This window comes from Lactuca sativa, chromosome 8, assembly GCF_002870075.4.
Source record: "Lactuca sativa cultivar Salinas chromosome 8, Lsat_Salinas_v11, whole genome shotgun sequence".
NCBI classification, from domain to species: Eukaryota; Viridiplantae; Streptophyta; class Magnoliopsida; order Asterales; family Asteraceae; genus Lactuca; species Lactuca sativa.
Genome location: NC_056630.2, coordinates 106,891,171 through 106,956,544, shown reverse-complemented (window position 1 = coordinate 106,956,544; position 65,374 = coordinate 106,891,171). Strand labels below are relative to the sequence as shown.

General features: G+C 37.4%; 2 protein-coding genes and 1 long non-coding RNA gene across 3 annotated transcripts; all 3 read right to left on the bottom strand.

Annotated features, from left to right (window-relative positions):
- Nucleotides 1–238: 238 nt before the first annotated feature.
- LOC122195420 (uncharacterized) lies at nt 239–1,664 on the bottom strand. Its single transcript, XR_006185719.2, has 2 exons — nt 857–1,664; nt 239–749 (listed from the first exon to the last, which is right to left on the bottom strand). It is a non-coding gene; the product is annotated as an uncharacterized LOC122195420 (long non-coding RNA).
- A 27,566-nt stretch (nt 1,665–29,230) lies between these two features.
- On the bottom strand, nt 29,231–31,324 carry LOC111896892 (uncharacterized). Its single transcript, XM_023892861.3, has 2 exons — nt 30,863–31,324; nt 29,231–29,637 (listed from the first exon to the last, which is right to left on the bottom strand). Exons 1-2 carry the CDS (start codon nt 31,260–31,262, stop codon nt 29,546–29,548), a joined length of 492 nt encoding a protein of 163 aa, XP_023748629.1. The 5' UTR covers nt 31,263–31,324; the 3' UTR covers nt 29,231–29,545.
- A 15,444-nt stretch (nt 31,325–46,768) lies between these two features.
- Nucleotides 46,769–49,282, bottom strand: LOC111897077 (putative clathrin assembly protein At5g57200). Its single transcript, XM_052766862.1, has 10 exons — nt 48,961–49,282; nt 48,738–48,862; nt 48,562–48,654; nt 48,351–48,467; nt 48,196–48,261; nt 48,046–48,126; nt 47,894–47,974; nt 47,634–47,801; nt 47,322–47,522; nt 46,769–47,244 (listed from the first exon to the last, which is right to left on the bottom strand). The coding sequence occupies exons 1-10, from the start codon at nt 49,091–49,093 to the stop codon at nt 46,852–46,854; spliced, it is 1,458 nt and encodes a 485-aa protein (XP_052622822.1). The 5' UTR covers nt 49,094–49,282; the 3' UTR covers nt 46,769–46,851.
- Between the last annotated feature and the right edge of the window lie 16,092 nt (nt 49,283–65,374).

The window sequence follows — 65,374 nt, the reverse complement described above, 5'->3', positions numbered from 1 at the left end:
AAGATTATAAAGATTTAAGGCTACAGGAATCCAAATTACAAACCAATGTCAAAGCAAGTCTATGATCTTTTATTACTCCAATAACCCATAAAGGAAAGCATATGATGTTATTATTCTTGTTTAACATTGTTTCTGACTTTTATGTTATTAATTATAATTAGCGGCTAACACTTTAACATATGTAAAAATTGTTTTTTGACTTTTCCATTCGTTAGCGTTCGTAATTGTTATATGACAATTTCGATAAATGTGGCATCATTTAGATCAAAAGACAGATACAACTTTGATAAAAAAAAAAACCCATAGTATTTTATCTTACATAAGTTATAATATTCGAAGTTATTCGGCAATAGATAGTTTATAATGTACTATATCTTCAATACGATTTGAAAGGACTTAAATAATAACAATAAAAAGTTATAAAGTTGACTAACTCTTCAAACTGCACAAACCGCACCAACCACCCGCACCAAACCGCACCGCATTATGCGGTTTACAACTTTGGCGGTGCGGTTTGCGGTTTCCAAAATACTCAAACCGCATATGCGGTGCAGTTTATGGTTTTTACTTAAAATCGTACCAAATCGCACCACGTACATCTCTAATTCAAATGGCATAATTGTCTTTCTCATAAATATACAATATTACTTACTTCGGCACATGCTGTTAGGAGAACCAAAAAACCAATTCAACCAACATCAGTGACACTCAGAAGCTTCTCAAATAGTGGAACAACTGTAGCATTTGAACTTAAAGAAGCAGAATCAAGGAAAATATTATATTGTAAAGAAAGATTAATATATTTATTTGAGATTAATGTAATATAAATAATCAAAACATGGTTAAAGATGGATACTCTCCAGATATCTGCTGCAGCTCTTGTTCTGTAATTCTAGGCCACCGAAAGCTAGCTATCAGTCAAAATTAGAAACCACATTTTCAAAACTTGACACTATTCCTAAAGCCCACACAAGAGGACATAAACCAGATACACACTTGCTCTGGATTTAACCATCAACTTAGATTAGAAAACTGGATTAGATTAGAAAAACTTACATAAATTGGATTGGATTGATTCTAGGAGGTCGTGATGGTCGTTGACAGACAGAGATTTTAGAGAAAAAAGAGAGAAAGATAATTAGGTTTAGATAGAAACACGATTGTTGGTGGTGTGTGTTGTTATCGTTGTTGTTGGTAGCGGACACGGTGGTGGATATAAATTCCGACAACAACAATTCCATTGATCGAGCATACTTGGAGACTTCGGTCCTCCTTTCTCTCTATACTAGCGACACACAGTGGTGTGTGAAGATGATGAAGACGATATGAACGATTGTTTCAGAGGAGCCTACGAAGACAATTGTGAACATTCTTGCGTAGAATGGCGATGTCTGATGTTGAAGAAGGAGAAGGAAGAAGCGGCAGTGGCGAGATTATATAAGGGACGATGATGAATGTGATGAGAGGTCGTCTGGGGCAGGAGGGATACGGTTTTGTGGTTGTGATGGAAGAGGTAATAGGGTTTTAAATAAAGTAATTTGCCTAAATTAAAGAGTAAATGATTTAATTAATTATTTATTAAAATTAAATAATATTTGGTCCACTTTAATCCCTACATCCACATAATATTTGTTCATCCACATTTAAACTTACCTCTCTCTCCCTCCCTCTCTCTCTCTCTCTCTCTCTCTATATATATATATATATATATATATATATATATATATATATATATATATAATCATAATTTATTTTACTATCAACTTATCTAAATGGTTTTTATACAAGTTATGCAAGCACCTTCCAAAATTAAAAAAAAAAACAAAAAACAAAAAACAAAAATAAAAACAAAAGAACCTTAACAAATTATATATACATAAATAGTAAGCGATTAAATTTAGAGTAAATTATTGAAATCGTCCATGTGGTTTCGTCAAAATTACACGTTTGGTCCCTAACTTTTTTTTTGCACTCGGATCGTCCTATGGTTTGGTAAAAATTCCATGTTTGGTCCCTAACTTTATGTATGTAAGGGACGAAAAATACAACAAAATCAAACCACAGGGACGAAAAACGCAACAAAATCAAACCACAGGGACGATTCGAGTGCAAAAAAAAATTAGGGACCAAACGTGTAATTTTGACCAAACCACAGGGACGATTTCAGTAATTTACTCTTAAATTTATTGTGCAAATTAATAATAAATTAAAACAATGCTCCATAAATCATTAAAAAATAATTTCATTTGCTTACATTAATTAAAACATACAATCTGAGTGAACAAATATCCATTTAATAGACGAAAAAAAAACTTTATGAGCACCCCTTTTTGGACGTATTTCGTCTTTATTGCATTTGCAAATCTTGGAATGGATCTTCATCATTATCAAATGTTGATTCTTTGAATTTATTGTTCACCTTTTAAAAGCTATCCTACTTTTTAACAAAATTTATTTATTTTGTCTTCGGCTCACGTAATATATAAGGTCATTTGGTATACATATAATACCTATAGCATAAAGATAAGGTGGTTGTGGACGTTCATGGATGAGAGATGAAAAAATATATCGATCTTATAAACATGTAAATAAAAAAAATCATTTTTAAAATCTTTTCATTTCCTATAAAATCATCTGCCATTTTCACAACTCTCATAGAACCTTCATTCATTTTTACACAAACACAATTGAAATAAGCAAAACTTTCATCTTTATCTTCGGAAGAAGAAGATATGTTTTTCACACAATTATATAAGCGGCGGTCCTATGACCTATGTTGAATACATCTGGATTACTTTAAGACCAGAAAATAAATAAATAGGGATTGTAAAGCAGTCTAATATTCTGGTACATGGTTACTTTATTGATAATTGCTTGTATTGTTAATGATGCATTCAAACATTGTTACTGTTGGAGTAGAATTTTAGTTCTATGTATAACTCTTTATCAAATAGTCACGAGTTCTTTCAATTGAGATGACACCGGTGAGGTGGATGAGGGTTTATAACGTTTTAAAAATATACAACTGTACTTCGGCTTTCGACATATGGCATCACAACGAACGCAACAAACGAATATTTGGAGATTATAAGAAACCATCACGAGAAAGTACGTTTTTGTTTTGTAAATACGTGATAAAGTATTATAGTGGTATATATTTGTAATACCCGACAAGAACTAATGTCAAACAATTATATGAGACACATAAAGATAAACACGTTTCCCCATGAATGCTTGGAAGCATTGATTGTAAGCGTTGGGTCTAAGAAAATTGAAATTGTCTGAATGAATGGTAGGGTCAATACACATACAATAATCATTGATATCTCGCGATAATTCTAAAAGCACTAGTGTCACACGATCTTTGGTTTTGACATGCATACCTTGGTATATCGTGGTCAAACAGTAATCATTGATATCTTGCAATAATTCTAAATGCGTACCTGAGACCGGATGTTACATCTTCCCAAATCGCATAATGCCTTCCATAGGGATACCTTCAGCATTACGAAATCACCCACCCGAAATTCTATCGGTCATCTCCTCTTTTCTGCATAGAACTTTTGTCGATCTTGGGCCGCTTTCGTTCTTTCTCGTATAATTTGAATCTTGTCAGTGGTGTCTTGAATCATTTCAGGACCACCAAGGACTTTCTGTCTTACATCACGTCAACATAATGGAGTACGACATTTACGCCCATATAGTGCTTCATATACCTTCAGTATATTTTCTACTGTTTGGATTGTTCTCTCATTCTGACCATCTGTTTGGGGATAATAAGTTGTACTAAGAGTAACACGAGATCCCAATTCACATTGCATACTTGACCAAGAATGAGAAGTGAAGCTACTATCACGATCGGAAGTAATCTTTAGCGACACACCAAGTCTCGCATACTTGTGCGTATTTCTCCATTGGATCTGTTTCATGCATGGTAAGAAAATGTGCACTCTTAATTAGTCGGTCGACAATTACCCAAATGCTATCATTCTGTCTACTAGTCTTTGGCAATTGGAGCAACACTAGACATAAAGTTAGTTTAGAATTCTATTTGCCTATCCTGGGGAAGTCCAGGCAAATCATCGGGGAAAACATTATGATACTCATTAACAATGGGAACATCATTTACAGTTTTCTTCCCCTCTTTTGAGATATCAATTGTATAGGCTAGATAAGTAGAATACCCCTTCGATATAAGTTTATGAGTTTTTAGGAAAGAAATTATTTTTAAGATTTTAAGTCTTTGTTTCCCGAAGACATAAAAGAGAATCCTTCCCTTCGATAGAGATGCTACCATCTTTTCGTAATACAAGAGTTATGTGCGGTTCTTTGACAACCAATACATGTCGAGAATAATTTCAAAGTTGGGCAAGGAGATAGGAATCAGGTTAGCAAGAAAACTATAACCTTCAATTTCTATGACACAGTCTCTATAGACTTTATCAACAAGTAATGATACACTTCCCGCGGTATCTACATGAAATGATTGGGAGAAAGTATAACAAGCAATTTGAAAAGAATGCGCAAATTCATGAGACATAAAAGAATCCGAGGCATCAGAATCAAATTAGATGTGTGCAGGTCTAGAGTTGACGAGAAATGACCTAGTCACAACATTCGGGTCCTCGCGTTCCTTTTCTATGGTAGTCTGAAATGTATGGCCTTTAACTAAACGATTTTCAAACTCTTCAAACTTCTTAATTGATGGCGGTGCTCAAACCTGCACTCGCTCTTCATTCTCTATTGGGCTTTCGCTCCTAATCTCCGAGGTAAAAACTCAATTCTCATTGCAGACTCTTGCTCCTTTTTTAAATTCGATTTATAGACTCAACCCAAGATAAGGTCTTCACTTTGCTACAACAACAGCTCAAATGGTCACATTCTAATGACCTTTGATTTCATAACGCAGAAGACAGACAATGAACCATACTCTTATTTCTGTTAGTCAAACACTATCATAGAAGAAACCTTCCTTCATGTTCTATTGTGATATAATATCTTCATAACTAGTAGCATTTCTAGCTAATAGTTGCTTAATCCTTTAATGAAGGTTGTTATACTTTTATCGAATACCTCGACCATCTCCTTCTTCAATCTTCCGACTGAAGTTTCGTCGCTACACAAAACATGGTTCTCTAAACCAATCAACTCACTTCACAGATTTATATTAATCGGACTCGATTCTTTATGATCACTAAGGTCTAAACGAAAATCATCTTCTTAGTCATCACCGAAACAAAGGTAATGACACATTCGAACAAAAACAGAATCAATTTCTAGTTTCTTGGTAACCTTGTGACTTTCCCTGATCCAAGTGTGAGCCCTGTGCTTCTAGTAGTATAGACCTCTACTACTATTCACACCTACTCATACTCGTCCCAAGTATTGTCTTGCAGTTCCCAAGTCACTATACAAAAGTTTTCACAAAGCAACTTATCACACCTGAGTGTGTCCAAACAAGTACATAAAACAATTTCTCTTAGACTCAACTAGGGATTTCACGTTTCTATCAAACATATCTTGGATTTCTTAAATTCACCTTCTAGAATTCTTTTATGCATAAGCTCGACCTAGTACATCCTAATATTTTTCCTATGTCGATAGGAATTTCACTTCCAAATTCTTTAAATTCTTTCTCGGGTAGCGTCTACTCTACAAGACACTATACCATAATTTACTCTAGTAGTATGGAGATAAACAATCTCCAACTATCTACATCATCTTCTAATTCATGAAAGTCACCATGCATATTTATTCATTTCATTATCATTTCATGTGTAATGCCCCGATTCTCAAGTATTGAATTATGTTGAATCTTTTTGGTCTTTGGGTCTACTCGACGAGTTGGTTGCCCTACTCGTCGAGTAGCAGCGGGTTGGTCCACGTGTTTTAGTGACCTACTCGCTGAGTCCAAGAAGGGACTCGACAAGTAGGAGCTGGCAAATGAAACCATAAATCCCAGGGTTTTGCACCCTATTTAAAGAATCATATGCCTCCTTTGGCCTCTTTACACCCCTTGAGAGTCCAAAAAACCCTAATCGGTGTGGTGATTCATTCTTGTGTGTTTTAAGCTTTGGGAAGTGAATCCTTGGAAAGAAGAGCTTGGAGGGCAAGAGGCTAGAAGCAAGGAAAGTGTGGGGAATCAGAAATCTACCTCTGTTAACATCATTTAAAGGTATCAAGTCGCCACCTTTACCTCATTTCTTTCCAGACCTCCTTTGGGTGAGATTTAGGGTTATTTTTGGCTTGGGTATGATGATATTGTGGTGTATGAGTTAGATCTGATGTTGTAACTTCAGATCTGGACCCTTCTTGAGTTTTAGGTTAATAAAATTCGAGCTTGGTCACGAATGAAGCCTCCCTTGAATGTAAATCCCCCTTGTAAGCTTGGATTTGTCATTTAGAGCCTTTTTAGCCATGCATGCACATAAAGTTTGCAACTTTACGTGATAAGCAAGCCTAGGGAAGTTGGATCTGCAATTTGGGGCCTTGGCATGGCTTAAAAAGTGTCTGCATGGTTAAGGGACTGAAGGGACTCGGCGAGTCATATGAAGATGGGCATTGAACTCGACGGGTTGGATGAACAACTCGGCGAGTCCGATGAAGATTGTTGTAGAGTTGACGAGTTGGGTGAACAACTTGGCAAGTCGGTTAAGGTTTCCCCAATTGATGGATGCGTGTGAACTTGTCGAGTTGCAAGGAGGAAAAGCCCGACGAGTGGCCTTAGATCTTCGATCGCGAACCTTAGGAACTCGACGAGTCACTCGGGTGACTCGACGAGTGGACGAGTAGTCAGGGAACTCGATGAGCAGTCGAGGATACTCGGTGAGTCAAGGTCAACACAGATTGTTGACCTTGACTGTTGACTTTGTCCTAGACCAGGGGTTGACTAGTTGACTTATGGGGTACCTTGAAAGGTTGGGAACTTACAAGTATGGTTATATTATGATAATAGGTGGTGGAGTTTGTGGCAGTGATCCGAGAGTTGGAGTTTATCTACTGAGTCGGCATTTGCGAGGTGTGTTATCCTCACTATACTAAGGGGTCTAAGGCACCAAGGCTGGCCCATTGGATATGTGATCCTAGCAGTGTTAGATGTTGAGTGTGAGTTAGTGTTGCATGTTAGTGGTTATGTCAATTCGATAGGCCTGTAGGACTACATGTGTTATTATATGTTATCCGCATGCTCACTGGTTATGTCATTATATGTTGATATGTTATGTGGGATGGATTGAGGTGAGACTGCTTCGTGCGGTAATCCAACAAACCCGGGAGCATTCTAGTTACGGGCTAAGAGAGACTCGTACTGTGGGCTCGATGGCAAGCCAGATGTGAGCTGTGGGCCGGAAGCAATCCAGACTCACATTGTGGGCCAGGGGTAATCTAGTCTGTTAAGCTGTGGACCCATTACATGTTGTTCAATTTGTTATGTTATGATGTTATTGTTATGGTTATGTGGATTGTATGGGTATCGGTATTTTGGGGGAACTCACTAAGCTTTCGGGCTTATAGTTTCAGTTTATTGTTTCAGGTACATCAGGTGATCATGGCAAGGCAAAGGCATGATCGTACCGCTCCTCGTTTTGATGATTTTGTTTTTGGGATACTCTAATATAAATATTTTGGAAACATGTTTTGTAATAACTATTGAATTTGGAAAGCATTTTTAAAGTTTAAAATTGTCTTGATTTGTATGGGTGTTACATCATAACATCGTTGTTCCTTTATATGAGAAAAATTTTCTTCTCATGGGTGTATCTTTTAAGTCTACTTTATAGGAATCTATCCTAGGAAGTCTGCATTTAACTGCATCTCAGCATGTTCTACTAGCTTCGACTTGGTTCCCTGTCATTCCTAACAACAATATCTCTTCTCATACAACACTATGAGTGTATATCTTCTTTAACAATGTACTCTACCTTACTCTGACTAGTAAGTCATTCAGCCTTTCACAACCATCCTAATCATGTATGTTAAAGTTGGCTTAACACACTATGGAACTTTCATAAGGATGTGATAGAAGTCAATTGTCACTCGGTATTATTAAATAATAAGTATGAACATCTTATATAGGGTTACAGATCAGCTCTTACTATACTACTCGAACTGCATACTACATCACAATGATAGGCAAGGTCTTGGCCTATTGAGTCTGAAAACTTTGTTAGCCTTTCCTTTGATCTTCATTGAATTCTTCTATATCTTGCACAACTTCAATTTCGATATTCTCGAAGTATTTATCACCATCTTCAGTCCTTCTAACTCTGTAAGCAATCACTGCTTCAATTTGGTCATCGGTGGAACAACTTCATGGATTACACCAAAACATTCATCTCGTTCGAATGTACTTTGAACACACAACATTGCTCCAAAGGTGTTATTATTTCATTAACATAATTTGAATGTACAACACCACTCTATAGGTATTAATACACTATTTTACGGTATCACTTGATAGATTTTATTTTACGATATTCCTTGACTGTTTATTTATGAATTTATCGATGTCAACTATTGTAAGTCTCCTTATTGCCTTGAAAAAATTTCATACTGATGGAATAGAAGAAAAAGAAACAGTTCTATCGACACATGGATGCTTCGAAAGAGTGACACCACGTATCTCCAAGTCGTACGTGCTCGTGCTTTCATGTATTTTATTTATCTTTTAGCACATATTAGCATATAAGGCATCTCCCTTAAAGCATGCTAGTGCACACTATAGCAAGTGAGGTATTCAACCTAAAGTATACTAGGCACACATCGTACCATCATTACTTAGCAATTCAAGTTTAAGCCTAGAAATCCTTACAATTCCTAGTTCGCTTAAACTAACGTTCTAAAAATTTTGAAGTAGCTTAGTACTTTAAAATATTAAGATTTGTCATTATCCAATACTCCACTTAATTCTTTCCTATGGTTTGTATCCATATACTCCTAATGAATCTGTTCATATATTCAACTTCCGATGGTTTAAGTCTAAATACCAATCTGTGGTATTTAGTTCACTTGAACTACTGCTTTGATACCATGACTGAAAGACCCCTTTCACACTCAACATTATTACTCCAAACATGCTAACATGCATATTCATAAACATATTTTACATATATGGTCTTATTACAAAAGATTGGATACAAACCGACTAACGAGGTTTTTACAAAGTTTTATATATTACATAACTTCCTAGGAATTTATACACTAAATACAAAGGCTATAATATTATCTATTCTACATCTTCTAACGGTACATAACTATACAGATGTTTATCACCTGCAATAATTAAACACTGAGAGGGATAAACGGTGACGCTTAGTGAGTTCAATAACAGTTACAATATAACGTTATGCCATATATATATATGACAGAAGCAAAGGGGGACAAAGAACAACAAAGGCAGATGAGTATCATATGACATGCTTTTCATATCAACGAATAATCTGATTCAAAGATTTACAATCAATGAAATACGGCAATTTCAACATGATATACATCAATAAGACTTTAGCCAATGTGGCATAGAAAATAAACGATTTCTGAATTAACACTTTGCTAGCAATTTACAGGCTTAGCCCTACCTAGCCTTCTGCCAATGCCAAAGTGATGCTTAATCATTCACTTCATGGTCAAAGGCTACATACCAATACCCAAGTGATGCTTAGTCATTCACTTCGTGGTCAAAGGTATAGCTCATTATCATAATAACACGGGAAAGCATATTGCACATATAACACACAACATACAATTGTCCCTATATTGAACTCACTGTGAAATAACCAAATGATAAAATGATAATTTGGGCAGCACTTCATTTCTAAAAATGACTTTCTTTGACGAAACCGGGGATTTTAGTTGAAAATCGGGCTTTGTGTGAGCAGAGTTTCGACTGAAAATATTATTTTCTCGGGGTCTTCGGTGCGCCGGGACTTGCTTTGGGTGTTGGGGTAGCTCCCTAGGCTTCGGGGGGGGGGGGGGGGTGTTAGCGTGGCTTAAAAGGAAGTAAAAGGTGAAAGAAATGAAAATTTGTAACCTAAATTTGGGCTGTCTCGCATGGTATTTATAGGGGGTTGCTGACTTCGGAGCATAGGGCGTACCTGTGAGGAACGCAGAGCGTTCCTTCGGACGCAACACATCGGTGCGAGACACGTGTTCCCTTCTTCCGAGCTTCGTACGTGTCATCCATGCGAGGTGCTAGGTGGCTGACTCCGAACAAGGTGGCTGCGAACGCGGAACGTTCCCTTCGAATAAGCTTCGAAATGTGTGCCACAAAGTTCAAAAATTCATATTTTTTGTATACGACCTCCGTTTTTGACGTTCTCTATATCTACGTGTAGGCATGGTTGTAGAACTTGCTACTCGGTACCTATTCGACCGACTACCGAGTAGCGAGTACTCGGGGAGTACTCGGATTCGGTAATTCATATAGAAATATTTTTAGGGAAATTATATATGTGAAAATCATAAGTTATAACCATAAGTTGAATGAAATATATAACAAAATTAGATACATGTGAATACACAAAAACTAAAAGAACACACAACAGTCCTACTTCGTGAATAATTATTGAAAATTTAAGATATATATATGTAGTAATAATCACATATGTGTGTGTTAAATAATAAATCATTAAGTATACTATACATATTAATTATCGAGTTGGCCGAGTTTTACAACAGTGTTCGCTTCAACAAAGGGCCGATCGGGGAGTACTCGGATTTTGTAACTCACCTCGGTAAGGGGCCGAGTAGCGAGTACTCGGACGAGTACTCGGCCAACTCGGCAAGTTTTACAACATTGCGTGTAGGTGAGATGATACCCTACAACTTTCGTTTAGAAATGAAAATTTATAACCTAAATTCGGGCTGTCTCGCATGGTATTTATAGGGGGCTGCTGACTTCGGAGCGCAGGGCGTACCTGCAAGGAACGCAACGCAGGGCGTTCCTTCGGACGCAGCGCATAGGTGCGAGGCGTGTGTTCCATTCTTTCGAGCTTTGTACGTGTCATCCATGTGAGGTGCTATGTGGCTGACTCCGGACCAGGTGGCTGCGAACGCGGAGCGTTCCCTTGGACGCATGGCGTCCCCTTCGGTTAAGCTTCGAAATGTGTGCTACAAACTTCAAAAATTCATATCTTTTGCATCCGAGCTCCATTTTTTACGTTCTCTATATCCATGCATAGGTGAGATTATACCCTACAACTTTTGTTGAGACTCTATCGGCTAATTTTGACTTTATTATTATTATTATTATTTTTAACAGACCGGGACAGGAAAATCCGTTAAAAAATCATAACTTCTTCATTCGACATCTGTTTTCGTCTGTCTTTTTACCATTATACTAATATTGACAAGACCTTCGATTCTCGTTTAGGCTGTGTTGGCTAAAAATCACTAGATCTTTATTTTGAGTTTCGGGTTGTGTATTGTTATGCTGAATCTTAGAAAAATCATAACTTCCTCATATGAAGTCAGATTTGAACGTTCTTTTTATGAAAATTATCGGTTTAACGAATAATACGACTTTCATTTAAATCACCAAGGCTAAAAAGTAGTTTATCATAAACTCACTTTTTACGTCATTTGGCGTTATGTCGGTTCTGTCACGAAACTTCAATAAGTCATAACTTCTTCGTTATAACTCGGATTTCAGTGAGGTTTTTGCCTAAGTGTTTCTAACGAGATAATTTACAAGTTTCAATAACATTATTTTACTTATGTCCAACTTAAATCTTACATTTTCGTTAATTTCAATATTTGACTTTTGGTTGGAATCTCATAAGACTTCCCATCACTTTTCTAAATGATTCTAAACATAATTTAAATCTCATAAAACTATCTTATTAGAACTCAATGCTCAAAACCATATAATATTTAATAATATTCATTTTTAAACTAACGAAACACGATAACTGAACGTGTATGTTACACTCAACATGCAGTAGAGGAGGTGGTTAGATGTACTGAAGGACTATGATTATGAGACTTTATACCATCCCGGGAAGGCGAACGTGGTGGCCGATGCCTTAAGCCGCAAGGCGGCAGGTTGCCTGATTGGGAACGTTTGTTTGAGGATGACCGTGGTCTCTCCATTGTTGGATATGATCAAGGAGGCCCAGGTTGAGGGGGTGGAGAAGGAGAACTGGAAGATAGAGCAGATTCGGGGACAATATCCTTTGTTCGTTAAGGATAGTCGTGGACTTTTGACGTAGTTTGGCCGAGTGTGGGTACCAATGAATAGAGGAGTGAGACAGAGGATATTAGATGAGGCACACAAGTCCAAGTTCTCTATTCATCCAGGGGCTACAAAAATGTATAGAGACTTGAAACTAGGTTATTGGTGGCCCTGTATGAAGCAGGAGATCGCTTGGTTTGTGGAGCGGTACTTGACCTGCAGGAAGGTAAAGGTCGAGCATCAGCGGCCTCATGGCAAGGTTCAGCCACTACCCATTACCATGTTGAAATGGGAAGAGATCACTATGGACTTCATCACGAAGTTGCCGAGGATGGCTAGGGGAGTGGATGCCATATGGGTACTCGTGGACAAACTAACGAAGAATGCCCACTTCATTCCGATTTCTGAAAGTATATACGCGGAGTGGTTGGCGGATATTTATGTATGGGAGTTGGTGGCTAGGCACATGGTGCCAATGTTGGTAGTCTCTGACAGGGATGCCCGGTTTACATCCAGGTTCTGGAAGAAGTTCTACAAGGAACTGGGTACTCAGTTGCATTATAGTACGACGAATCACCCCCAAACTGATGGCCAGAGCAAGAGGACGATCCAGACACTAGAGGACATGCTCCGAGCATGCGTGTTGGATTTTGGAGGTAGTTGGGACACATATCTCCCACTGGCAGAGTTTTCATACAATAACAGTTATCATGCCAATATCGACCGAGCTCCATTCGAGATGTTGTATGGTTGGAGGTGTAGAACCCCGGTTTGTTGGGCCAAGGTTGGACACCGTGTCATGGGGAGCACTGAAGTGGTGCTCAAGACTACCAGACTAATTCAGCAGGTGCGCGACCGGTTGCGGTTCACGCAGAGCCGTCACAAAAGTTATGATGACCGACGATGATCAGATCTCGAGTTTCAGGGTGGGGATTTCGTGTTGCTGAAGGTGTCGCCTTGGAAGGGGATTATCTGGTTTCGGAAGAGGGGAAAGGTGGGGCCTTGGTTCATAGGCCCGTTCAGGATCACGACTCGGGTGGGCAAGGTGACATATCACTTGGATCTGCCATAGGAGCTTAGCCAGATTCACAACACCTTCCATGTGTCTCATCTTCGGACGTTTGTCACTGACGAGTCCGCAGTCGTCTCGTTGGACGATATTCAGGTGGATGGGAGCCTGAACTACATCGAGAGGCCGGTTTCCATCTTAGATAGGAAGACAAAGGGTATTTAGAACAAGGAGGTGAAGCTGGTGAAGGTGCAATGGTAGCACCGAAGGGGTTCCGAATGGACTTAGGAGCCAGAGGAGGAGATACAGGAGCATTATCCCAATCTATTCGTTGCTATGGACTTCGAGGAAGAATTCTAGTTCAAGTAGGGGAGAGTTGTAGCACTCCAAATCAGGTATGACCTTGTAGCCCTTGAAGTATTTCTAATATATCATAAGAGACCCTTAAGTACGCTTGGCGTACTTATGAGTACGCTTAGCGTACTTGGCAAGGAGGATCGCGGTGGGACAACACGTATGTTGGGCGTACCAGGAGTACATTGGGCGTACGTGCCAGGATGTTCAAACCCTAGAATCCGGACTTGAGACCTACATAAACACCCTTAACTCTTTTGAGCCTCACCCTTAACTACCTCCTTCACCTTCAAATGCCTCTGAAAACCCTAATATCATTAGTGAGTGCATTTTGAGCTATAAGAGTGCATTTGTGGTCCTTTTAGTGTTCGTCCAAGAAGAAGAAGTTGCCAAGGAAGCTTGGAGTGTCATTTGGCTTCAAGAATCTGCATATTGTCGACCTTGAGGAGCTCCTGGAGGTATAAAGCTTGCACCTTTTCACTTAAATCACTAGATCTAGCTAGGGTTTTCAAGTTTTGTTCCTTTGGTTGATTTTGGACCTCCTCTTGTGAGATAAGCAACTCCAGAGGATGGAAATGACATATCTGAGGTCCCTTGGTCCTTTTGCATCATAAAAATGGAGTCTTGGTGGGTGTTTTGACCTCATGCATGGGTTAAGAACCTTAGAAAGGTCTTAATGGGGGTGTTGGGAGCACATGAGGCATGCAAAGGCATAAATTTGTCAACTTTATGCCCTAGGGCATCTTAATAAGCTTAGATCTGACTTTTAGACGTAAGAGATTCGGGCATTAAGCACTTAATGGAGAAAGTGCTTAAACTGTTAAGTACATTGGGCGTAACCTAGTGCACGCCGCGCGTACCAGGGCGGTATGCGAAGCGTACACACCACAGATGGGCTTGGATCTGTTTTGGGCCTCATTTGATTATTGGACTTGGTTGCATTCTGAGAAAAATGGGCCATTTTATTTGTATTGGGATTTGGTGTTATGGTAAGGTCTTATTGGGCCATGAGGCCCATTAAAGACTTTGGACATGGACTTTACGCCCATTAACAAAGAAAGGATATTTTGGGCCTTCATGGAAGGACTTGGGGTTTGGGTTTCCCTTTGATTATGTGATGTCCTAACGTGGGGTAATATTATTATTTAGCATGGGAGGTTATGGACTGTTAGAAGAGCAGCTTTCGCATTCAGCAGACAGAGATGAGTCTTCTCACCATACCCATGGGTCTAAGGCACCAAGGCCAACCCATTATGTGATTATGGTTTATGTGTTAATCATTTATGTGATTTGATATGCTATGTGATTGTGTGTTATTGCATGAAAGACCCCGGGGGAGCCCGTGACATTGGATGTAAGACCATGTGGGGTAGCCCATGACATTCCTAGGTAAAGACCATGTAGGGTAGCCCATGACATTGGATGTAAGACCATGTGGGGGTAGCCCATGGAATTCCTAGGTAAAGACCATATAGGGTAGCCCACGGTACGATGGTGTAAGACCCTGGGGAGAACCCATGGCATCCTTACAGGTTTATGTATGCATGGCTTATGTGTTATATGTAGATTTTATAGCTAACAGGATATGTGATATGTGTATTGTGTGTGGTATGCTCTGGGAAACTCACTAAGCACTTAGCTTACATGTTGTGGATTTGTTTCAGGTACTTCAGATCCCAAGGGCAAAGACAAGGAGTGATGGCGTGACGTGCACTCTCTCCCAAGTGTTTTTGTGGACACTATGATATTTGGAATAAAAGATATATTTGACATATGTTTTGAAAACAATTATGACTTGATTTCTTAAATCATGGAAATGTATTTGACTATTCAAAAATGAAAAAAAAGAATCTTTGAAATTTTGGTCGTTACATAGGTGAAAGTGGAAGCAGACTGAGTAAGTCGTGCATACTCCTGGCTACGCCTCGTGTAGCCGGTTTCGACCCTGACCATACGTTGTTCGAGTTGTACACCCCGCTTAAGAATAGGTACGCTCAGCGTACTCGCAGGGCAGTTGATTTTTGTTGACTTTTGATCTTCGGTCAAGAGTTAGGGTTTTGGGACATGGGAATGGCAAAATGATCTTTTTGCCCTTCAAGGACTTAGTTGTGGGATTGGTCTGCCGAGTTGAGTTTTGGACCTTAATTACTAATTAGGGTTAATTATTTCGTTGATTAGACGGAGTCTAGTTCTGGCAGTTCGGGTGTGAGGTTTACTACTTGTCAGTATCAGGCGAGTCTCCTCACTTATTCTTACCTGTATGGTAGAATAGTTGTATCTGTGATGACCAGTTGGTTCTAGATGTTATTATTATGTTATGTTGTTATTATATGACTGAGACTGGTGATAGTCTCCATGGTTGTTGATAACCCACAGGGGTTGCTGTTAGCCCACTGGGACTGATGATAGTCCCCATGGTTGCTGATAACCCACAACTGTTTATTTATGTTGTGTTGTATGTGGTATCTTAGGGAACTCACTGAGCTTCGTGCTTATAGTTGTTGGTTTATATGTTACAGGTACTTCTGAGGACCATGGGAAGGCGAATGTCTGATTGTACACACTCGCTGGGGGATTTACTACTCGGACAATTTATGAACTTTGATATTTTGTGAAAATGGTTGTTTGGATAATTATGTGGTTGATAACTTGGTTTGTGAAACTTATTTTGGTAATTTAAAAATGAAAATTTTGGTCTAAATTTTGTGGTGTTACAAAAACAATACAAAATGACATAAAAAATGCTAAATGTCTTCAAACTTGTGACTTCATCGCATCATGTGTACCATTTCCCTTGCTATCCAACTCCATAATCCATAATATCTTCTCTTCATCACCTACAAACAATAATAAACATATTAAATTGTGAAGTGCCCCTTCATTGAATAATAGACCTTTTAGGAGATTGACAAAAGTATCATTATTTGAAGCATTATCTAACGTGACCATAAATAACTTTTTGTCAAGCCCACATTCAAACAATAAACTATATATTGTTTTGGTTAAGCATACACCATATTAGAAAAGAAGGGTAAAAACACTTGGAAATTCTAAGAATCATGTACAACACTTTCAGATTAATGTATTTGGGTGGTACTCTCAATCTTTAATTGGATAAGACTCAGAAATATGCAGTGTATTTTCAACCAAGACAAATTTAAACAAATATGCACTCCACACTATCCTAACTTGTTCAATATTTATCAAGGTGACATTGATCAAAAAATTAATCCTATTAAACTTAAATAATATTAGTGATGTAAAATCACCAACACGCCATTGTGTGGAGGTGGCATATATTGAAAATTTAAAACTCTCTTTTGCAACTTCCACTCCTCATCATTGAAGTGTCAAGTAACACACAAGAAACCATATGTATTAATGGAAGACCACAAATCATGAGTTAATGAAATCTTACCATGAAGTAACTCTAACAATTTCTTAGGTTTCTTATTTTCTCTTTTGGACAAATTCAACACATCATCTTCAGTACGAGAATGTTAAACACAATAAGCTATCAAATTCTAGGAAACCGAGAAGAACATAAAGAAAAAAAACTGAGAAATATAAGTTCTGCACTTGTGTAAAACACAATAAGCCATCAGAAAAAATGTGTTATCAAATTCAAAAGGAGAATATGAAACACAAAAATCAATTAGATTCCTGACAGTTGGGAAGAACATAAAAAAATTGAGAATTATAAGTTCTACACTTGTGTAAAACACAACAAACAATTAGAAAAAAAAAAATTATAACCAGATTCAGAAGGATAATATGAAACATAAAAAGTAATCAGATTCCACGCAATCGAGAATAACAGAAAGAAAAAAACACATAAACTTGTTAATCAAATTCCAATCTGATTCCAATACCCTACAATCTAATTCATATCCCCTAAAATCAGGAAGAACCATTCATTTATACAGATAACATGAACACAGAAAAAAGCACATAGACTTGTATACAGAGAACATGAACACAAAGAAAAAAAACACATAGACTTGTTAATCTATTTCCAATTCTTTGCAGATTGATTCCAATCCCCTAAAATTGAGAAGAACCATTCGAATATACATAAAACATGAACCATTCATTTATTTAGAAGGAGAATTATATAACACAACAAGCAATCAAATTCTAAGCAGAAAACAAGCATCAAATTCAACTCGCTACAACCCATTTTAGTTTTATACGAACCAAGTTCTACTGAAATGCTTAATGGACTTGTTAGTTAACTTGTGGTACGCTTTCTCAACAGATGACAAAGCTTCAAAAACTGAGAATCGATTAAGAGAAAAAATTGAAGAAGTTATTATTGATTAAAGTGCATATGAAAAATTAATACCTTGAAGAAGTTATTATTGATTAAAGAGCATATGAAAAATTAATACCTTGAAGAAGCTATTAGCGATTTATTGGTTTAAGAATGTGATACTCCTATAGACAGAAGCTTTAGCGCTTCACGTCTTCACATGTATCGATCAACAATGTCAAAATTGGTGGTTCAACAATGGTAATCGAGTAAGAACTAAGAAGGCATTGGAAAATTAGGGTTAATTAGGATAATGGCTTAGCAGATATTTGCGATTCACGACATGTTACTTAGGGCCATCGATATTGTTGAGAAGGGAGAGCATGAATCCTTTAATACAGTTGATTGAGCAATGTATGCAATTAACACAACCGTCAAATACGAATATGGTGAAGGGAGAATGTTGATTGAGTTTTCAGCACATGTTCAATTTTCAAAGGAGCCGATGGAACCCTTTTTTTAATAGTTTTATGCTTAAAATATAAAATATTATTTAAATTATTGTAAAAAAAATTATAATGGTATTATTGTTTTAAAATCGTGTCCTATTTGCTTTATTGTCATTTCGACTCGACTTATAAACACAAACACGACACGACACGACACGATGTCATGTTTCTTTTACACAACACGAATATGAATTTGATTTTTTATTTCGTCCAAATTCCATCACGGGTTGTGTATTTTTATCGTGTGGTGTCAAATTTTGTCACCCTTAAATTTTAGAAAGCTTTTTACTATGTAAAAAAGTTTTGGAAAACTTTTTATTATTAGAGAATAAGAGGTAATTCCAATAAATTGTTTTTTACTAACTTTTTTTTATGCTTTGTTATGTTTGATTTTATACCTTAAATCTATTTAGATATCATATTTTTTTAGGTTTTATATTTAGATAATTATGTGATTTAAAAATCAAAATAAAATTTAATATATTTTATGAAAAAGTTATATAATTTAAAAATAGAAGCGTAAACTTTAAAAGTTAAAAACATCAAGGACGTGTTCGGCAAAACTAGCTGGTAGGGGGTAGCGGTTAGCGGGTAACTGGTAGCGAGTAGCGTTTGATTTTGGAGCGTTTTGTTGAAAGCTACTCCATGTAGCTTTTGATTTTGGAGCGTTTTGTTTAGGTTAAAAGTAAACGCTTCTGTCGCCGAACGAGGTTTTTTTTTTTACTAGCGTTTTCTTAAAAGCTAGAAGTCAGAAGCTCCCAAATGCTGCGTGTCGTACATGCCCCAAATATTATAAAAACGTTATGGTTACATATTCTTTCATTGATCTTTTAACTACGTATGTAAAAAACTTATTATCTTTTATAACTTTGATAAAAATACATCCAATTTTTTTTAATAAAATGATAAATTACTTAATGTTAGTAAACATTTAAGATAGATAGGGGTAATTAGTTAATATTAGAAAATAAATAAATAAATAAATAACTTTTTTTTTTAAATTATTTACCATTTTAGAAGCATAGGAAAATATAAATTAAAGTCTCAATATTTTAGGTTAATTTACGATTTAATCCCAAGTTAATTTTTTTACAAAATACGATAAATTATTGGCTAAACTTCGGAAAAAACTTATTTGTTCATTTTATCAGATTTAGCCTGTAACACTCATAAAACACAACCCAAAATTTTCATTTTTCATTTACTTCCAAAACCATAATGTCAATAGTAAAGTAATAAAAAGTCATAAACCATGTATCTCAAACTGTCATAACATGTGTCACATATCAAAATATCATAGCAAAATATCAGAGTCAACTCCTAGGCTGAGAACTATGGTGTGTGCCATGCGATCATCCCGAGCCCTTCCTAGTGCTACTGGAAGTATCATAAACCAAAATTGAAACCGTAAGCACAAAGCTTAGTGAGTTTCCCCAAACTACCATTTATCATACTCATATATATCATACAACTAAGAGACTCGGGCCCCGCCCACTCTCATGGAGATTCGGGCCCCGCCCACACTCTGCTGTCTATGAGATTCGGGCCCCGCCCACACACCGCTGTCTAGGATATTCGGGCCCCGCTCACACTTCGTTGTCTAACAAGCATACAAATATCACACAGACATCAAGTATATTATCAAGAATATAACTATATCTAGCTATCACTGTAAGATTCGAGACCTGCCCACATTCAGCTACTATCATACGATAGGTCGGCCTTGGTGCCTTATACCCAATCCTGCTGAAGGGAAACTCACCTCGCAAGACTGACTGCTGACAACCTGAGTGAGGAATCCCTAACTGTTGCTCCGACGACTTCCCGACTATCAATATATAACAATACTTTAGTCAAAACTTGATAATCCTTCCTAGGGTAAAATGACTCTTTTACCCCTAGTCAAAGTCAAAGTCTTGGTCAATCAAACTTCCAAATTGACTTTACTCGCCGAGTCAATAAATTGACTCGCCGAGTTTTAAGCTCTCAGATCTCATAAATCGCGACTTGACTCGCCGAGTCCCTCCATCAACGAGTCCATCAACCTCTGAGACCTAGTTCCACTCAGTTCACCGAGTCTACCCTTCTACTCACTAGTTCGACTCACTAATCAAGGAAAAGTATGGCTCGTGACCAGACTCGCCGAGTCAGAGCAACGACTCGTCGAGTCCTTGCATGCAAATCATCAACAGTCGATCTGAATCGATTTCTGTGCATCTAATACATAGATCTAGTCTTCTAAGGCTAGTATTACTCGTAAAGTTGCTAACTTTATGTGTAGTCATGGTGTAATGAAGCAATAGCACCAAAGCTTAGCTATTATGAAGGTTATTTGTCTAGAATAAGATCATGGATCCATAAAGGCGACTTCCTTGAGCCCCTGGAGCTTAAGGATGATTAGATCCGAGATATGAATCGCTAGAAATGCTTCATCACTAAGGATTTAGGGTTTTTGAGCCCAAAACCATCATATTTGGGGACTAATAGATCTAATACACATAAGGATCAAGGTGAGAGCTTGATTACCAGAAAAGGTGCCAATAGAGAGATTGCTTCTGGATCTACTTCTTCCTCCTTGAGTCTTCAATCTTCTCCTTCTTCTTCTAGCTTCTAAATGCACCAAAAATCACTCATAAAGGTAAGAATCACTCAAGAACACTTATGGGGGACTAGGGTTTTGAGAGAAATGATCTGGAGGTGATGGAGGCCGAGATGGGGGATAATAATGATGCTTAAATATGCTGCAAACCCTTAGGATTAGGGTTTTCTCCAGCTTGGCCGACTCGCCGAGTCGTCCTACAAAACTCCGCGTCCAGGCTCGCTCCTACTCGACGAGTTAGGGCTACTGACTCGTCGAGTAGTCTCAAAATAAATAATAAAATGTTACTTAATTCACGTACCAGGAATGAGGCGTTACATAGCTGGTATCCCATTTTTTTTTTGTTAATTTGGTAAAAATGTTGAGATTTTCTAAAGATTATGTTATTTTCGAGAAATAACCAAAATATTGAGATTTTTCCGAAAATTACTCTCGAACTAATCTATATTATTATTACCAAATCATTATAAACATGACATATATTTTTTTATTATAAATAGAAGACAAATAGTTGTTGCTAATTTCTAAGAATGGAAAGGTGAACTAAGTACCCCTCCCCAATTATTGTTTGCTAACAACTTCAAACTCCCCACATTCATTTTATGCATCATTATAGGTGTCATGATGAGATGCACTCTAAGGATGTTTCTCTGATGTTGGTGTTCCTTATATGTTTTTAACCTAACTACCACCCAACATCCATATCTTATAGGTAACAACCATCAGATAACATACATCTACTAAGAGTGAAAAATTCAACCCTTAATGACAGTTTAAATAAGAACGAGAAGAGTGATTATTTATGTAAACTATCATTTAATGTTCACTTTTCACTATAACGCCGCAAATTTCATATAATCTTTTTTTTTGTTTTTAAATAGTGAAACCATTCATTCCATTTCCTAAAAGATCATCATAGTATCAAAAGTAGTTCCAAAATAAATATCAAAATATCATACAGTTGGCAGGGCAGTAGGGATGTCAAAAAGTCTCGTTGGACCCGATCTCGTATGGGGGGTATTTGTTTAAAAAATTGAGGGCGGGGACAAGGTTAACCCCTGTTTTAATTTTGGGAACGGGGGCAGGGGTGGGTAATCTCGTCCCGAACCTCCAATGGGGGCCCCGTTAATATATTATTTTTATTAATATATATTAATTATAGAAATATAATAAATAATAGCAATGATTGAGCTTCCAAAATTCAACAAAAATATCATGTCTTTAAGTTGTTAGTATAACATTTTTGAGTTGTTATAATATTTTTGTTTTTAACATGTAAAATCATGATATAAATAACTATTTTTTTTATACCCAAAATAGCTTCTTTTAGCCTCAAAAAACTTATTTTCTCCCAAAAAACAACTTTTTTAGCCAAAAAAAGACAGCCTAAACAAGAGCAGGGAAACGGGGGTGGGGCGGGGGTAATCCATGGATTTGGGGTGGGGACGGCGCTGGGGAGGCTACAGATTTCAGGGACGGAGGCAGGTGAAATTTCAGGGGTGGGGGCTGGGGATGCAACCCCCGCCCCGTTTGACCCTGTTGACATCTAGATCCTAGTCTGTCATACAATTGTCAGGGGTCAGATCCTGGTCATTTATATTACTGCAAAGGGGCAAATCCTGGTCTTCCATATAATCCATGCAAGGGTTACAAAGACAACTAACATGAAAAGTCTTACATAGTATAGTGAGAAAACTCACCTATCTATCGAAGTTGACTACACCACGACTTGTAAGATAGTAAGGCTGATGCTACACACCACTTAAGAAAACACAAAAGGCCAGACCCTGGTCTACTATCTAAGACTAACAAACTGACCAAAAGTCAATCTGGTCAAAAAGTCAACAGTCAACAATCAGCCACCGCGTTGTGGCCAACCATTAACTGTGTCATGGCAACCATACAACAAAACATACACAAATGAAATATGTCACCACGTTATGGCAAGCTACCCACTGTGTCGTAGAGACTGGCTAAAACATCTTAATGGATTAAGCTCTTATCCCGTTAACTGTGGCGTGGCCAACCATTAACTGTGTCGTGACAGCCACACGACAAAACATATGCAAATGAAATCCGTCGCCATGTTGTGGCAAGCTACCCACTGCGTTGTGGAGACTGGCTAAAACATCTTAATGAATTAAGCTCTTATTTCGTTAAGCCTAACACTCATATTTTATAGGAAGCTTCTTAGTACTTAGATGATCCATAAAAATTCTTGCTTTATAGACATGCACGTCCAATGCACGTCACATCCCAAGTTAGGTCAAAATAGTGAGAAATTGGGCCAAAACCCCTTTTATGGAATTTAATCAACATAAAGTCTAGATCTGAGATATACAAGATTCGAGGGACTTCAAAGACCCATATAGCTGCTAACTTTATCAACAGGAAGCTTCTTAGTACTTAGAAGGTGTTAGAGCCGATTTGTGATGATGGTGCACATGTGGCAAATGGAGAAGAGAAAATACAGACATGCGTCGATCTACAACTCCCTGGATGGTATCCCGAAAAAAATCTACTTTGTTGGATCTGCAACTCGTCGGTGTCTAGAAGCATGTGGGTAGCGACAGTGGGTGTCGATTAGAGAAGATAGAGAAAGAATGAGGTTGGTCTTGCTAGAGAAATGAGGAGGAGTGTTGTTACGATGGTTGTTGGCAGTTGGTGTGAATGAGGGAGACAAGAAGGAAACTGCAAAAACGGGGAGGGATGAGATTTTTTTTCTATTTTTTTTTAAATCTAAAAATTGATAAATAAGTAACAGAAAAAAAAAAATTAAGGTTAAAATAGTCATTTTATGCCTTCAGGACGACGTGGGTGAAAAAAAAAACAATACAATGATGGTCCGAGTTAATTTTTGAAATAAGGATTAAACATGTGTTTTAACACCTCTATGAGAGACAATTCGTGAAATTACTCTTGTTAATAATAACATACATTAATTCAAGGATAATAGTTAGAAAAGTCCTAATTTTTTTATTATTGATTAAAAATAAGGTAATTTTCGCAAAAGTCTCAATATATTTATGTCGTCTTGTACCATTTTTTTTGTTAATGTCTACATGTGAAAATGATTTCATAAAGTTGCCTAACTTGGGTTTATCTTATTTGCAAGATAATACACATGATTGTATGATTTTCCGTTCAAATGAAATGAATATTTGTGTGCTTTCCAAAAAAAAAATATCGAATAGTGGCGATTGGTTGATGACGTTTAGGTGATTGTTCGAACTAGTGACACCATAGTATGCATGTCAGAACCATAAATCTTATGGGCCTACTGATTCAATTATCATCATTGGATACTTATGATCATCTCTCATGTATTGGCCTCATAATGTAATTGGATAATTTCTCAAATTTCAATGTATTTGGTCAATGCTACCAAGCATTCAAGGAAATTCATGTATGGATTAATTTGCAACGTACAAAAGTTGAATGTCGTTGGTTGCCGGTTTGCATAAATAGTTGTCTTCATACAACTTAATAATACCATATCATAAGTGTTGGAGGCTTTCACGTGAAATTCTTCATGAAATTTTCAGAGTACGCATCCAACACATTTGTCGTGCTCTTGTATGCAAGTTGTTGTGTTGCATATGTGATTTTTGCAATGAGTTGGACTTCTTGGAACCTTGCTCCCACGTTGTTTAAAAAACGTGGATATTTGTTTTCCGTATTTTCTTCAATACACATGAATAAGTGTGTGCTCATCCAGAATCCTTTTCGAAATTGCTCGTCACCAAAGATTGCACTGTTAGAAAAGTAATATCGAATCAGACGTTAACTTTAGTGTAAGAAACAGTTTTTGCGGTTCAAGAAAGTGTTTCCAAACAGAGGTAGTTAGTTTCTTCTTTGGGTGAAGATGAGAAAATATTATTTATTTTGATAGCATATTTGTTGTACACATACTGATTAAAACTAGATGATGAATCCATTGAATCGAAGATAATTGGAATATAACTAGGAAGAGATGTAATGGAATCAGAGAAAATATATGGTTTTTGATAGGGGTCGTCATTTGGATGGATCGATTCAATCCGATCCAATCAAATGAATCCAAATTTATTTCGATTTTCAAACAATAGATTCGAATAATCCAAACTAAATTCAAATTCGGTCCAATCGGACAAAATTACAATTCGGTTGGATAGGTTTTTATAATTCAATTTTCAAAAACCGGAAAATTTTATAACCACATATAATGAGAATACTAAACTGCATAAATGGTTTGTGTGGTTTGCTCAAAATTGTCACTTTGGTCCAAACAAGTTTGGACTAGCAGCAAAGGTCCAAAGTTTTCAGTTTTTTGCGAGTTTGGTCCACTTTGCATTTAATTTTTTTATAATGACGATTTTACCCTTACTTTTTTATTTTTTCAGTTTTTTTATTTATTTAAATTTTTTTTCTGATTAAAAGAAAAATAAAAAATAAATTACTTCTCTCTCTCTCTCTCTCTCTCTCTCTCTCTCTCTCTCGATTTATACCAAGCTTCCATGAAATTAATACCACTGCAAAGTGCAAACACAAACAATATGAAGCTTATAACGTCAAAAATCCATAAATTTCAAACCTTTATAACCAGAAGAAGTCCTATAAAACATATGAAAATAGGTACTTCAAGAACACCGTTTATTTTCTTTTCTCTCCTCTTGCTCGTGCTACAGTTTGAAGCATTATCATGTCCGTTGAAATTGTCTACTCCATCACCAAATCGATTTGTAGCTTTTGGTTTCGAATGGCAGAAAGATGATGATGGAGAAAAAGATGTTTTCGTTGATAACAAAAGAAACGAATCGGAGCTAGGGTTTGTTGTGGATCTTCATAGCAACAACGGTGAGGGATTTTAGATTGACAATGAGAGAGATAGATCTGAAGCGGAGGCGAAACCCTAATTCGATCTTCATAGTAGCGACAACAAAACCCTAATCGAGCTAGGGTTCGTTATGGCTCCGACGACCTCGATCTTCATATCTAGCCTTCTTCGACTTTTCTAGGACTATCGTTACCACACCGACTGGTTAATCCGGTGACGGCTCTGAAAAACGACATTTTTCTCTTTAACAATGTGCAGGTTCAGTTTGTGTTGGACTGGAGAAGATGAAACCCATAAATTGATTTCTCCCCAAAAAATGATTCACAACAAATATTTTGAACACAATTTTTTTTGGAAGACGATAGTAACTGGAGAAAGACAAAGGAAGGTTGTTGGTGGGTTTGGGTTGTAGGGAGGAAGTACAAGGGGAAGGGAAGTGTGTTTTTGATTGTATATGTTCTTGAGAGAGAGAGAGAAAGAGAGAGAGAGGGAGAGAGAGAGAGAGAGAGAGAGAGAGACCCTTTGTAATTAAATAACAAAAATATAAAAAACTAAAAAAGAAAAAAGTAAGGGTAAAATCGTTATTATAAAAAAGTTAAATGCAAATTGGACCAAACTCGCAATAAAATGAAAACTTTGGACCGCTGATGTTAGTCCAAACTTGTTTGCACAAAAGTGACAATTTCGAGCAAATCACATGGACTATTTGTACAGTTTAGTCTAACCAGGATATTAGCCAAGTTTATAGAAGAAATGAAAATAAATTATTTAGTTGTGGTTTAAAATTCACACTGCAGGTGTTTAGACCCAAAAATAGACAAGAATGTAGGTATGGGAATAGAAAATCCTTACAACAAAGCTCCATCCTGCAGTCCTTGGATACATGGGGGAAAGCGGGTGGTATCACGAAGTTAGTTCAAAATATGTTAGACAATCCTGAGGGTGGATCTATGAGACAAGGTGGATGCATCCTTCAGAAGGAGGCTACATCAAGTAACACCAACATCAGACAGTGTCTCCGTAAGGTTGCAGATGGTCATTTTACCGTAGTAGTGAAAGTGTTATGCTCATCGGGTGTTGCACCATATAATGGTGATACTATTAAAGCTTTGGATGACAAACACCCTTTCATACCACCCCCATCCATGTCGAGCCCCATAATTTCTGAACCTCCCCTTGTAGCCGACTTTGACTGTGTATTTGGTTGCATCAAATCCTTCCCTAAAGGAACTTCTTGCAGGAGAGATGGCTTGAGGGCTCAACACTTACTAGACGCCCTTTGTGGAGAAGGGTCTGCTATTGCCACAGATCTCATACATGCTATCACTTCAGTTGTTAATTTATGGTTAGCGGGAAGATGTCCAACCATTTTGGCAGAGTTTGTTGCATCCGCTCCTCTCACGCCTCTACTTAAACCTGACAACGGGATCCGTCTGATTGCAGTAGGCACTATATGGAGACGGCTGGTTTCCAAGGTTGCCATGAAAGGTATGGGTAAAGAAATGGCCAAGTACCTTAATGATTTTCAGTTCGGGGTTGGTGTATCTAGCGGTGCTGAGGCTGTGTTACACAGTGCCAATAGGGTGTTGAGTTAACACCATGCTGATGGGTCTCTTGTAATGCTGACTGTGGATTTTTCGAATGCCTTTAACTTGGTGGATCGATCAGCATTGCTCCACGAGGTTAGGAAGATGTGCCCTTCCATTTCTTTGTGGGTGAATTTCTTGTACGGGCAAGTAGCGAGACTTTATATCGAAGCCCAACATATATTGTCTGCCACGGGGGTGCAACAAGGTGACCCCTTGGGCCCTCTTCTTTTTGCCCTTGTTTTGCACCCGCTTGTGTACAAGATTAGAGACAATTGTAAGCTCCTTCTCCATGCTTGGTATCTTGATGATGAGACTATCATTGGGGATTCAGAGGAGGTGGCTGGAGTGTTGAACATAATTCGGTTGCATGGTCCAGGTTTGGGTTTGGAGTTGAACATCAAGAAAACGGAGATTTTTTTGGCCCTCCTGTGATGGTAGGAAGCTTCGTGATGCTTTATTCCCAACGGATATAGGGAGACCTTCTTTGGGGGTGAAGCTCCTTGGGGGGGCTATTAGCAGAGACGCATGGTTTATTAGCGGGCTGGCCATGAAGAGAGCGGTCAATGCTGTTGATTTGACAGTGGCGTATGTGGTATGGACTCGGATTACCTATGTGTTGTGACTCGTCTTCACAATACGATTCTGGGATTTGACTGTAGCGGTTTCACTAATAAGGACACTGCCCCCCTAAATCCCAAAAAGCTTTGGCGTGTGCCATTTTTAGCAAAATCGTCCAAGATATGGAAGTTGACTTTGACATGACTGTCAGACAGCAAGCAGTCTTTGAGTGTATGCGGGCGCCTCATGCTCAGGATTTTCTGCTAACTATCCCTATTGATGGTCTTGGCCAACATATGTCTCATGTGGAGTACCGAACTATCCTTCGTTACCGCCTCATGATTCCCATATTCCCAATTGACGAGATATGTCCAGTTTGTCGCAAGGCATGTTTGGATACCTTTGGGGAACACGCGGTTCATTGTAGAGAGCTCCCTGGTTTCAAGTATAGACATGATGTGGTTCGAGATGTTCTCTTTGATGCTTGTCGGCGTGCTGGTTTTCTGTGAAGAAAGAAGCGCCGATGAACTTTTTGACGAACCCGCAGGATGGAAGGTCCACATTGGATGGATAGGAGGGAAGCATGAGTGCGTTGATCTTACTGGGGTCTCTCCTCTCGTTGGTTTGGGGAGCGGGGGTTTCACAGCTGGGCATGCCGCTTTGAAAGCTGCTGCGTGCAAAGTGGTAAAGCACGAGAATGCATGTATAGCAAATCAACATGTGTTTGTTCCTTTTGCATTCGATACATTTGGTTTTCTCGCACCAAAGGCAGTGGAGCTCCTCAATAGAGTCCAACGGGTCATGCATTCTAATGTCATATCTCCTAGATCCACAAATGTAGTTTTCAAAAGAATTGATTTTGCTATTCAGAAAGGGCTAGCAGCACAGCTTGTTGCCCGTTTGCCTTCAATCGATATGTATTGAACTTTATAATATCTACTAATAAATACTTTTAGTTCAAAATAAATAAATAAATAAATAATAAACTGTAATTCGATATTTTTAAACTATTTGGTTCATATCTTATAAACCAAAATCACTCTGAAACCCAAAATAATAATTCGGTTTTTTTAAAAACCAATCCAAATATCTGAACCATATAATCTAATCTAAATTGTCCGATGGGCCAATTCGCTTTTATTCAAACACTGAATATCCCTTGTTTTTAAAGTGGTTAAGTGGTTTACATAAGTTTGGTTTAAATCACAACTATCATTATACTTCAGGGAATAGAATTAAATTATAGAATAGATGTTATGTAAAAGATGTAAAAAAAAAAGGTTAAAATTAGATTGAATCAAGCAATTAAGCAAAGCTTGCATCTTATGAAAAGGGGCCCTTTTCAAGATTGCAGAATATATAGAAGAAAACTCCAACAGTTTAAATTATTAATATATTAAGTAAGCTTATACTGTGGTAGGGAATTCGACATGAAAACAAGCACGAAATTCTGTACAAACAAACAAGATGGCGTTGACTTTCTTCAACTTCAAGTCTTCAACAGTCAACACATGGCTTGGCTTCTACCTTTCTATATAAAAAAAATAAAATACAAATATATATATCTACAGTCTACAGTAGGAAGCTAGTGAAACCATCAAAACTCTTTTAACTTAACAATCATGAAATCAAATTGTAAATAATTTTGAATGTTTTCACTTGTGGTAGCTGTGAAATGTGATGTGAGAGTTCATCCTTCCTCTTCTGTGGGCCCAGACACAGGCATACTATTCTCCTGATTGTTTTGAATTTTCACCTCCACGGGATGCGTAGGGGAAGTACCTGCAGTTACATATCACATGTCACAAACTTAACAGGGTGTTTACCAAAGGGTATTTTGGTCTTTTACAAAGTAAGGAAATTGTTGGAATAGAAATATGTAGGAGGTGGGAATCACACAAATGAAACTCCAAGGGATCATAACAGAAGTAGAAATTAATCAAAGGGCAATTTATATATTTTTATAAGTTTGTAACTAATATTCAAATAGGTATCTACAAAATGAACAGGAATTTACAAGAAAATAAAGAGAGAGCAATTCAATCATTATATCATTTGTTTACATTCCAATTTCCTTGACAGATTTACAAACCAAACAGAAACATATAACCAAAAAGAATTCAATTCAATTCCCTTTGTATTTAAATTCCTCAAATTCCAGGAATTTTAAAAAACTATTGTTCCTCTACAAACATTATTAGAACCCTTTTCAAGGGAATTGGTAGGAAATCAAAGGAGCTGAATTCCTTCTACAACCCTACAGAATTGTGACATAATTTAGTCTTTTAACAAATCATGGAATCTAAAGGGTTTCAACGGAATTGAATTCTGTCCATTTGGCGACAAAACATGCCATGGAATGGAAACTCAAATTCCAATTCCATTGGATTCTACCAGAACCCACGAACCAAACACGCCCTTAGTGTAGTCTTCCTAATTTATGTGGATGTGTGAATGTTTGGAAATGAAAAGAAGATAAGGCAAGTGTCTTATAAACTGTGATTTAGTACCCATATTCAATATACAATATTACAATTATATAATGTCTTACCCAATATGGAGATGAATAGTTGATTCCTTCTATGTTCACTTTTTTTTTTCTATTCGTTTCCAATCCTAATGCTGAAATGTTTTTAACTTATGATTGACACCTAGCACACTCCTAACACAATGCCTCTCCAAAAGGACAAGCAATTGGAAACTTCAATTTCAAACTTTTGATCCTTCAAATAGCGATAAAACTGACAGAACTTGCACCAAAGATTCGACATTTCATTAAAGTACTTTCAATCTTGAACTGGTATGATTTGTGGAATCTCGAGGTCAATGCCCTATCACTACTTTATCACAAAAATCTTAACTTCATATTAATTCCAACGTGTATTTTCGTAACTAACAAATCTACATTCTACACAATCCAATTCGTCATTTTTTTCGGTTCATCTATACTCGAACAAAATTAAGGCTTGAAAACAAACGAAACGCAAAGCAAAGAAAAAGACGATACCTTCAATGAAATAAGCTGACGAAGGCCAACCACGCGACGTACTAAGGGACATAGATTCGTCCTCGGTCAATGGATTGGTAATTTGATTCAGGACTTCGAAGAGGTCGTGAGATTCCGGTCGGTGGCGACGAGGTGGGACCCAGTATGATGAACCGGGAATGAAAGGGAGCCAATCCGGAGCCGATTGCCTCACGATGAGATTGTGGATAACGTCATCAAGCTTTCTTAACCCTAGAACCTCTGCATCTCCTTCCGATTCAAGGTCGACTTCGATCATTTGCGCTTTTCCCGACCGGCTGGAGAACCGACTCCGCTGTGATATCCCTAATTTGAACGTCTGCAATGAATTCGATGAGGGTGATAACGTTCGAATTAGGGTTTGCGAGAGGAAACGAGCCATGGATTCGATATATACTACTGTGCGTATTTGTGTGGAAAAAGACGCATAAAATGATTTCGTTGATAAGCGATTGATATAAGAATCTATATAGAAGGGTTAATCCCATAAATTAAGGCCCAAAGTTTCAATTTAACCTTGGGATAATGACTTGAAAGGGTAAAGAATTTTCGACTTTTGTCACATTTAGTCACTAAACTTTTTTTCGTTGTCTATTTGCCACTAAACTATTGAAACTGTTCACATTTTACCCTTATGACCGGCTGTTACCGGTCATAAGGGTAAAATGTGAACAGTTTCAATAGTTTAGTGGCAAATAGATAATGAAAAAAAGTTTAGTGACTAAATGTGAACAAAATCGAAAGTTCGTTTCCCTCTAAAAAGTTCAATGACTAAATGTGAACAAACTTCCTATTGTATTATGTTTTAGCAAAATTATTTATTTTTGTTTAATTGTAGCAACATTTGTTGATGAAGAAATCTATGAAATAAAAAAACAAAATGTAACATCCGGATTTCCAGGTATCATCATTTAAGTATTTTTCTTTTGAGTTAAGAAGAGAGACTCGACGAGTTGACGCCTCAACTCGTCGAGTAAGGTCGCGACTGATGACTCGGATTAATGAATGAACTCAACGAGTCGGTGAGGCGACTCGACGAGTCCGCGCTGTTGGCAGAAACCCTAAATCTTTGGGCCCGAGCCATATTTAAAGGCACTTATGGCCTTCAATTGCGACTACCATTCCCATAAGTGAGAACCCTAGCGAGCTTGAGTGTGTAGAGTGAGAGGAAGAGCTATCTTGAGCTTTTTGGTGTGATAGATCTGGACCCTTCTAGGTTCAGAGAGCCGAGAATATGAAGCTTTAGTAGAGTAAACCTTGGGGTTCGAAGTTAGGAAGCATTTATGGGATTTTTATGGTATATATAGTTACTTTCATCTTACACATAGATATGAAATATTTTATATAAATTACGTGCTATGTGTGCATATTATTTGAATACTTGCTGTCTATGCTGGATGAACGATTTTATACATGTTTTAAAAGATTTAAACGATATATTTATTTTATATCTACAAATATATTGCGGATGAAACATGGATAGATGAAATAGTTGGTGTGTGATGAAATAAAATGATGAGAGATAGGTGATGATAGAAAGGTGGTGATAATTAGGTAAACAGATGACGATGAATATGTGATGTAGGATAAAAGGAGATACCATAACCTTAACCAGCAATGTGGCGATGTAGTCATCTACCAGAGTATAGATGGTGACCACGGACTATTCTAGACAACCCAGTGGAAACACCAGCAGGCTCATAACCTGTAGGTGATGAATTACGAGTTCAGAAGATGTTGTAACTACGTATTCATGCGATGATACTCTAACCCCTTACTATGAATTACGAGTTCAAACGATGTTGTAACTACATATTCATGGGATGTCACAAATTTCGCATGTCAAACCAATGGTCATAATTCACATCAGTGAGAATGGTTCATTTTTTTGTAAAACCAAAATCAGATTGGAAATTTTGATTTTTTATTTTGGAAAATGTCAAACCATTGGTTTTTTATTTTGGTTTTAGTTTTTTGTTTTTTTTTTAAATATATTTTCAGGGTTTTGTTTTGTTTTTTTCTTATTTCATAGATTTCTTCATCAACAAATGTTGTTACAATTTAACAAAAATAAATAATTTGCTAAAACATAATACAAGAGGAGGTTTGTTCACATTTAGTCATTGAACTTTTTAGAGGGAAACGAACTTTCGATTTTGTTCATATTTAGTCACTAAACTTTTTTTCGTTATCTATTTGCCATTGAACTATTGAAACTGTTCACATTTTACCCTTATGACCGGCAACAGCCGGTCATAAGGGTAAAATGTGAACAGTTTCAATAGTTCAATGGCAAATAGATAACGAAAAAAAGTTTAGTGACTAAATGTGACAAAAGTCAAAAGTTCGTTACCCTTTCAAGTCATTATCCCTTTAACCTTCACCTTATGCTTCGTTATTAGAAACCACTCCAGGGGAAACTAATTCGGTTTGACTTGATAGAATATTAGAACCGTATGGGTCAAACCGATTCGAAAATTGTTTTCACATTTAAAAAATCGATTTTCATATAGTATAAAAACTTGTTGTTCACATTCATCATTCTTTAAAATTTTTGTTCAATTCGTTATTTTTTTTAATAGTTCAAATTGTTGTTCATGCAAGATACCTTATGTAGGTTTTACAAAAATGGGTTTTCATCATTGCTATCATCGTTAATGTTTTGATAATTATTTTTAGAAAAAAAAATAAGTACAAAAATATTTCGAACCCCTTAACAATCTCAAATTACCATAACAAGTTGGACAATGGCAACATAAACATTTTTTAAACGGGTTTAACCCAAAATAATTTTAATTAAACCGATGTTATTTTGGCAATCATGTTGATACCAATAATGTCGAAACCTGAACCAAATCGATTTGAAAAATCAATATGTTCACCCCTATTTGCAATAGTGGTGACAATCATGTTGTGTACGGGTTGGCGGGTCAGAAAACTTAACCCGGACATAACCCATATAAGTATTTGTGTCATTTTGTTTAACCTTGACCGAAACAAGTCAAACTCAAACACAACCCGCGCAACCAATATAATTATATGAGTATGTAGGTAGGTTAGATTCGAGTTCTTAGGTCACTTGAAAGAAGTCTAAATATCACATATTTTATTAGTCTTTACTCTCTTGTTTATTTAATAATTTTGTCTTTTTTTTTTCAGTTTCATAAAATAAATAGGTTCATAGGTCAAAATATCAAAACCTGTATAATAAACGGGGTGGTGGGTCGGAAAAAACTCAACCTAAGTTTGTTTATCTTCGTGTCAGAAAGGGCATCTTATGTGAGGATCATAGTCCTAGGATGCTATGTGGGACACCGAGAAGAAATTATTTTCCACTTCTACCCATTGCAAGCTTCCTAGTCCAATTCTTTTTATCTAGACATTTCCTCATGTTATGTTACGTCGCTTTTCATGCATTTCCCATCAATTTCCTTCAATTTTTATTCCTACAAATATCATTTAAAAATATTTATTGTACGTTCATTCCACATACAAATTAAGCTAATTATTGCAATAAAAGCAAATGATTGACTCAAGGAAAATGGGTTGTTCAACACGCATTTATGAATCGTTTACACATTAAGGGTTAGAGCATCCATAATGGTGAGTTGAATGTGATGGATGACAGGTCTAGTTGTCATTCAATGGATGAAACTCTACCATTGTGAGATGCCACATTGACATTCAATGGATTTAAAGTTTAATGATCATTGAACACTTCAATGGGAAAAAGGAAAGTTTTCTGCTCTTAAATAGAAACTATAAATTAGCTTTTGTTACTTTCTATTGAACTTTGTAGAGTTCAATGCATTGTATGAAAAAATTGATTGAGTTGTGTGGAATGTAGAAAAATAATCCGTCAATCCATTGAACTCTATGAAGTTCAATGCATTGTGGATGCTAATGTGTGTTAAACGAACTAGTTTTAATCCTAATAAACTCAAATAAAAAACAAATACACACAGGCAGTGTACCTATCGATAGCAGTTTAGTTTAAGCAAATAGGGTATCGAACACAAGAAACAGTAACAATTAAAATTAATACTAATATTATCTAAATAAAACAATTAATTCAAATGGGGGTTTCTCTCTAGTTTTGCAAGACTAGAAAACCTAAGTAAGCAAATAACACGAAAACAAAAGACAACTAAACAACTAAATATAATAAAAGGTAACTAGATTCAATGATAAACGAGACTTCTGTTTAGGTTCGACTCACTTATTCCTATGGTTGATTTCATGGAAAGTGCAATGGATTATTATGTCATTGGCTACCAATTTCTAATGTGATTAGATTCATGTTCACTATTACTAATCCTTAGCAAACTAGTTAATTCAAACAGTGGCCAATCGATTAAACTAACGAGTTTCCTAGTTGTTCAATTCAGATCAAGTAAGACTTGTAGTTTTAGCTAACTAAATTTGTCAATTCAATTAACTCATGCATGGTTGTTCATCATACATGCTTACATATTAACTTACTTATTTTCTTAGTTAATCCTAGGTTCATATTCACTAATTCTAGGCATACAATATTGTTTTCACAAATCCATATGATTCAAGCAATTAAGATGATGTTCATGCAACTCAACAACTTGATTATTAACAGAAAATAATTATTGTTAACATATAAGGGTCTTTAACAAGCTTAACAAGACAATTCACCAAATCAAAACTAACCCATGCCATAAAATCAAACCATAGTTATAAGTTTATCTACCCTAAACAAAAGCAAATAGTTTTTAGCTCATATCTACGACAATTAACAATCCAAAAACGAAATCTAATGATGTAAACATAGTTTATGCAAAATATTAAGAAAAAGTATAGTGTTTATTGCCTTTGATCTATTCCAAATTGATATCTAAGTTGAAATCTTGAAAACTACAGCTCTAAGAACCCTTCTGGCCTCCAAAAATGGTCCAAATCTTCCACAATTAATTAGGGTTCGAATGAGAAGTGTTTCTATATACAAATTCTGAAAACAGGGCCAAATCGATGTATTTGTGATCCAACTTGTCGAGTCAGTCTTTAAAATCCCGCGTAAGGCAAGTCAGCGTCGAGAATCACGAACTTTCTGATAAACTCGTCGAGTTGAGGCCCAAATCGTCGAGTTCTCTTGGAATCAACATTTTCTCAAAACATGAAAGTCGTCCGAAATTGTGTCTAGTTTTTAGAACATTTTGAATCTCGTCAATCGGAGTTATAGTTTGTGAGATATGGCTAAAACACTGACGGGTGGTCAAGCTGTCAGGCAACAACCTTCTTTCTTCAAAATCCAATCTCCAAGCTTCCAATCGCTAGTTCCGCTTCCTTTTCCATCCAAGCATGTGATTGTTGCTGACAATGAAATTCTAAACTAATTAAGCTCTTTTTTTTTCATTAAATGAGATAAAATCAACATAAAGTATTAAGATAATATATAAATTATATGACTAAATATGCCTATATCAGATGCCCTTTGGGAGTTTGTTCAAAATTCTTCTTTCTATTTTTGACATAAAATTATAATTTGGACCAATGTTGATTCAATCAACTTGGAAGACAAACCTTAGTTGATAATACTTTCACAGTCATCAAATCATCGGTGTTGACCCTAACAAATGTATGCATAGAAAAGAAATAATATCATAACATTTACAGCTAGCTCCAATTACAACCCACAACTGAATTCCAAATATCTCTTGTTATTATTATTTTCCCATTGTTGACGATGAAGAAGATTAAAATAGATCAGTGATGGCAGGAGTATCATTGTCATTTGTAATTCAAATAGTTCAATTCATCATGACATTGGGACAATAATGAAACTCTAATTAATACCTTATTAGATACGTTATAAATAGGGATATGAAATAAAAGATATATAATTAACCAACAAAAGTTATATACATATCTACATATAGTTATACATACCTACATATAATTACATTTTAAGATTATGACGACGAGAGTCATTTGCCATGCATATATACATATAGTTGCATTTTGGTAGTGATTATATATACATATAGTTGCATTTCAAGTAACTTCAAATTCATCCCTTAGATTTTAATTAGGTTATTTTTGGCCCTTGGTTTGGAAAGAAGTGGAAAAGGGAGGCCCTAGTGTAAAAATGGTGATTTTGGGAACTTGAGTAGTACGCTGGGCGTACATGTGAGTACGCTAAGCATACTAGGGTGTGCCCTAGTATGTTGGGCGTACGAACAGGGTGAAACCTTAACTTTTAGGGTTTGTGGAGCATTTAAGCATCTTATGGACCATTTCCTTTCATCTTTTCCAACCACCAATTTCTAGAGCCGTTGTGGGTAAACCCTAATCCATATAGTGACCATCTTGAGCTTATGATGTAGTTTTTGTGTGCCAAAATAAGAAGTTAATGCATCAAAGGAGTCAAGGAAAGAATCAAGCTTGTAGATTTGGGGTTATCACCATCTTGGGAAGCTTTAGAAGATATAAAGCTTCTACCTTTATGCTTAGATTGTGTAGATCTTCTTTTGGTTACTTTTTAGGCATTCTTCTTATCCCAAGAGTCCCAATATATTTGCATGCTTTGTTTTGGTCGAGTTAAGTTGTCCTTTCCGACCCTAGGATGGGTCCTAAGGCATAAAAATGAGGTCCCTCGAGCTAGTTTGGTCCCTATTTCTTTGTAGGAGGTCTTAATGGATTAAGACCATGTATTAAGCCCTTTTTAATCGACCAAAGTCTTAAAGTTTAAGACTTTAAGGTTCTAGAGCACATTTGGGTAGTGGATCTGAAATTTGGGCTTAAGTGCTTAAGCCATTAAGCACTTATCATGATTTTGGTCTCTGCGAGGGTACGCCCCATGTAAGTTGTTGTATGCCTCGCGTTCGGTGTCAAACCCCTCGTAATGGGCCAAGTGTGGGCTTGAAGTGGTTTGGGCCTTTGGATTAAGATTTTGGCTTGGCTTGCATTGGGTTGTGATGGACCATTTGGGATTTTATGGTTTGGGCTTTTAGCTTGTTGGATCTTCTTGAATGAAGCCCATTAGGCCCAATTGGTAAATTGGGCCATAATTGGACTTAAGGAGTTTATTTTGATATTGGACCTTTTGCCATCTAGTTTGGGCCTTGGCTTTGGGCCAAACTTGAGGAAGAGTAAAAAGGTCTTTTACCCTGAATCAAACTCGTAGTATGGTTAGTGCCTTAGTGGCTAGTTGCTGGTGGATTGTCATGTTGGAGTCTGTTAGCGCGAGGGTGATAGCGGATCTGCAGTCAGAGATTATTTATGGAATCGACTATTAATGGGGTGTTGTCTTGATGATGGTGGTTCGGGATCTGGCAGTCAGCGGTTAGAGATCGTCTGCATGCTTCGGCAACGCGATGTGAGTTTTCCTTACTATACTTATCGGTCGAAGGCACCAAGGCCGACCATCTGGATTGGTATCCTGGTTATCGTATGCTTGTATGCTGTTATGATCTGTTATATCAGTATCCTGGTAGATAGGATGTTTCTATGTTGTTATGATCTGTTAGATCGATATCCTGGTAGATAGGATAATGATATGCTTATTGATTTTTATGATTTGTGCCTTCCTGTTGATTGATTATGTGGTTATGAGTTATCTATATGTTGACATGTGTGTGTAGTCGGGTTGAGGCGATCATGCTTTATGCTGAAGGCCAACAGACCTATGGCCGTCCGGGTAGACTGTAGGCCCTACGAGGCGGTCCAGTGAGGCCGAAGGCCTGACGAGTGGTATGGATAGGCTGTAGGCCCTACGAGGCGGTCCAATCATGTCGAAGGCTTGGGAGCGGTCCAGATAGATTGTAGGCCCTACGAGGTGGTCCATTCATACCGAAGGCTCGGGAGGGGTCCAGATAGGTTGTAGGCCCTGCGAGGCGGTCCAGTCAGGCTGAAGGCTCAGTATGCGTGTTGTTGTTTGCATATTGCTAATGTTTGTGTATTGGTACTTTGGGGGAACTCACTAAGCTTTGTGCTTACGGTTTCAATTTATTATTTTAGGTGCATCAAATGTTTTGGCTAGGCGAAGGCATGACCGTACACATCCTCGCATTTTGGACTTATGGTTTCTGGGAAACTCTGATAATGTGAATGTTTTGAAAACTATGTGTAAATGATTACGGTTTTAAATAAATGTTTTGGAAACAATGATTTTGTAAACACTTCTATAGAAAAAGGATTGTTTTGGAAAGTTTAAATTTTACTGAAATTTTATGGATGTTACAAGTTGGTATCTGAGCCTTGGTTAGAGTGAATTGGAGGAACACTCGTGTGAATCCAGTCTCAAATTACGGAAAAGATTTTCAAAATGAATTTCAAATGGTTTTCAAAATACTTAAGGAGGATGCGATATGGACAATCAACCGGAGCCAGTAAGTAGACCCCAAAATACCATACTATTATTTGATATTATGATATGTTAGAACAACATGCTAGTGATAGGTTAGGGATCTTCAGAAATTGCTTGATAGAATTGCCTGATTATGAGATGCCTTAGTTCCTATAGAGTTCCCTTGTTTGGTTGTTTTGTAACTCTTTCGCATGTGAACTGGCTATTGAATGGATACACTAGGTCACATGCTACATGGTTTAAAGGATCTTAGGCTGTGGGGTTTGGTCCTGCTTCGCATCTCTCATTTGAGTCCAACCGTTGTGGGATTGAATCTTTTAGCCTAAGATTGTTTAAATTATGGGGCATGTGGTTGTATCCATTCGATAGTCATCTGGTACCAATGGAGAGTCGTGTGGCAAGTGTGGTATGGATGAATCGTGTGGGGTCAGTCGGCTAGTCGCGTTATTGGATAAGGTAGCGGTGGTTTCCCTATATTGGGCGTGATTCACAGCGAGTCGATGAGGAATGATTAGCCACTCTTGACAGAGTGAAGGCATGGCGAAGATGCGCGCGAGATGTTAAGATTAGGAGATCGGGGGTTTCGGAAGAGGACCTGCCATATTTATTGTATTTAGCGCCAGTCGGCTCCTCTGCACGAATGTTGCTTGCTTTGTGCTTTGTGGAACTCATGAGTGATGTGGGTTAGCCATTAAATGAATATGTCAAGTCACATGTGAAAAAAGGTTGGATATCTCAGAGTGACGTAGTTGAACCTATTGTGGAGCTCTTGTTGGAGTCCAACAGTTGTAGGGATGAGTCTATTACTCGAAGGATTATCTGAGCTTTGTTGCGTGTGATTATGTTCATAAGATAGCTAACTGACTTTGTGAGGAGTTCTTCACCAACTGATGGCAGAAGGGTGTGGGATCCTAGGATAGCCTAGGAAGTATGTTAGTGCGGTTGTTTCTTGGTTGAGCAGGTTTCAAGAGTATTTTATGACTAGGACTTTGAGGACCCGATATGATTCTTGAGGAAAGGATGGATAGGTGTGGAAGGTAGTATTGGATCCATACTACTGAAAGCACATGATCCATACTCGAACCAAGGAAGATCTTTTGGGATTCTAAGGGCTGGTCAGGGAAGGTAACATGGTTGGACACCATGGTTTGCGGCAGTGGTTATGTTCCTGTCAATCTTTTAGTTGTAGCTGCTTAGTCATGGGGATGGGCCTGGTATGTGAGCCCAACGACATCTTGGATTTTGGGTTGTGTGGTGCTGACCTAGTGAGTTTTGGTTTGAGGCCTCAGGGATTTATCTTGATGCTGGGAATGCGAGTTGTGGGACTCAGGAAAGGAGCAATTATTATAATCGGCTTGGGTTTTGAACCTGGAAGTAGGATGGTTGATTGATGGATTGGAATTTCGTTATCTATGGCAAGGGTTGTACCATTTCAGTTTTCCGAGTTTGAAGGAGTGAGCGGGCTTGTGACCCCAGGGTCAGGTTGTATCTCCAGCTCGGGGTCAGTTAATCATAGTAGTTGGCGGTAGTATTTCAGCGCTGGTAAGCGCATGTGGATTGAAGTGACATGAGTATCTTGTGAGGCAAGTAAGATCCCCAAATCTCGGGAGACGGGAAAGTTTAGCGTCAGATTGTTGTTGGGATTGCAAGCAGGGAAGGGAATCCTGTTGATTAGTTCATGTCACCTGGGATCAAAGGGGAGTCTTCCTGCGTACTCCCACGTTGGTCAGGGTAACTCAGGAGGAGGAGATCATGATTTCTTTGTATGCTTTGAGGGTGTGTCATCCCCTGTATTCTTCAGGGTTGTATCAGGAATTGTATTATGTTGGAATTTTGCTGGATTGGGTAAATTAAATCCCGGGTTGACTTTCTGCTATTTTTTTTGGGTTATTGGGGGTCGTTATATGCCATTCTGCACACCGAAAGTCTTCAGCTGAAATTCAGGTTTCTCTTGGGTTCTGATTTATCTATAGCGGGAGGATCGTTTTGCGTATGTTATTCATTCCATGGTTAGGAATGATTATACCTGGTTGAGCCGGTTTGATTCGTGAGTTGATTTCTAACCACTAGGTGGTAGTTAGAAGCCTAAGTGGGGGAGAACTGGGAATTCTGAAGTTGAGTGTCAGGCATTACAGGTTTTGTCAGTTGCTGTTCGGACTGCTGTTTTCAGATTTGTTGGGCGGATATTGATCGGTGAACCTCTCCAGAGCGGGTATGTTCAACTCCAGGTGGGTTTGTGATTCTCTGGTTTAGGTTTCAGGATGTCCTCGACCATTGGTCATTGATTTCTTCTTTCAACGGGAATTCCACTAAGGATTTAAAAGGCAATAGTTAAGAGTAAGGAATGCATCACCCACCCACCCTCTAGTGCAGTGTGTTTATGTTTTCCCTTGGTCCTTGGGGAAGTTCGCCCTCAATAGTAGAGTGGAATTTCTTATTCATAGCAGACTCGGGTTTGGCAAACTTTGAGATCGCCTTAGAAGTCTTCTCAGGCTAGTTTCGTGCAGGTAGGATCCGTGCAGTCTCGATCAAGTATGAGATCTTGTTTCAATCGGTGATATGGACGTCTTATGTTATTGATGGAGGTGGTGTGTTGCTTTATCTCAGGAAGTCTTTCCTTTTGGACGAGGTTTGGGTTTCCCTAAGAATATGCATGGTTTTGTTGGGTTATAGCCTTCGAATTGGGTCAAGAGTTCGACCATTATCCTATCCTCGGGCTGGGTGCGACCATGGATTCGTAAGGTTTTGCTTGGGTAGCAGCTTGTTATATAAGTGAATCGTACATGGTAGGGCTGCAACATAGTGGTGCACATTCAATGTTGTGTGGGACAGTGATTAGGTCCCCTCAAGGTAGTGAAAGGAGGAGAGTATCTTTAGGACCCATAAGGTTAGGCAAGCAATGTAACACCGACAAGGTCCGTGTGAGATCAGGAGCATTCCAGTCATGGGCTGTGGGCCTAATGGTCATGATTATTCATTTAATCTATTTGTAATACTCTAGGTAATGACGCGTTGATAGGGATCAGAGAACCCATAAATCAGTTGGTTTGGATAGGGAACGGTCAAGGGCCGTTGGGAGTGCCAGTCAGGTACCAGAATGAATATGTGGAATGTTTGCTTCGTATTCTAGAATGTTCCCAAGTTGTTGTTAGGGATCAGATGAAATGCGGAAGTTCTTGGTTTGATCATCTTCTTTCTTAGTTTCGTAGGTTGGTAATGGCATGGCAAATAGTCAAAGGTTATACTAATGTTTTGGTGTATCATATGGATTCAGATTGGGAGAGGTTCGCTATCGACTTGTTTGTGGATCTTTTCTTCATGATTTGTGGTATTTTCAGCCCGAAACTAGGGGTGGATTCATGGATGGCCATTTCGGGATGGCTTATAGTTGAAACTTGCGTTGGAAATCGCACGTGTATCCGTGTAGGGCATGCATTCTGGAGGTCAGTGAGGTAAGTGGGGGAATCTTTTGGTTTGTAGTGCGAGTTGCGAGTTTCAGGAAAATGGTGTGATGTCATTGATGGTGAAATCGAGGGTTTTTGGGTTAGAATGTCCCTGTCTTTCAGGTTCTGGGTACCGGGTTAGATCTTTCTCCTTATTGTCTATGGCGACACATTGTATTTGGGTGGGTTGAGGCGGTCATGCTCTATGCAGTAGGCCAAGGTACCTGATGAGGGTCGACTGTAATTCGTTGGCACTGAGGCTTAAGGGGAGCGGTAAGCCAAAAAATAGACCTGGCAATGGGGCGGGTTAGGAGTGAATCGACCTTGATCCAAACCCTTTTAAAAAATTCCAAAACCCGATCCAAACCTGCCCCTTAACCCGCAGGGTTTTGAATAATCGAACCCATACCCTTGTCTACCGAATCAGCAGATATCCAAACCCGCCCTGTAACCTGTAGGTTTTTTGAATAATAAAGCACATTTTACTTAAATCATAAAATCATATTTGTTAAATAAAACAAATTTTGATTTAGAAAACACATTATGTACTTGAAGACTTTCGATTGGAATTAAAATAACTATTGTAGTTACTTCCAATTGGTTTTTGACCCTCGATTGTGTTGATAGAGAATAACAATTACAAACTTTCTTCCAGTTGATAAATGAATTTATTGATTTATAAATGAAATTGGTGAGTACATGATGAAATATAAATGAAATGACATCATGATTCTTGGGAGAAGACCAGAAGTCTAGAAGTTAAGTCCCCGAGTCCTATGTATAAATAGTTTAGTCTTTTTCCTTTTCTCTTTTGACTTTCAATTGGAATTTAAAGTAAAATTTAGGCAGTATAAAATATAAATGTATAATTCTAAAATTTATATGGGGCGGGTTATAAATGGAGCGGATCGGTGATGATCCATACCCAACCCTTTTAATAAAAGGGTTAGCGGGTATGGGTCATTAACGGGTAAACGAATCAAAAACTATGCTCCAAACCCGTATAATTGTTAAGGGTTTGGATCGGATCAAGGTAAAACCTGCTTTATTGCCAGGCCTACCAACAAACCCTGAGAACTTCAACCCGATGGTTTATTGGGTTCGACATATTGGTATTCCACCCCGAGGATGATTGGACCAGTCATGGGTGTTTGTGGTTATGGGCTAGCAGTGATGTGTATATTGCTTCGGGAGTTAAAGGAAGCATTGTTGGTCGGAACAAGAAGGTTCATCTCCTAGTTGTCTCCCATTGTTCATCATATACTAGGAAATTTTGCCATAAGAATTAGCTTTCTTTAGAAGGATTATCGAATCTCTTTTGTCAAGTAAAGAGTTGTCGGCAACAGAGTATGATCTATGGTTCTGTTTTCTGGTAGGAACCTCAGGTTTCCAGGGTTAAGTACTCCGTTTAGGAAATAAAGGGAAGGGAATTAGCGATGGTTAGTAGGAGTGGTCTGTCGGGGAGTCAGACCAAATTCAAGATTCTGGATTGAAGATTTTCAGGTGAAGTAGGGTTGATTGGTTGTATGGGATTATGGATTTATTTTGTTCAGGTTGGAATTTTCTATGGATTTAGTCTTCTTAGAAGATCGTCATACGTCATGGTTGTGAATGTGGCCCTCAGGATGTTGGGTTTCTGGGGTTAGTAAAGAATGATTTCGAGGACGAAATCGAATTTAAGTGGGGGAGAGTTGTAACACCCCATCTTTCAAGTAACTTCAAATTCATCCCTTGGAGTTTAATTATGTCATTTTTGGCCCTTGGTTTGGAAAGAAGTGGCAAAGGGAGGTCCTAGTGGCAAAATTGTGATTTTGGGAACTTGAGTAGTACGTTGGGCATACATGTGAGTATGCAAAGCATACTAGGGTGTGCCCTAGTACATTGGGCATACATATATGTATGTTGGGCCTACGATTTCCCGGGTGAAACCCTAACTTTTAAGATTTGTGGAGTATTTAAGCATCTTATGGACCATTTCCTCCCATCTTTTCTAGCCTCCAAGTTCTTGAGCCATTTTGAGTAAACCCTAATCCCCATAGTGAGCATCTTGAGCTTATGATGTAGTTTTTGTGTTCCAAAAGAAGAAGTTAATGCATCAAAGGAGTCAAGGAATGAATCAAGCTTGTAGATCTGGGGTTACACCATCTTGGGAAGCTTTAGAAGGTATAAAGCTTCTACCTTTATGCTTGGATTGTATAGATCTTGTTTTGGTTACTTTTTGGCATTCTTCTTGTCCCAAGACTCCCAATATTGTGCATGCTTTGTTTTGGTCGAGTTAAGTTGTCCTTTCATACCCTAGGATGGTTCTTAAGGCATAAAAATGAGGTCCTTTGAGCTAGTTTGGTCCCTAGTTCTTTGTAAAAGGTCTTAATGGATTAAGACCATGTATTAAGCCCTTTTTAGTCGACCAAAGTCTTAAAGTTTGAGACTTTATGGTTTTAGAGCACATTTGGGTATTGGATCTGAAATTCAGGCTTAAGTGCTTAAGTTATTAAGCACTTATCATGCTTTTGGTCTCTACGAGGGTACACCCTGCGTAAGTTGTTGTACGCCCCGCGTTCGGAGTCAAACCCCTCGTAATGGGTTAATGCGAGGCGAGGTACGCCCAATGTACCGAAGGGGTACGCCCCGCGTACGCCTCCTGTTGGGCTTCGGGTATCCGACCATCTGTTGGGCCCTAATGGTTTATCTGGATGGGTATGTCTTGGGCTAAGTAGAGGATAAGACCTTTGGATAAGGCCTAATAAGAAGTTGGGCCCAATTTGGAAAATTGGGACAAGTGTTGGCTTGAAGTCGTTTGGGCTTTTGGATTAAGATTTGGGTTTGGCTTGCATTGGGTTGTGATGGACCGTCTGGGATTTTATGGTTTGGGCTTTTAGTTTGCTGGATCTTCTTGAATGAAGGCCATTAGGCCCAATTTGGAAAATCGGGCAATAATTGGACTTAAGGAGTTAATTTTGATACTGGACCTTTTGTTATCTAGTTTGGGCCTTGGCTTTGGGCAAAACTTGAGGAAGGGTAAAAAGGTATTTTACCCTAAATCAGACTCATAGTATGGTTAGTGGCTAGATGTTGATGGATTGTCATGTTGGTGTTTGTTAGCGCGGGTATGATATCGGATCTGCAGTCAGAGATTATTTATGGAATCAACTATTGATGGGGTGTTGTCTTGAAGATGGTGGCTCGGGATCTGACAGTCAACGGTCAGGGATCGTTTGGATGCTTCGGCAGCGTGAGGGGAGTTTTCCTCACTATACATATGGGTCGAAGGCACCAAGGGCGACCATCTGGATTGTTATCCTGGTTATCGTATGCTTGTATGCTGTTATGATCTGTTAGATCGGTATCCTGGTAGATAGGATGTTGCTATGCTGTTATGATCTGTTAGATCAGTATCCTAGTAGATAGGATGATGTTATGCTTATTGATCTATATGGTTGGTGCTTGCTTGTTGATTGATTATGTGGTTATGAGTTATGTATATGTCGACATGTGTGTATGTGTGATCGGGTTGAGGCGGTCCTGATTTGTGTTGAAGGCCAACCCAAGGCGGTTCGGATAGATTGTAGGCCCTGCGAGGCGGTCTAGTCAGGCCGAAGGCCCGACAAGCGTTCCGGATAGGCTATAGGACCTGCGAGTCGGTCCAGTCATGTCGAAGGCTCAAGAGCGGTCCGGATAGGGTGTAGGCCCTGCGAGGCGGTCTAGTCATGCCGAAGGCCCGACAAGCGGTCCGGATAGGGTGTAGGCCCTGCGAGGCGGTCTAGTCATGTCGAAGACTTGAGAGCGGTCCAGATAGGCTGTAGGGCCTGCGAGGCGGTCCAGTCAGGCTGAAGGCTTGATATACGTGTTGTTATTTATATATGTGCTGTTGTTTGTGTGTTGGTACTTTACTAAGCTTTATGCTTATGGTTTCAGTTTATTGTTTCAGGTGCTTCAGAAGTTTTGGCAAGGCGAAGGTGTGACCGTACACATCCTCGCGTTTTGGACTTAGTTTCTGGTAAACTCTGATAATGTGAATGTTCTAAAAACTATGTGTAAATGATTTCGGTTTTAAATAGATGCTTTGGAGACAACGGTTTTGCAAATACTTCTCTAGAAAAAGGATTTTTTTGGAAAGTTTAAATTTTACTGAAATTTTATGGATGTTACATGATAAAACATGCATGGATCGATGGACATTAAACATGTTGAGTCTATATCAATGCACGATTCCCATGTGGACAGTCGATTCCATCTCCAAAGTGGTTCGGTCTTTGATTCGGCATCGATTGTTGTGCAGACCGATTCGACGGTTGTGATTGTTGCTGATTATATGGAACAAAGATGTTATTATGTTGTCGTTGTTGATAACATTGTTGGTGATATTGTTCTTGATATTGTTGTTGGTATGACACCTGGTTTATGTTATATTGTTGTTGTTGCATCACGACCTTCATCTGATCTTGTTGTGGTAGAGGATGGTGGTATTGAAATGATTCGTGTTGCATGCCATATTGATAACCAGGGTTACAACCTGTTTGCATTTGCTTCTTAGCCATGTCGTCTTCATATAAACTGTACAATAGTAGCCTATCGAAACCACCACCCTGTGAGTGAAATCATATGACTATGAGTCTTGAACCAATGGCAAATTATCCATTAAGAGAAACCATCGATCACTAACCATTTTGGTATGTGATATAGGACTGGTGTTATTAGGGTAATTACTTGTTGAGGGCACGAGTGCAAGCTCCCAGCTTGAGGTGTTTTCGGTTTTAGAACATGTTAGATCTGATGGTATACTAGGTTGAACAATGGCAAGAGCCAATATCGATGCATCGTTATCCTCTATTTCTAACTTGTTTGGATCTGCTTCATCCAAACCCTACAACAAATGTAGACATTAGTGCGAGAATAACTTACAATATGATCATATGCATGCATCTGTTGCAAAATGGGTCATTTCAAATTGAGAACTTGAGTAGAGAGTACTCACTGGAGGATCATCATCATCAATGACTATGAGTGGTAGAACTTCCTCCTCTACCTTCCGTATATGCTTCAGTTCTGGTTCTTGATCTTGCAGTACCTCTGCGTTTTCAATTTCTTTGATTTCTTGAGTTACAGGTTCCATGGTTTCTTTTGCGACATCTTGATCATGCTCCTTCAGTTTTAGATCAAATAAAGAAACAAATAGAATTCATTCTCAATTTATTTGAATATATGTTAACCGAAAAGATCACGATAAAGTCTCACCAGTTTCTTATCCGAATCAGAACCATTCGAAGAAATTCCTTTCACATATTCCTCCATTGTAGCAAGAAACGAAGGTGGAGGCTGAAAATTTTAAAACATGTTATCAGAATCAGGTTCATTGTTCACAAATATACAATTCACAAAAACCAAACCTGAGTCAATGTTGGAAACTGGATGTTCATTGAAAGACGCATATGTTTACCCAGATTGTAGAACTCCCCAAGTTGTTCGGTCTGATTCGTGGAAATATTTTTCAACAACCAAATATAGGAGAATTAGGGAAAGAAATAAAGACGCTCAACCTGTTTTACAGATCTCTTGTAAATGTTTATAGCGGCAATAGCTTCGTCCTTCCCCAGGTCGAAGAACTGGTTGATATTAAAGATTGTTAATTAATTACCAACAAATGGATATATAAACTAAATCAAACGATCAGCACTAATAAAGAAAATGGTACCAATTCGACGAGTCTGATTATGCCGTCATTGATTACACAATAGATTTTCAAGCTTTCTTTGATTACAAGAGCTAATGCATGTGGTATAAGCTGGTTATGATAAGCTGCTCCTTCAGGCTACAAAAAAAAATTGTGTAATTTCTTTATAATTAGAAAAAAGTATCATGATTCGAATTTTGATCCTTTTTTTTAACGTTTATCAATCATTCACCTGGCAAGAGAAGAGACGATAGAGAAGTTGTTGCATTGCAGGTAGCTGTTCTAGTAGTTCGTCAATGTTCATGAGTCGTGTTCTACTATATGCCTGTGGTAATTCATAAATATTACTTGAGGTTAATTACGCCCATTTTATAGAGGTTTTTGTGAACGTAACAAACGCCGACAAACCTTGTTGATTCCTGGAGCTGTTGTTAAACGCTCGGTTTCAATGTCGAATCCCACGATTCTGTAACACTCTAATCGTTCTTCAAGAAATGTGGCATACGTTCGAAGCCATGAAGAACAATCCCAAGCTTTTCGGGAATTGAAACGTGTCAGAAAACGCAATGATTATAAGACGATTAAATAAAATATAGATAGAATGGATAAAGTTGATATCTTTATTGTTTACCAAGCTGGCTCGAATCATCTCTGAAATCTTGAATTTGGAAAATGTGTCGCCGACGAGAATGAATTAGCAACTCTTCTCTAAAACTAGGATCACCCTCCCGTAAAATCCTATGGAACACCATTAATGTCTTCATTGCAACCTACAAATGAAATGAGCGGAAAATCGAAAATGGGATTGCTTTGAAAAATGAAATGGGGACAACATGAGATTAAAGAAAAAGAAGACGTTACGATCCAGTTCTTCGTTTTCATCAATCTCCTGGAAAGTGTATGAATGCAATATCCGACGTCTGCTCGTGGTGCAGCAGAAGATGTTGAAACGATAATCCCTAACATGCATGCAGAACAAAAGAATTTTTAATTTAAAAAATTCCTGAAGAAAGCTGAGAATTAGAAGGAAAGAAATAAAAAGCTTACTTTTAACGTGGAGGTCTTTTGGAGGGCATTCGTCATGATTGGTAGCTTTGATAATGGCGATATCAAGATCCTTCAATTGAAAGTTGGAAATTGAGAAAAAGAATTATACTTGGATTGAAAAAGGGTGGTTTAAATGGAAGAATCGAAGAACCTTGAAATCGCTGCCGACTTTTGCAAGGCCAACGGTGGTGGAATCTTTGAGAGCTCCATAGGCTCTTCTCCAGCTTTCGAATGTACCCATCAAAACCCTAATCTTTTTATATATATTCTATGGAAATTTAAACCAAGATCAAAATTATGTTATAATATATTTATTTAGCATTTGAGAAAAAAATGAGGATGCTGAATATGGGTTCTTGTTCTTGTTTCTCCTCGTCCTCTTTCTCTTTTTTTCTTTTTGTAGTTGATAAAAGTAGAAAATGTTTAATTGGTTTTAAGAACAAGCACTATGTCCTTTAAATGTAGGGAGGATATGGTTATGGCTATTGACATTTTTATTTATTTGATATATAATCAATTGTCTCAAATAAATCCTCAAAATGCTTCATAAATATTACATTGTCATTCAATGGACTTTGAGTTTAATGGAAAAAAAAATAATAAACATTACAAATTAATTTTGACAATATTCCATTGAACATTATAAAGTTTAATACAATGTAGGAAAAAATTATAGAATTGTATGGAATATAAAATCGTAATATGACAATCCATTGAACTTTATAAATTAGTTGTGAGACCCATGTATTACATGGGTTAACTTAAAAAAAAGTTAAATATAAATGTCTAAATATTAGAATACTTTGAATTTATAAGAAAATAAGAAAAATAATGAATTATTATAATGAAAATATTTTTTTATCAATTTAAACTAATAATCTCTATTCTAATAAATGAATAGTTTTAATCTTCATTTGCCAAGTGTCAGTCTAATACAACTTCTAATTAATATTATAACATGTGTCACATAGATATATTAGGCAACTAATTTCAAAATCTAAATTTTATATTTTTCTAATTATATATTAAATTTGAGTTTATAATAACTTTATAAATGTGATATATCTCCTAATTAATAATTTGTTTAAAACAATTGATTAATAATTATAAATTTTTATTATGAAACTTTAATTAATTTTATAACCGTGGTTTCCATGAGTTATAAACTAGTTTAAATAAATAAACAAAAGAAACTAATAAGCCTTAGTTTTGAGAATTTTAAAATTAAAAGGTAAGTTCATTAATGAAATTGATATCCATTTATTACTTTATTTATTTTAATTATTATATTAAAATATTACGTAGAATTTAATAAAATAGAAAAAGTCATAAAATGACATGTAAAAAAAATTAATTTAAAATAACCACAAAATGACATTTGAGAAATTGAATAAAAATAGATATCAATGTATTAGAGTAGATATCAACTTATTATAGATGTCCTAAAATTTAGAATTGTTTTGAGCATGGAAGCAATAGCAAAAAACAATTATATATATAAACGACCAATAGATGAATGTTTTATTCATACTCGTTATTTTTCATAAACTAATAATGTATTTAAATCATTTTCTCTTATACCAAAAAAGACTAGCTATTAGATGGTAAAAAAGTAATACTTGTTAAACCATCGGATAAACTACTTTACATATGTAAAATGACAGAAAATAGAATTTAATCATTTGATTTTTTTCTATAATAAGTAAACGATATGGTTAGAAGAATTTAACAAAAGAAACATAATAAGTTTGTTGTAACGAGTAAGTATTTTTTTTTATTATTTTACAAACATAACAACCTAAATTTTTTCAAAAAACAAACTACCTTAAAAGCTAACCGTAACATGCAAAACTTTATATATATATATATATATATATATATATATATATATATATATATATATATATATATATATATATATATATATATATATATATATATATATATATATATATATAATGCATGCGTGTTGCATCAGCGGCAATTAATTTCATTTTGACAACCTATATTCAATTTTCGAATAACTAGTATGTTCTTACGGTTAAAAAATATAATTATGTTGTTTTTATTAAAAATATATAAATATGGTGTTATAATATCTAAGAGTTATGTGATTGCTCTATCCAAGGTATGTATGTAAACAGTAATTTATATGTACTATTAAGCACCTGTCACATTTTATTGTATGTAAATAATTTAATAGTAGTCACAAATGGATACAATCAAAACATTTTTCTAATATACATTGATGGTATTGAAGCAATCCATTTGAGAGAGATTTAACATCTCGAAGTATGACAAAGTATTTTATAGAGTAAATATGGCACCCGATCTTCTTTGGATAAAAACGGATAATAAAGCAGCATCCTCAATTAACAAAAAAAAAATATTAGCAACAATCACATTATACTAATTATATATCAATGCACAGTTGCAACCCTTCAAAAATAAAAATAGAAATGAACTATGGAAAATACTCCAGAAGACATTAAACTCTAACAAGCTCTCTCTATCTCCCTCTCTCTTTCTCTTCATCTCTCCATCTCCGTCTCCATCTCCATCTCCATCTCCTTGTCCCCTTGCTCTCCCCCACATCCTTCCCTCCATATCCCTCTCCCAACACGTAAAACCTAAGACATCTAACATCTTTTTGTTGTTTCTATTAGTAACTAAAACATACATATAATAAATATCTGAAAATATACTTTGATAACATCATCAACTTCTTATGTTACAAAACAATATTTACTTAAAATAACAAAAGATAAAACTTCTTCATTCATTCAAGAGTGTCCTCGTAAATGCTTTTCTTTCTTTCATCATTTCATCAATAAGATCGAGAATATCCAGTAAACATACAAACACATGTGTTTCTTTTTTCCTATAATTTTGAAGATGTCCTTTAGCCATACACTACTTGGTCTTCCTAGGAAACTGCTTAAGCGGTGAGGTTAGGTACAAATTTTCATCGAAACCATTATTAATTTTATTTCATACATTTAGAACTTTATTCCTTAGATGAAAATCCATGAACATGTCATGACTCACTTCTTAAATGATATCATCTATTGATAGGATGGCACTTACTTTACATGTTACTAATATATTTTTATTTTCCTTTTTTGCTTATTTGTCTACGAAGTAGAAATATATTGCGACATAGTTAACAATAAAAAAACAAAAATCACTATAGAAATAATGAAATAAAATTTAAAACAAAATAAAGATTACAATATCTTCTAAAATCTATCTTCATGATGAGTGGTATCATTTTTCACATGTTGAATAATTTCATCCATTCTAAATAAAATAGAGTGATCACGTGTACACTCAAATTTCAGACGTTATTTACAGGCACATTAAACATATATGGTTTTAAGTAATCGTATTAACATAACTGCTTATAACCACTCTAATATAGAACCTGTGATTAAGGTCATCCTTATAAATATTGCATATTGCTGAGAAAAATATACTGCAAAAGATTCATCCAAATAAAAATGAAGGTTATCCATCCAACTTGAAAAGCAAATTTGTAATTCAACTTTCAAAATGAATTGACGTCAACTTCAAATGCAATGTAAACTATGTAATCAGTTTGACTTTTTTTAATAACATTCAAAATATATTTATCTGAAAGTTAACAAAGTACTGTTTCATTCATTTACAAAATTAATGTTTTTCCAAAAGATAATCCATTTACAAGCAAAGAAAAAGGAACTTCATCAATTTGATTAAGCTGTAAATATGGAATATACTATGTATTTTAAAATAAAGTATTTTATTATATATTGTTGGTATAATATTTCATAATGTAAAATAATTCTTGAACTAAAATGATGTTATCTTTTTAATTTATTGTTTTAATATAATGCCCTTACATATGTGGTGCACTAATCAGGAAACATTTACATTTAATGCGTGACAAATATGATGTTCAAACTGCAAAGTTTAGTACAAGACAAATTAAGACATGCAATGGATGTCAGGCAGCATTTAAAGTTAAAAAAAAGCTCGTTATTTAAACAAAGAAAAAAGAGATTCACAATTACATCGACTGAAGACATATCCTCGAAAAGGAAGCAAAAATAAAACCTTTTCATATATGGAATATGGAAATGAAAAAGAAACAGATTTGAACCACATGATGAATATTCTGATTGCAAATCTTGAAAGTAGAAACAAAATATATGAGAGATATATAACAAATTACACAAGCTATTGAAGATCTTATTTCATATTTCATTTGGGACCATTTATCAATGGTTTTTACTTTGTACTTTTAGTTTTACTAAACCGAATTACAATAGGTATTGGATTTAAATTGTGAATATATTTTTACTTTTAGTTTTACTAAACCGGATTGAACATAAGAATAGAGTGGGCTTAAAATATGTTTTATATTATTTGGTTTTCAAAACGATAAGTATGTTGCTATTAATGATTGTGTATCAATGTTGAACATTCAAACCCCTTCAATGCTTAGTACTAAATATACATGTAGCTTGTATATTGTTCTTTAAATTTCATTAAGATAACCACAAAGTCTAACATCCGAAATTTATTCAATATAAAAATAACAAATTCATTCAGATACATCATAAGTATCAAACAAACAAGACATTAAAAAACATTGCAGAAAATGTCTACAAAACCAATCCAAATCTTCAAACAATAAAAAGAAGGGCGAAACACACTACTTGGATTTGTTAATATAGAAAAATGGATTTTTACTTTATTTGTTAGGAAGATGGAACGTCAATATATTTTATCAACATTACTGCAAATTGCACAATCTAATTTAAAAGTCCGTAAAACAAACCTTTTCATATAGTCATAAAAAATATAAATGCGTACTGAATATTTAAATAAAATAAATAAAACATTTTTCATAAATTTATCAAGAATAAAATAAATACGGAAATTTAATTAAAAAAAAATTGTTGGTTTGAGTCATTTGAACCATACTTGTATAATATCTGTTAATTATGCATTAAAAGACCAAAACATTAGCATAGTCAGTTACATCATTAACAATTATGAAAACAAGTTAAACAAAATAAATCTATTTGTAACCCTTAATCATCATCAATGAAGAACTGTTTTAAGAAGCTTTCTCTTCTTTTTTTATGTTTCTGGCCAAGATTAGCATATAATCTACTAAATGTTCAATCTGTCTTCTAATTCAAGGTTTCAAAACATCCAACATGTATCCAACATCCCATATATTATCCGATAAGTCCTCCTTCGAAACAATATCTAGAAGGACGTTGTTATTTCTCTCATCATTCATCATCCGCCTGAGAAGAACCACCATTATTCTCATCCTTGATTCCAAACTGCAATGTCTTCACGAATGGTAGCGATGAAATATTCCATCAAGGCGACGTTTAATGTAAGATAAGCTATAAATTTCAGATGGTAGGTATAAAATTAATTCAAAATCTCCAATGATGTTTTTTTTACTTAAAAAGGAAGAGAAGATGTTGTACCTGATGGATTTTCTAGGTAATAAAATTAACATGCGGCGAAAAACCACTTAAACCCTTAAGTTCACATTCAACCTAGAAAAGATCTTTGTTTTATATATTGATAATAACTAACTATGAATATAAAGAAACCCTAGGAGAGAGGCTATGGAATCTAAATTCATATTAGATTAGGTTTATATACCTTTTGATTATTGATGCAAATGATCAAAGTATAATCCTTTTTCTAGATCTTGGAAAGCTAGAACCAAAGGAATGGATGCCTCTACTGGCTTGTATCCAAAACCCTAGTAGCAAGAAGACTTGAGGAGATATGAGGATTGTGTAAAATTTTGGCTCTTGTGAAAGCGATGTGGTGGACATTTGATGTAAGATAAGCCATTATTTATAGGTTGTAGGATAACCCTAGTAACCCCAATCTTGAATTAAATAATAATATTTCAAATTCAAGATAACTATCTAGTATCATTATCCAATAGGATTATCCTAAAACCCTAAAAGAGAAGCCAAAATCCGACCATATCTAGAAGGTTACAGAAACCCTATTTTGTTTAAGTATTGAAAAACTACAGCTTAGTCCCTGTACTTCCAATTAATTCTAATTTATCCCAAAATTAATTCGAATTAATTTCTTATTAATTCGAATTAATTTCTTATTAATTCCAAATTAATTTGTACCATTTCCAATTAATATATTAATCATATAATATATTAATAAATAATTTATTTCAATTTCTAATTAATTTATTAATCATATAATAATTTAACAAATCAACATTTTCCTCCAAAAGTCATTTTATCGAAATATTAGTTTTGAGGGAAACCCAAAAAAGACTTTGCTTCTATTTCAAGAATATACCAATTTAGTTATTGGCTTAGACACCTTAATACAAAGACTCCCACTTGGATAAGTCTGTAAGTACAATTGCAAGTATAGACCTTGAAATAAATAGAAAATAATGTTTTCCAAAGCCACTGCCAAAATCTGATTCAAATCAGCTATTGGCCCTAAGATAAGTGATCAACTATTTCTTCGTTCTTCAAGATATCGTATGGACATGAGACATGGATAAATATATTATTGTCCAAAATTATGTTTCCCGATTTCACGATTTGTAAAGACTTTATTTGACATCAAAATGAACACATCAATTAGTCATGGTTGGGCCCATCACTATATAGTCAACATCAAATCATCGAGGGGCCTAATGATATCATTTTCCTGTTAGGTTAAATGGAACGAATTGCTTTGACTATGTAGTCATACAATTCACATATCAAATCGTACATGGAACAACCCTTTATAACATTCAGTTACAAAATGTGTTTAAGTCAACCAATGTATAGTTGATCTGTAAACTAAGAACTACATATCTTTGTTTTAAGAATAGTGGATGTTATCGTCTTAGAATTACTCATGACAAGATCCATGAAGTAATCTCTAAGCATAAGTTTATCTAATACTTAAAATCTCTATTTTCAAAGTACTCATGAATATTATATCAATTCAAATTGCAATGTATTTCTCAATCGACAGTCTACATTCAATTCATGACAATCTTAACTCACTACTTACTTCTGAAAGTATGAACGAACGTGGAAGTTTGAATAATTCAAATTACTCAGGAAGTGTAAACATGCAAAAAGAAACACAATAATAAATAATTGAATAAGGCAGTACGATACTCATGAATAATTCTCTATTATTCATTCACCAAATCAATTACATTTATTTTGTTACAAGTTTCAAACACATCACCTAACTACTAAAACTAATATCATCTCTTAATCCTATGCTCCTAGCAGGCGAGTAGTGTTTGACTCTTCTCAGAGCCTTTGTGAAAGGATCTGCAACATTATCTTCTGATGATACTCTCTTCACTAGAAGGTATCCTTGTTCTACCTAATGACGAATGTAATGGTACTTTATGTTGATATGTTTGGATCTACCATGATCCTTTGGTTCTTTTGTCAAAGCAACCACACCTTCATTATCACAGAACAGCTCCGTGGGTTCCTTAATAGTTGGAACGACTTCGAGATCTCCGATAAAGTTCTTCAACCAATCCGCTTCCTCCGATGCTTCACTCGCTGCAATGTACTCAGACTCACATGTGGAATCAGCCACTGTGTCTTTCTTGGAACTTTTCCATGTAACCTCTCCTCCATTCAGTAAGAATACCCAGCCAAACTGCGAACAAAATTTGTCCCAGTCTATTTGAAAACCGACGTCTCTATAACCACTCACTATTAACGTATCATTGCTGCCAAGAACTAGGTGATGGGTTTTGAGCACTACATCATTCATATGGTGTACATGTAAACCCTAAAGCTTTGGATCTAGGTTGTCTAATGAACATGCAATAATCATCCAAAGCTCATAAACCCTAGATCTTGCATACAATAATTAATATTATCATAGTATATGGTTTAGATCTTACCTTAGACTGTTATGTAGCAATAACAATCTATTCCTTCTTGTAATTGGCTTCTAAAAGCTTGGTGTCACAAGTGTCACACCTCTAATGGCTCACAAACACCAAGAGTAAGAGGATGACTTAGGAGAGGAGAAGGAGGCACCAAAAATGTCCAAGAAACTCCAAGGAATGCTTAGCCACGTTTTTGGGTGCCCTAGAGGTCTTTATATAGTAAGGCTATTAGGGTTTTGAACTAGGAAACCCTAATCTGACTGCTTAGGCCCTAAGCAGCCCATGGACTTCCTCCTTAGAGGCCTTGGACGAATTCTCATGGGTTTCCCCATAGATTTCTTCCACTCCAACCTCTATGGAGTCCATTAGCCCAATATCTAACTATCACACAATTGACATTTCTAGCCCCCTTTATTTAATTAATGTCTTTTAGCCACAAAATTAATTCTTATTAATTCTTGACTAATATTAATTAAACGATATGATTTGTCTTTTAATATATTATTCATATAATATATTAATAAATCATAATTAATCTCTTTCTATGACAAATCATCCTATCAAGTTGCTTTGGTGAAGACAACTCAAAAGGACCATGCTCACAACCGGTTCAAGTACATACCAAAATAGTTATGGACTTAGACACTAATACAACACTAGGAACATGTCTTATGTTCTTCGTAGATATTTAAGAATATTCTTCACCGCAATCCAATGCGCTCTGCCCGAATTTCCTAAAAATTGACTAACCATGCTCAAAACGTAAGGCACACCAGGTAGAGTACAGGTCATTTCATACATGATCGATCCTACAGTTAAAGCATGTGGGACTCGACTCATGTCAGTATTCTCCTTGTTAGTACATGGACTTTGAGTCCTACTCAACTTGATAGTACTATGAATGGGCAATTCCCTTTCTTTGAATTCCCCATACTAAAACGCTTCAATAATTTATCCAAATATGTACTCTAGCTAAGACCAATAAGATGATTCTTTCTATCCCAATGAATCCTTATTCCTAGAATATAGGACACTTCCCCTAGATCCTTCATAGCAAACCACTTCCCTAGCCAAGACTTAACTTTTTGCAAGGTTGGATTGTCATTTCCTATAAAGAGTATGTCATCAACATACAAGACTAGGAAAGTTTCTATACTCCCACTAGCTTCGACATATACACATGACTCATCTTCTCTTCAAGAGAACCTAAACTCATTGAGTTTCTCATGGAAGAAAAGATTCCAACTGTGAGATGCTTGTTTTAATCCATAAATGGATTTTTCAAGCTTACACAATCTATTAGGAAACTTGGCATGTACAAAACCCTCTGGCTGACTCATATAGACGTCCTTATATAGCTTCCCATCAATGAAAGCAGTTTTAACATCCATCTGCCAAATTTCATAATCATGAAACATAGCTATAGCAAGTATAATCCTAATAGACTTTATCTTAGCTACTGGTGAAAAGGTCTCATCATAGTCAATCCATTGGGTTTGAGTAAATCCCTTTGCAATCAGCCTAGCTTTATAGAGGTGTACCTTCCCATCAATGTCAGTCTTATTCTTGAAGATCCATCTGCACACGACTGTCTTTCAACCAGACACATTATCAACCAAGTTCCATACTTGGTTATCATACATAGAATGAATGTCACTGCCCATTGCCTCCTTCCATTTAGCATACTCAGGGCATGCCATTTCTTCCTTGTAGTTAACTGGGTCATCCAAATTTACTAGTGTACGATCACTGACAAACGTGTCACAATTTGCAGTAAATATGGAAACTATAGAACTCAGGTGGCATGATAACCCTATTGGAACGATGAAGGGTAATGCGTTGTCAATTGGATCAACTGGAACCTCTTCCTCACGTTGAGTACTAGTTTTGTTTGAGGTTCCTTCATTGGATGATTCTTGAATATCTTCAAGATCAATAGCACTCCCACTGTCTTCTTTGAATATGAGCTCTCTCTCTCGAAAGACTCCTCTTCGAGTTACGAAGACCACGTTCTCACTTGGTCTGTAGAACAAGTATCCAAGGGACTTATATGGGTAGCTAATGAAATAACACTTCTCGGATTTGGGTTCAAATTTTTCATGCTTCTCTCTTCTTACGAGAGCTTCACGACCCTAGAGCTTGATATATGCGAGCGAGGGAGCATACCCTGTCCACATCTCATGAGGTATTTTGGCAACCTTCTTTTTTGGAACAAGATTCACGATATGGGTGGTTGTCTCTAAGGCATACCCCCATAAATGAATAGAAAGAGAAGATTGAATCATCATGGAATGAACCAAATCTAGTAAGGTTTGATTACGCCTCTCAAGCACACCATTGATTTGTGGTGTTCTAGGAGGTGTCAATTGTGAAACGATTCCACATTCCTTGTGATAGTCATGAAACTCGATACTAAGATACTCACCACCTCTGTCAAATCTGAGCATCTTTATCTTCCTGCATAATTGATTCTTGACCTCGTTCTTAAACTCTTTGAACTTTTCAAATGTTTACGATTTATGTTTGATTAAGTAGATATGACCGGTCGAACCGGTCCAAAAACCTGAAAAACCTGAATATATATATATATATATATATATATATATATATATATATATATATATATATATATATATATATATATAACATTAAAAAGAACTATTAGTGTAAACAATTTATATACTGATTTAGATATTGTTGTTTTTTAAGTGAAGTTGTAAAAAAATATTCATGGGATTTATATGTCAAGTAGCATGTTGGATAGTGGCTAATTTGCTTGGCATTTGTTGAATCATTTCAATAGTTCGATAGTTCGAAATTTGTTATTGACCGGTATTATTTTATTTATCGGCTACATGAAACACCCAGTTCTTGGTACGTATTTTAATTAAAGTAAACTCATGTTTTGCTCTGGGACTCGGCGAGTTGGAGGCCCAACTCGTCGAGTAGACCTGAATTTGGATCGGCAGAATAAGTGACCTACTCGACGAGTTGGGAGACCGACTCGATGACTAGGAATGTCTGGATGAAACCCTAATATTTAGGGTTTGCACCCTATTTAAAAAACTTATAACGCCCCAACACAGCCTCCATTGTTCCTCCTAACCCATAGAAAGCTCTAATTCAAACCCTAAGCATCTTTTGAGTGTTTTTGAGCTTTTTGGTGACTTTTGTGTGCATTTGAAGTTGGAAGAGAAGGAGGAAGCTTGGGAGTTCAAGTGGAAGCTAGTAGATCCAGAGGTTTTGCTTCATTCTCAGTTCATTCAAGGTAAAAATCTTGAACCTTGACCATCTATCTCTTAGATCTTGTTTTGGGGCTATTTTCCTACCCTTTTTATGAGTTGAAGCTAAAATCGGATTTGTGAGTGTGTTTGGAGCTACACTTCAGATCTGGAACGATTGAGGGTTCCCAGGCATAAAGATGCCAACTTTATGGCCATGGGAGACCCATGCTTCTTAAATACCTCTTTTTTATGGCTTTTGAGCCAAAAACCCCCATGCATGGACGTCAAGATTGGAACTTTACATATAAAATGGACCATAGGAGGTCAGATCTATGGTTTTGATGCATTAAGACCCATTATAATCGTGTGAATAGTTTTGGACAAAGAGGGACTCGGCGAGTCACTTGGGTGACTTGGTGAGTTGGGTCTCATTTTCCCCCAAATGTCTTCTGGAAATGGTATTTGGTTGAGTGGAAGGAACACTCAGCCTGTTTGGGGTTTGTTATGAACTTGAAGATCGAAGGACTTGACGAGCTCAAGGAGGAACTCGACGAGTTCAAGGCAATGTCCCAACCACATGAAGATGGACTCGACGAGTTCAAGGATGAACTCGACGACTCATAGACTGAACACCTTCATATGGATGAAGATGAACTCAACGAGTTCAAGGACAAACTCGGCGAGTCGGTTGAAGATAGTCGGATGCGTTGTTGAAGGCGAACTCGCAGAGCTCTTGCTAGATTCGACGAGTAGGGACATAATTATGGCATTTTGTGGACGTGGGGACTCGACAAGTTGGTGGACCAACTCGGCATGTCTGGTCAACCAGATGTTGACTTTGACCAAGGTTATGACCTTGACTTTGACCTGGACTTCAGTGACCCTTGTAAGGGTTATGGGTATGAATGGATAACTTAGAGAAGTTGTCGTGTAGGGATTGAGGAGTCGAGGAGAGTCGATTTTCACGCCGAGGACAGTACAGGCACTACACGACGTTGAGGTGAGTTACCTTCCAGTAGAAGTGGGTCTAAGGCACCAAGGCTGACCCACTAGTTGTTGATTATAGCTGAGATGATTGTCTTTGTGATAATTGTCTGGTTTGCTATTACTTGATATGTTCTAAGTGCCAGTATGATATGTTCTATGTGATAGTGGTAGTAGGAGGGGAATAGTCCCCCCAATTCGGTCGTTAGGACTGAAGGGTAGGTCGGACACCCCAGACCTGTCTGACAGCATGATTATGATATGTTATTATGTGATAGTAGTCGGGGGTGAAATATTCCCCGTGATCGGGTGAGATAGACCGGATGGTAGGCAGGCACCCCAGAATGGCTTGACATGGGTAGGTCGGGCACCCTAGAATTGCCCGACAGTATGTATGTGGAATGGTATGTGGTATGATGGGGGAACTCACTAAGCTTCGTGCTTACCGTTTTTAGTTTTGGTTTCATGTACCTCTTCAGCTAAGGGAAAGGAGTCGGCAGGGTAGCAACACAGCGCACACATATGAATTCTGCTTTGAGAACCCTGTGATTGTACTCTGACATTTTACTATTTGATGTTATGGATTTCAAGGCTTGTGATTTGTGACTTGATGTTTTGAAATGATAGTAACGATGTTTTTCGTAAACTATTTTTATAAGTAATGAAATTAAACAAAAAAATTTGGGTCTCGATTTTGGGATGTTACAAGTTGGTATCAGAGCCTTGGTTTGAGGGATCCGAGCACACCTTCGGGGGTGTCTGGACTCAAAACGAGGGCTTGAAGGATTTTTACAAGAAAAATATTTTCTAAAATTTAGAAATAAGGAGTTTTAAGAAAGAGAAAGATGTGTGATGCGTGCAACCGACCGAGCTCAAGTAAGTTTTCCCCAAGATACCCATACATGATATGTTATGTTATTTGATATGATTACGAGAACTGCATGTTAGATTAGGGATAAGGATCAAGGAAGGATACCTTATATGCCTGTTGTATGAGTTTATTGAGCTATATGCTAAGGCCGGTTAGTCAGCAGTATGGTAGCCTGATTAGGTTATGCTTGATAATGGTTACTCAATGCACGAATGTTGCTTGCTTTGTGCTTATATGGGTTCCCGCTAGCTTTAACTAACTAGTAAGCGAATATGTGATCGTATTCGCAAGCTAGATAGGGAAAGATGGTAGGGACTCCTTGTGCAGCTGATGGCGGAGAGTAGGTCGGAGAGTGCCGTAGGACAAGCCTAGGACGAGATAGTTTGGAAAGCAGTATTAGTGGAAGGGACTTGGTGAAGTCGAAGAATCCTTGAGGAAAGTACGGATATATTTGGTAGGTAGTATGGGCCCGTACTACTGGAAGCAGAGGATCCGTACTCGAATCAAGGAGGGCTAAGATAGAACCAGGAAACTTGGAGAGTGTGAGAGACCTCTTGAGAATATGTATAACCCTAAAGTTTATGTGTTAATTTCAGTATGGCGATTACGCGACATGAGCAAGAGGTTCAGGGTCTGGATCAGGATTGGGATCGGGCTCGGGTGCGGGATCTGAGCAGGTTGATGACGGGCTACGCAAGCTCATCACGTCTTAGATCACGAGAGGTATCCTTGAGGCGACCCCGTTCATTTTCGGGTCGATCAAGGAGGGGATTATTAAGCTGATGGAGGATCACCTCCGGACATTCATGGGTGACTTGGGGTCCAGCTAGTCGAGTACGCGCACACTGTCCTTCTAGGACTTCAGGGGGAGTGGTGCACTAGACTTTCATGGGGTTAAGGACCCCATTGTTGCTACGAGATGGATCACAGACATCGAGTTTACGCAGTTGACGAACTTCTGCCTGGCGGGGTTGAAGTTCCGCTTTGTTGCGGGTTGTTTGAGGGATAGAGCTAGGGATTGGTGGGAGTCGGTTGGTGACTCACTGTGAGCCCCAACCATCGAGGCTATGACTTGGTCGGACTTTGTGACCAGGTTCAGGGTCGAGTTTGCGCCAGCTGTGGAGCTTCAGCAGCTGGCCAGGGAGTTTATAGATATAAGACAGACGACGGAGACAGTGGCGGAGATCACCGCCAAGTTCCGAGAGAGGGATTTGTTGGTACCTCAATATGCAGGGGATGAGCAGATGCGGAAAACCAGCTATCATGACATGTTGAGGGCTGACATTCGAGAGCATGTCAGCTACTCAGCCTGCCTGACCCTGGAGTCCATGATTACCAGGGCGAGGGAGAGGGAGATTGATTTAGAGCACCTCATGAAGAGGATGGCAGAGACAAAGCAAGTTACTGGGGTTTCGGGGAAGAAGCCCAAGGGATCCGACGTGAGGTCGAAGGGCCAGCCGGGCCAGAGCCGCTATAGGAAATGCGGCAGGCCGCATGAGGGAGCTTGTAGAGTGGGATCATCAGGATGCTACAAGTGTGGCAAGACGGGGCACTTTGGAAGGGATTGTACTTCCCCTGTCCCCACTGTTCAGACATCAAACCTGATTTTCTTTCATTGCAATCAGAGGGGCCATAAAAAGGCCAACTGCCCTAGATAGACAGCAGCAGCAGCAGCGCTAGTGGTGGCACCGACTCCAACGACTGCATGGGTTACAGATGGCCGGAAGGTCAAGTCAAAGGCTCAAGTGGTGAGGAGCCGAGATTTTCAGTTGACAACCGAGGAGTCACGCGCCGCACCCGATGTTGTGATGGGTATGGTTTCTTTTCTCTAACTTTTATTATACGTCGTTGTGATATTGATGTATTATGTTATATGTTTTGTCTAGGATCGTTCCATGTGAATGGTATCCCGGTTCAGGTGTTGTTTGATTCGGGCACTACCCGATCATTTGTCTCTCTTGCACTTAGCAAGAGGTTCTCTGAGTCTTCAGGCATGTTAGATTGCCCTCTCGAGGTCAAGATTGCGGATGATCGATCAGTGTGAGCATCAGAGGCTTTCAGGGATTGTGTTTTGAGACTATTCGATCAACGCTACTTGGTAGACTTGGTTCCCATACTGTTGCGGGGGAACAAGATTATTATAGGCATGAATTGGTTGATCCCCAATGGGGCGGTGATCGATTGCGCGTAGCAGTTGGTCCGCGTCAGGACCCACAGTGGGGGAGAGCTAGTGATTCAGGGCGAGAGGCCCCAGCGTGGACCAGCTTTATGTTCAGCAGTGAGGGCTAGATGCTACCTCCAACAGGGGTGCGCAGGGTATCTCGCCTATGTCTTGGATACCCAGGAGATGGGCGAGGCGACGGTGAGTGGTGTGCCTGTGGTAGGAGAGTACCCGGATGTATTTTCAGAGGTGCTACCTGGAATACCTCTGGAGAGGCAGGTAGAGTTCAGGATTGACCTAGTCCCTAGTGCGGCTCTGATAGCCAAGGCACCGTATCGGCTGGCTCCTCCTGAGATGCAGGAGTTGTCTACCCAGCTGCAGGAGCTGTTAGACAAGGGATTCATTAGACCGAGCAGTTCACCCTGGGGAGCCCCGATATTATTTGTGAAGAAGAAGGACGGGTCACATCGGATGTGTATAGATTACCGGGAGCTGAATAAGGTAATAGTGAAGAACCGTTACCCACTCCCGAGGATTGATGACCTCTTTGACCAACTTTAGGGAGCATCTTGGTTCTCCAAGATCGATCTGCATTTGGGTTATCATCAGATGAGGGTCAGAGAGGAGGATGTGCAGAAGACTGCTTTTCGGACGCGATATGGCCTCTATGAGTTCGTGGTGATGCCTTTTGGGCTCACCAATCCTCCTACAACATTCATGGATCTCATGAACCGCGTGTGTAGACCGATGTCGGATCGTTCTGTGATAGTTTTCATTGATGAAATCTTGGTCTATTCTAAGACACGGGAGTGGCACGAGGAGCACTTGCAGAAGGTATTG

Coding starts and splice junctions, on each gene's coding strand:
- LOC111896892 (XM_023892861.3), bottom strand. CDS start 31,262: ATGGCTCGTTTCCTCTCGCAAACCCTAATTCGAACGTTATCACCCTCA. Junction 29,638..30,862: donor GTCAGCTTATTTCATTGAAG/GTATCGTCTTTT, acceptor ATGTAACTGCAG/GTACTTCCCCTACGCATCCC.
- LOC111897077 (XM_052766862.1), bottom strand. CDS start 49,093: ATGAAGACATTAATGGTGTTCCATAGGATTTTACGGGAGGGTGATCCT. Junction 48,655..48,737: donor CAGCTCCAGGAATCAACAAG/GTTTGTCGGCGT, acceptor GAATTACCACAG/GCATATAGTAGAACACGACT. Junction 48,262..48,350: donor TAATCAGACTCGTCGAATTG/GTACCATTTTCT, acceptor AATATCAACCAG/TTCTTCGACCTGGGGAAGGA.